A 71,152-nucleotide genomic window follows, 5' to 3' on the forward strand; every position below is an offset into this window, starting at 1 on the left:
CACGGGCTGTGGCCGGGCGGGGTGTGAAGGGACCTGCCACCAGGTCCTTTAAAGTGGGAGTTGAAGCATCACGATGCCCGAGCCCAGAGGAGAGGAGGCCAGGGGACAAGAAGAGAGATGCGGCATGTGGCTGGCCGTGCCAAAGGGGAGGATCCGTAAGTGAACATTCCCCAGCAAGACACATTCTACACAACCAACATGGGCGCAGGAGCACTTTCCACAGAGATATCCAGAAGTGGAGGGGCTGCCTCGAGAGCTGTGTGCCCCCAGGAAGCAGGGGGCTTCGGGCCAAGCTGGACAGACGCTCATCAGGGCGGAGGTGGACTAGCCACATGGTCCCCTCCCATCAAGCCCCTCCCCCCAGATCCCTCCTGACACACAGGACTCTTTGATCCTCAGTGTTTTGGGCCAATATGAGAATTTATTCATAAGAGGGAGTGTCAGGGAAACAATGGGCGTTCGACAAGTTCCGATCAACGCCAGCTGTGGGGCAGCGCCTCGAGGCCTCTGCCAGGTGCCAACTGCACACCTGCCGGTCGCCTCGCTCTCTCAGGAGCCAGTTGGCCCATGCTTACAGGAAACGCACAGGCGTCTGTAAGAGCTGGTACAAACAAGCAGTGCACGCATCCCTAATCCAGCACAAGGCATGCGTCCCTTTAATTGTAGCCAGCTCTTGCTTCTGTGCCTGGGAGCCATCGGAGGCAGGCCCCTGTCCCGGAGCCGGCGCCCTCTCGTGGCTGGCCTGAGGAACTTCTCCAGTACCAGCGTCCCTGCCATGAACCGGAAGATTCTGCAGGGACCAGAGACAGTCAGAGGTGTCAGAGTTGCCAAGTGTTCTTAGCTGTTGTCACAGTTTTCCTGGAGATTCCTAGAGAGGGTGGAGGAAGAAAGCTGATAGGATGTGCTCCCGGGAATGGCGATTTACCCTGGGAGTAAATCTGCTGGGGACCTACGAGGTGCGATCATTTACCTTTTGGCCAGCAAGAGCAGGTGTCTAGGGACATCCCAGGCCTGTCCAGGAGAAGTGTGCTGTCCCTCGTCCCAGGTGTCCAGGACTCCAGGAAAGACAGCCCTGGAGACCAGTTCTTGTGATTCCTTCACTCAGAGGGTGGCCAGGCTCAGGCAAAAGGTTGAACGCCCCTGCCCTGTCTCCCCACCCCCGCCTTATCCCCGCTCCCCACCCATGAGGGGCAGCACCAGGATCAGAACCTGCGTCCCCAGACTCTGCTGCTGATCTACAGCACAGCTCGAAGGTCCATCTATCTGTGCAGAACGAGCTAGAATAGCAATGATGTCCACTTAGGGACTCTCCTTCCAGGCAAGTCTGGGGCTCGGCTGACCCCATGGGATGGGGCTCCGTTTGGAACAGAGTGAGGAGAGAGGCCGCATAGAATGAACTGATTAAAATAGAAAGACTTGGGGGCTGGCCCCGTGGCCGAGTGGTTAAGTTCGCGCGCTCTGCTGCAGGCGGCCCAGTGTTTCGTCGGTTCGAATCCTGGGCGCGGACATGGCACTGCTCGTCAGACCACGCTGAGGCAGCGTCCCACATGCCACAACTAGAGGAACCCACAACGAAGAATACACAACTATGTACCGGGGGGCTTTGGGGAGAAAAAGGAAAAAATAAAATCTTTAAAAAAAAATAATAAATAAAATAAAATAGAAAGACTTGGTTTTCTAGAACACAGAGTCTGGCATGCAGCAGGTGCTTAATAAATGCTGTGGGAGACACCGGGCACCTGTTCGAATGACTTTCTGGATGTGTGACTATCCTCTAAGATCCCGTGAAGCACCTGCACCTGTTACTGTCCTTCTCAAACAAAAGCAAAGACTAGTGCGACCAGCCAGCCAGGAAAGTCCCCCAAACGCCAGCTCTTGTTTGGGAAGGCAGGGATCCCATGCAGATTCTCCACCAGGGGGCACGAAAAGCAGCAAAAGAGACAAGCGTTCGATTTCTCAGGTCCCTCTTTTATTTTCCTCCAAAGGAAGAGCGATTCATGTAGTGGGGTAGGTTTTCAGTCAGATATAAGATTAGTCACAGCAAAGGGAGGGCTCAAACACTGATGCTCTGGGGGCTAATTCATTTAAAATGAGGCAGCCATTACATTAGTGAATTTTTTTAAGTGTTACTTTCGAGGTGGCACAGCTGCCAGCCCTCCGTGGCCGAGTGGTTAAGTTCGTGTGCTCTGCTTCGGCGGCCCAGGGTTTTCCAGTTCCGATCCAGGCGTGGGCCTACACACCACTTATCAAGCCATGCTGTGGTGGCATCCTACATAGAAGAACTAGAATGACTTACAACTAAGATGCACTGGGGCTTTGGGGAGAAAAAAAAAGAGGAAGATTAGGGGCCGGCCCCATGGCTGAGCAGTTAAGTTCGCGAGCTCTGCTTTGGCACCCCTGGGTTTCACCAGTTCAGATCCTGGGCACAGATATGGCATCGCTCATCAGGCCATGCTGAGGTGGCATCCCACATGCCACAAGTAGAAGGACCCACAACTAAAAATACACAACTATGTACCGAGGGGATTTGGGGAGAAAAAGCAGAAAGGAAAAACAAAAAAAAAAGAAGATTGGCAACAGTTGTTAGCTCAGGTGCCAATCTTTAAAAAAAAAAGTGGAAGATTGACAACAGATGTTAGCTCAGGGCCAATCTCCCTCAGCAAAAAAAAAAAAAAAAAAAAAAGCGTGCATGTGTGCACACACACTCTTCCAACACCCTCTGAACACTGATATCAAAAAAAAAAAATGTCGCATAAATTCCAGCACTTTTCTTAAAACACTGGGTGCCCTGGGAGAATGTGCTCTGGCGTGTACCATATCGTCTCCCTATGTCACCCTCCCTTGGTGTCCAAAGCAGCACAGGGCTGCGGCCAGGCGATTCGATTCCAACCAGGGGTGTGGGGGCTCTTTATAAGTCAGGTTCCAGGTGAAGCCTTGGTTGGAATGGACAAAGGCTCTGAAACAGGAGCAGGATGAGGAAAGCCACAGCAGAACAGAGAAAGAGGCAGGAACAGCCCCGGGACCTGAGTTGAAGGCAGGACTGTCCGGTAACCACTCAGCAAGAGGCTTTCAAGGTGGCCGTGCGTGTCAATGCCGAGAACTCTCCCGCTGACCCAGCTGCAAGAGGCAATGAAAGGATCAGAACAGATGACGAGCTTTTATTAAGACTCGTGTTTTCGCTTTACTGCAATTAGCGTTTTGTTTATACATACGTATTCACACTGAAGTCTTTTATAAAGGTTTAAATACAAAAATAGCAATATTTCCCTAGTCTCCGCATTCTAGCTACATCTTTTAAGTGAAATCAACCTCATCCAAAAGTAAAAGCATTCACCAGGGTGACTCCAAAATGAAAAATATGACTGAAAAGATTGTCAACCACCCTGCCCACGTGGACGTGTTAGGCACTCAATCGTCATTATTCGCGGATCCCTCATTTGTGAATTCGCCCCCTAAAATTTATTTGTAACCCCCAAATCAATACTAGCAACACTTCTGGGGACATCTACAGAGCAGCAAAAGATTTGTGTCTCCCTACACTTAACGTTCCCAGCTGAGGGGAGCAAGGTGACGCCCGGCCCGCCTGTTTCATCTCGCAGGCTGCAAACAGGGGGTCCTTTTCAGGGTCTATTTAGTGCCCTGTTTTCGGTATTTTTGTACTTTTTGCTGGTGATCCCGATGTTTAAAATGGCCACGAGTACAGTGGGGAAGTTCGGCCCAGTGTCCCAAGCACAAGAAGGCTGGGACGTGCCTTACAGAGAATATACATACATACTTAGAATATACATCCCTAAGGTGTCTTTAAACCGAAACGCACCCAAAACCAGGTGACCTATTAATCAGCTGACACAGACCAGGGCTCAGGGGCACCTGATCCTGTTTGTCCCCAGGAATGATTGACTATTCATTTATTCAGTGTCCACGACTTTATAGAACGTAATTACAACAAATAACAAGAATCAGCTGTACTTATGGATATTGTCTAACAAAAATGTGTACTTCCTTTACTTTTTTTTTATTTCAACTTTTTCCATAACTTTCACACATCTTGACACAATGAAGACAACCACAGTCATCTTCTCCAGCCACCTGACACGTACGTAGAACCTCTCGGATTGGGGGAGTGCAAAGAATGACAATGGATTTCTGTTCTCAGGGAAAAAACCCACCCGATCTTTCCTCCCACCGCCAGTCACAACCGCAGGGCACTGGGGTACATGCCAGTTGAGGGAGACGCTCTGCCACCAGGAGCCACACGGACTCCAGGAAGACAGCTTCAGGGGACGAGATGCTGGACTCATTTTTGGACAGGCACGATCTGAGGTCACTGGGCAGAGAGGTCTGGAAGAGAGTTGGGTTACAGGGTCTGGATCCGGGAGAAGCCGCAGGTGATGCCCATTCAGGTGCCATCCACAGGTCATCTTTGACAGGAGAGGCTGTGGCAGCGGATGGGACCGACCAGACGGTGGCATCCTCCCAGCCCCCATGCCTCACCTGCGGCCTCTGACCAGTGCCCTTAGCCCCGCCTCAGCCCCACGGCAGCTGGCCCAGCATCACCACCCTGCAAGGAAATGCAGACTGGCTCTGCTCCCCACGCAGCTCTCCAAAGGCTCAATAAATATTTGGAAAAAAATGCATAATTTATTTGTACAATATTTCACAATTGAATTTTACAGTTTATAAAAGATACAAAACAGAAGACGAACAGTGGTCACATAAATAAAAAGAAGCACGAAAGAAGGAACACATTCTCGCTGTGATAATGCTTTTTAAAATCCGGCTTGGGGAGCAGCCACCTGGCAGTGCCATGCGGAACGGAATGCCCCTGGGGACACCACTGCCACTGAGGCAGGTGGAGTGGGAGCATCCTATGAAGAGGCTGGACCGCCTTCCATTTCAAGGTGAGGTCCCAGCAGGAGAATCATTCATTCCATTCTTGCAAACCGGTGTGCTGGAGAGGAGGGCCTCGGGGAAAGCAGGTCATGCAGCAGAAGCATTTACACTTCACTCTTGGCAGTTTGAGCGTGGCGCTTCCCTCCCGGGGAACCTAAGGGGCTGGAAGGGGCCACAGGGAGTCCAAAACAGGCCTTCTCTCTGTCGCAAGCACGGGCACTGTTCTTCAGCAGCGTCATTACAGTACCTTCACTTAGGAGCCAGTCACTTTGTAAAGGCAGCTCTAGTCGGCCACCGCTCACACTTGGCAAGGACAGCAAGAGTGTCAAAGAGGCAAATGCAGGAACGCCTTGGGCATCGCAGCCGAGATCCCAGGAGCACTGAGGTAGTAACTTGTAGAAACATTACAGGAAACGACGCGTCGTCAATCCCGCATCCCTGATTTCCCCAGGCGATCTCAATTCCCACGTGGTTCAGAGGCCCCCAGAGGGTCAGCATGGACCCCACCTAGGTGGCCCCCTGGGAGGACCACAGGGGTGTGCACAATCTCAAAGGAGGCAGGAAGAGGGACAGGGAGGAGGGTGGAGATTAAGGTTGGTCTCCCTGGGCGAGCCCCCTCAACACGCAGTGGCCACCTGTCCCGGCCGTGTGCAGGGGTGAGCGTGTCTGCAGCGGCTCCCATGCTCCCAGGGCTCCATGGACACTCTCACCCCGCAAGAAGAAAAGGAGGTTTGAGATGTCCTGACAACTGACTATCAAGTCATGGCCCGTAAAGGGCTGGTCCCTTTATTTCCAGCCACCATCCGGGGCTGCTAAGAAGGCAGTAAAAGGGATCAGTGAAAACCCTGGAGGGGAGGCAGGCCCTGGGGCTGCCGGGGGACCCCTGCAGGTCCCACCTGGCTTCTCCCATTCCATCTCAAGCCGTCCAGCAGCCGAGAAGTCACCATCCTATGAGCATCTAAAGGTGGCCCCCGGAATGGGCTCACAAGGAAGATCCCCTGGGGCAGACTCCATCCCTCTGCTCAGCATCGGCCCTGGAGGCCACACCAGCCAGGCCATCACTCCGTCTGGACAAGGAGTCAGGGAGCGTGGGCCCGGGGAGGAGCCCCTGTGGCCTGCACAGAACTGTGGAGAGTGCCAAGGACAGAGAAGTTCATTATTTAATAAAAATGAGAGGATCTTTGAATCATTGCTAAAAATACATTATGCACAGGGAATTAAAAACCAGCCCCTTCATTTTCTTGTGGAATGGCGTCGAGGACAAAGGCCACACGGGTTAGCTGTTCGCCTGTTCAAAAAGGAAAAAAAAATGACATTATTTTCTCAAGACAAAGGCAGACAATTATTTTTCTCTCCTAGATTGGCATGAGGCCCTTACACCCAAATCAGCAAGCCCAGCAGGACAGAGGAATGTGTTTTCCTACGGCATGAAGGGCCTGGAGTGGGGCTGACAATGGAGGGGAAGGGGCTCAGGGCAACAGAATAGCGTGGGCGAAGGCCTAGAGAGAACAGGGAGAACGGGGCGTGTGGGATCCAGCCATTTAGCACAGCTTTGTGCGGGAAAATCAAGCTTGTGTTAGCCACTGAAACACATTGTGTTTAATTGGTCCTTGCTTTCTACTCCACCATCTCTCCTGCACCCGGTCCTTTCGCTCCACGCTCCGGCCATGCTGGGCCACTGGCTCATCACACTGTGCCCGTCTGCTGTCTCATGTCCTGGAGAGACAGTCCACCCCTTGGCCTATCTCGCCTCCCTCGAGGTGTCTGGAGCATCTTCCCCTCCCGGGCATGCCCAACCCCACAGGCTTTCCTCCACCATGCAGGCCCCCACAGCGCAGCTGGGGTCGTCTATTTCCAGCGCCCGGCCCTTGGCCAGGTGCAGACTGGCCTGCCCCTGTGGTCACTTGAAGGTAATAGTTGCCGTGGTTCCATCTGGGGGTGACGCGGGCCAGCCTCGTTGGGCGATGCCCTGTGGTTCTGACCCTCCCTCTACAGACTGGGCGCCTCTGCAGACTTGAAAGAAGACAGAAGAGAACTTTGTCTTTCATCAGGAGCCCAGTCCCAGAAGGGGCAGAAATCTGTCAAAGCTGCCAGCCCTGATGCCCCTGAGGGGCAGAGAGCTGGTCCTCACCACGGTCCGGGCAGCGCCCAAGGAAAGGGCTCTGCTAAGCAGTACCAGTCAGGTTGGGAGTCCGGGAGGGCAGGGCCGCAGGGCACCCTTGGACCGTTCCCATCGTCCCAGGCTTTCCTTGGACCAGAGAAGCACGGCTGCTCCTCCGCCCCAGGGCACACTCAATGGCCCAGAAAAGGAGGGGGCACCGTCACCACTCAACTGGCTGACCTGCGTCGCTCTGCTCTCAGCCCACACTCATCGATGAGGTCTAGGTGGGTGAACAGAGCCAGCTGAGCCAGAATTAAGTGTGGTCAGCAGGGCACAAGGAAGCCCACACACAGTTAGCCCTGGACCCCAGATCTTTTCATCCAAGCACCACGGGGCAGCGGGCAAGTGATGCTGGTCAGCAGTGATGGGTGGGCCTTGGAGGGACGGGGAAGAGGATGCTGACGCAAACCCACAGCCACGGGAGGCAGAGTTTGCATCCCGCCGAGGGGTGGTCAGCAGTCAGCTCAGGACCACACCCCGCAGACATCTGGGCTTTGACGCCGCAAGTTGAAGAACTCAGTCAGAAGGAGGACGGGAGAGTTACCCTCATCTCTTGGTAGATCCAGTCTGTGAACACTGTCACGTTCCCGTACACTCCCGGTCTGTTCATCTTGGCACATCCGGATCCCCAGCTCGTGTCCCCAATCAGCCACCAGATGCTACTCTTCAGAGTGACCAGAGGACCTCCACTGTCACCCTGGGGAACACAGCAAGTTACAGAGCAGAAGTTCAAGCAACCAGTGCACCCTATGGACCCTGACCAGAGGGTGGGGGTCGGGGTGGGGGCTTGGGGGGAGGTTAGGAGCCGGTGTGTGGGTTTCAAGTCTCCTCCAACGAGGTAATAGAAACATGATCCCCAAAAGAGACTACGCTGGTGACACATTTTAGTCTATATCAGCTGAGAGTTACCAAATAAGTTTTTGTCCGTATTTTAAAATGTCAAAATACTTATTTCTGTTCCACCGACACTTTGATAAAATAGAAGCCTTCCAGAGGAAGCAGCGATGTGCAGGCAGCGCTGGTTAGCACCAGATGCCTTCACACCGTCAGTAGCCATCACTTCCCACAGCTGTCCCAGAGCTGGCCCGGCGTCCCAGGGACATGGAACCCTGTCCCTCATTGGGGGAGGGGGAGGGTTCTCCTCATGGACTCACAGAAACTAGTCAAGGCCCAAGGGTTGAATAAAAACTTGCCATTACCTGGCAGGAATCGACTTTCCCCTCCAGATACCCGGCGCAGATCATGGCGGGCGTGATGAGATCGTTGTAGATGAACTTGTTGTTGCATTGCTCGGGCTCGATCAGGGGGACCATGGCGGCGTTCAGCAGCTCTGAGGTTTTCCCTAAGACAGAGGACACCGGCCAGCTGTCAGTGCCGCGGCAGCTCTCACGGGAAGAGGGGACTCCCTCCCGGAGATGTGCCACCGAGAGGCACTAGACAGGGGGCCACGTGCCCCACGCCCTCCTCCCAGGCAGCTCTAGAGCTCAGTGTCAAGGAAAAGACTCCCTGCCTCTGGAGCCATGGAACCCCGTCTGCTCCAGAATCATCCGCTCTCATCACCCGACCATCGGTTCCGTAGGATCGACTTTCCTCATTTTCGCTCCCTCTTCACTGGACGGTTCCCCAAGCATCCAAGGGGCTCCGGTGTCTCCTGCCTTATACAGACCGACCTTTCTCGATCCCACACCATCCTCCACATACTGTCTCACTTCTCAGCTCCCCTGCGCATTAAAATGCCTCTAACAAATTACCCACACCTGCTGTCTCTACTGCCTCCCTCCCATCCTGCATCCTCCACCTGGACACCTTCTAGGCACCACAGGCTTAACCTCCTATCACAGAGCCTGTCATCGGGCCCTCCTCCATGCCGGTCCTCCCCACCCCGTATTCCCTGGCTCAGATCACAAAGCCAGAAGCCCTCCTTCCTTCATTTCTCACTCTCCCCGCAGCTGGCATTCACTCCATCGGCAGATCTGGCTGCTCCATCCAAAATGCGCCTGCTCTCTCCACCTGCACGCCCGCCACCCTGGGCCGCCACCTTGTCTTGAAGGACCACGGCAATGTGCCCTCGCTGTCGTGTTCGGAATACTCTCGCCCCCGCCCTCTCCGTGTCCCCCACGCAGCCATCAGATCATGTCACTCTCCTGTTTAAAAACTTCTGACAGCTCCTTTTCTCACACGAAACAGAAGCCAGTATCCTCACTACAGACTACGAGGCCGCTGGCTCACCATCCTCCAGTCACACTGGCCCTTTATTCCTTAAACAGACTGGTCATTCAGATCTCAGCTCAAACGTCACCTCCTCCAAGAAGCCTTCCCTGACAACACTGGCTCTCATAACGCCCCGCTGTTTGAAAGCACCTAGTTCAGTCATTCGTTTCTTGTTTGCCTGACCCCTCCATGCCCTCAGCCATCGGCAGGGCAAGGAGAATTCCTGAGGGCAGAACTCTGTCCTATTCTGTTCGTGGCTGCAATCTCAGCTCGGGGCAGATGCTCCACAAATATTCGCTGATTTTCCCTTTTGCCTTGGCTGCCGGGAAGCCCTGCTCACAACCATAAGCTTCAACCACAGTAACCTACTTTTGACCAGATGCCAGGATCCCCAGCACCCCCAGCGCTCTCTGCCCAGATCATGCGGTCCTTGGACTTTTCACCTTGTTTTACAGGATCTGTGTGTGTGCCCCAAGCACTTTTTGGGAGAAGGATGTAAACGGTATATAAAATGCATCTTTGTACCACTCAGCACTTCCACATTTCATACAAGTGGAATAGCCAGCATCCCTTCCTTCGAAAAATATTCTCTAGGATGAAAGCAAATCAGAAGTGAAGGAAGCTGTGGGGGCCTGCGGCCGGGGAATCTAATTCCTCGCCCATAGCTGTGGCGTCAGGGCCAACGGGTAAGAGCTCAGACAGCCTGCAGATGGCCATCTGGGGGCACACAAGACGATCTTCCTGAGTCCATCACCCCTCAGCCACCAAGGGGCAGGTGGACTTCTAGGGTGGCCCATTAGCAACGACAGGATGCAGAGCAATATCATACCTCTCACATCTATAAGGCCTGTGTGGTTCAAAAAGCAGTTGCCACATGTTGTTCTATTTCATTTTTTTTTTTTTTTTTTTTGAGGAAGATTAGCCCTGAGCTAGGGTCTACTGCCAATCCTTCTCTTTTTACTGAGGAAGACTGGCCCTGAGCTAACATCCGTGCCCATCTTCCTCTACTTTATATGTGGAACGCCTTCCACAGCATGGCTTGCCAAGCGGCGCCATGTCCGCACCTAGGATCCGAACTGGCTAACCCCGGGCCACCAAAGCGTAATGTGTGCACTTAACCACTGCGCCACCGGGCCGGCCCTGTTCTATTTGATCTTAATACGAACCTTGTGTGTTACGTACGGTAGGTACAATTTTCCCCATTTAACAGATGGGGAAACAGAGGCACAAAGACTGGGCAACTTGCCCACAGTCATCCAATAATTCAGTGGTAGAACCAGGACTGAAACCCGACCTCCCACTTCTGAATCTAATGCTCTGTCCCGTGGGACCTGCAGACCGCAGTGCCCAGGAGCCCCACCTTTCTCGTAGGTGGCGCCCCACCCGGAGATCCAGCAGGACTGTTTCGGCTCCAGCCTCATGCCCGGGTTCGGCAGACACACTGGTTTCACTCTGTCTGTTTCAAGAAGAGAACACACCGTGAGCTGTTCTGGTCTAACGGAAGGCCTCTGAAGACAGTCTCCCCTGCACCTTCCCCACGTGGCATCGCCGGGCCTGAGACCACCACCACCCCGCCCAAGGAAAGTTCCGGATGCCAACGTGCCCTGGCACTCCCACTGTCCCTGCCCGGCCCCTCCTCCTAACAGCAAGACATCCCCCTCTGGAAATTATGCTACTTATCGCTGGAATTATTGGCTAACTCTGCTTCTGAAAATACATAATTAACTTTTTTTTAACTCAAATCTTCAAAAAATAGAAATTAAAAATACACAAGGTCTCCAGGTGGCAGAGGGCGGAAAAGACACACATGTGGGCGCTTCCGGCTCCCCACTCGGAGGCCCGTGTTGGAGACGACCTCCAAGAATTGTTTCTCCCATGTCTATATTGTTTCCCTGACTTCACTGCAAACACCTTGAGGGGGGAGGTGAGATTTTGCTTCTTCTGTCCCCTTGTGGGGCTGGAACATTCCGGACCCGCTGATGGACCAGATCGAGGCTCAAATAAGAGGCTATGGGAAGTCACGTTTATTTTAAATTGTTATTACTTTAAAGTATCTCATTTTCAGAATTTACGTGAAAAAATAAAGTATCTTTACAAATCATAGATCAGTAGTTCTCAAGTGGAGGTGATTTTGCCCCCAGGGGACGTCTAGCAATGTCTGGAGACATCTTGCTTGTCGCAGTTGGGAGGTGCTCCTGGTATCTAGCGGGTGGAAGCCAAGGACGCTGTTCAATATGCTACAATACGTAGGACAAAACCCCCACAACAAAGAATGACTTGACCCCAAATGTCAGTAGCGCTGTGGGTGAGAAACCTTTTCTCGACTTTCCCATGTTTTCACCAAATCGTCCCTCTCTACAGTGGAGGAAAAGCACAGCGGTCACTGCTTCCCTCAACACGCCACAGGCACATTTTTGGGTGAGGTCCTCTGCCGAGCCCTGTTCTATCAGCCACCCCTCCTGCCCGCACCCTAACCCAACTCAAATTCCTTCCTTCCGTTCGTCACGGCACAAGTTTTAATCCCTCCTCCTTAAGATTTGGTGGAAGTCATTCACACACCCGGAGCCGCATGAAGAAAGATAAGTACCGTTAAAAGTCAGAGGGGCCTCAAGCTTCATCAGAGCAATGTCATTGTTCTTGGTCTTGGAATCGTAATTCGGATGAGCAATCACTTTTCCCACTCGGTGTCCATTTTCGTAGAACATTAAAGATTGGCTCAAAATGCCTGCGAAGGCTGTCCAGTACCGGGGGCTGTTAAGCGGCCTGGAAGACAAAGGTGAGCCCCACTCAGCGTCTCTGAGCCACAAACACAAAACACTCATTCCGATCATCTTCAAAGGAACTAAGACGGAGCCGCAGGTCCCAGAGGTGACACGACTCACCAGGAGCCACATGGCAAGACTGGCGAGGACGTGGCTCAGGCTCTTCTCTCTCCCTCTCTCACCGTGGCCTCATCCCCCCCCCAGCCCTCTGCCCAGCTCATGCTTTGAATCCCGCCCCTCCTATGCTTCTGCGCCAGCCCACAAGCCCTCACAGTTCCAGGAACACGTTTTCTTGGGCCTCAATGCCTCCCTGAGGTTTCAAACTCTTTTCTGGCAGGACTGGGTCTGTCTTACTTACCACTATATGCTGGAGCATTCCTGGCACACAGTAGGTGCTTAATAAATGTGCAGTGATGAACAGACCAGGTCTAACAGCCATCAAGGCATTGCCTTATCTGGGTGTTTCCCTTTAAGAGGATCCCCAATCCTCAAGCTGTCAGAGGGGGTGGATGGAGGGAAGGGAGCCCCCTTGGGGAACAAACACCGCTTCCTTCTGCCTTCACAGGCCCCCTCGGGAGGGGCAGGCACACCTGGCCGACAGGTGCAAACACCACCATCAGACACCTTGAGTGCACTGTCGGAAGCCACACAGCCGGGGAAGGGCGGGGCCAGGAGCCGAGCCAGGACCGGCCGCACTCTAACCCAGAAAAAATAGCTCTGATCAGTGAGGTTTCCTCCAAAGCAGGTATGTGACCCAAACACTCTACGTTTAAGAAAAAAAGAGGGGAGACGGTATCTTCCACAAAAGCCAAGGCGGTAAATAATGGCTTCCCCCATCCCTCCCTCCTCGTCTGTGTGGGCAACCCTGTGGCCGAGGACACTTAGCTAGGGCCACAGAGAACCTTCTGCTAGGACAGGGTGAGGTCCCTGAGCGTGTATGTATGTGCTATCTCCAAAGACAAGCATCCAGGAGGGACCAGAACTCCCAAGATGGCAGGGGCTCCAAGAGGGGTGGGACTGAGCTGAGAAGACAGCGGGCCAGAAGGAATTCTGCTCACAGCAACCCCCCAGTCCACACTGCATCCCTGTGCCCAGAACCCTGCATGCAGTGGATGCCGAATGCATGCCAAATGGAGAAGGGTCTTGGCCTCACTTCACCAGTGTTAGCTCACCTGAAGCGGGTACCATTAGAATCCCTACTTACACCCAAGGCAACCGGAGCTTGAAGAGCTCAAAGACTTGGCTCCACGTCACCTTGGCCACACAGCCCCCTCCAAGCCCAGGAGCCCTCGCCCCCCAGCACCCTCGCCCACCCTGTGGACTTACGGCTCCACGCAGTGGGCGGCGGTCACGATCCACTCGGGGGTGATGATGGAGCCTCCGCAGACGTGGACATCCTGGACGTGCAGACTGACCTGCCAGGGCCACTCCCCCAGGGCCGCGTTCGCCCCGCCCACAATCCGGCTCTGTTGTTTCGAGGAGACCCCGCACTCTGAAGGCGACAGGCGCGACCGTGAGCAGAAGCAGAGCGGCCCTGCCCCGGGCCTGCCCGCAGCATCCACCCAGGCTGGCTTTTGCCCAGAGGTCCCACCAGGCTGGTGGGCAACTGTAGCTACCTGTTGTTCCTGTCTGTTTGGGGTCTGGTCTCTTTTCGGCTGAGGGGAGGAGAGGATGCTCCTCTGCCCCGCCCACCCCACCCCGCCTCAGGCCCCCAGGAAGCACCACTTCTGCTGGCACGGTGTGATTCCAGATCCCCAGGTTCGGGTCCTGGATAACAAGGCCCCGGGGTGTCCGTGAGTCCTGGAGGGACTGAATGCTCAGGGGCCCTAAGATTCCTGAACGAAGGAAAGGAGGGCTTTCCTCCTGTGTGCTGGTCTCACCCCCCACGAGGTGGGAGGTGTGGGTCAGAAGGCGGGGCGGGCATCCCGCTGTCTTGGTACCTAAAGAAGCTGGAATGGAGCCTGGTTGGGAAGCTACTGCGGGACCCCACCCGGGAGCGTCTGCTAGTTTCCCCTCTTCAAACTGAAAAGCTGAGCTTCAGGACCAAGATCTCTATGGGAACAAGACGGGGCCGTCCGTCCCAGAGAAGGAAGCACAGGGACGATGCTTTCCATATTGATAAAAGGTTTGCAAACTGAGCTACCCAAACACAGGGATGAGGACACCCACAGGGCCTCCAGCTCCACCTGAGGGGGGAGCCCAAGAGTGGAGCCCGGTCAGTTTCTTGAGCTTGCCTGTCCTCAATGGGACGGCTGCTTCTTGGACCCAAGGGTGAAGGTGTCTCAAGTACATCAAATTGAAGAAAGGAGCTCCTTGGGCAGAGCTGGGGTACCGAGACGGCATGAGGCCTTTGGGCACAACCCATCCCACCTCCTTTTCTCTCCACATCCCCCAGAGACACAGGGGGATGCGCTGCTGAAGGTACGGAATGCTTCCTATTTAGAAACACAAAAAGGAGAACTGAGAATCACTTACCTATACAGCGTAAAGAAACCACTTTTTTTGAAGAACAGACATCACTATAAAAAAAGAGGGAAAATTCCGGTCACAAGACATGAAGGAGACTCAACTCTCAAAATACTTAGAAATGAGTATTTCATTCTAGTGTTCTCACTCCCCTGCCTCCCCAGATGTTGAAGGGTCCATGACTGAAGACTCGAATAAGGAGAGTAAATCTATATGGGGACGGTGGTAAAGAGAAGACACTGAGTCAGAGTACAGGGTTCAAATCCCAGCTGGGTGAACTTCGGCAAGTTACTTAACCTCTCTGTGCTTCAGTTTCCCCATCTGTAGAATGGGCTAATAAAAGCACTACCTCATAGGGTGGTTGTGAGAGTAAGCACACAATAATGTCAGCTACTGTTTTTATTCTTGGCATTTAAAATCATCCTCTAATTTTGTAAGGAAGCCATTTGTACACTTTCGGTTTCCTGTGACTGCTTTCCATTTATTGCACAGAAAATGATACAATCATTCATTTGCTGCAGAGCAGAAGAAAAGAAAATTTACTCATTTGGGACATAAACATTCGAAATTACGGATGAAAAAGAAAATAACCAATGCGAGCTGTTGTAGAGCAGATTTTCCCCTAATATACTGAGGAGGAGGGAAGCAACCCCCGACATCCTGGCATTCACAGCTGGCCATGCGCTCTGTGGAGCACAAACAATGTCACAGAGCATCCACACTGGGCCAGACCCCTGTTACATGACACCAACAAGCCCACTGCAGGAGTCTGTCCGAACCACACGGTGCCCAACAGCCCCCTCTGCTGGCCAACATGAGGGACCACGGCTTCTTTGCTCGTCACCGCTGTAGCCTGGCTTCACCCAGCCCGCCTTCTAGAAAAAAAGCATTAAGACCCCAGTCACAGCTCACCCTCGCTTCCTGACAGCATCCAGTCCGGAGCAACGCCCTGCTTCCCTGAATCTTCCCCCAAATGATGCTACATGAGCCCAAGTCCTATAAGAAGTCCCTTCCGACACCCTCGTACTGAGATGCCCCATGGTTCCAAGGACATGGTGTGTCTTGGTGGTCTTTGGCTGAGGGGCATGGGCAATGCCAAGAGAAGACATGTCCCACTAAGAAAAGATGTTTTCTAAGAATTAGAAAGTCAGTTCTCTACATGGAGGCGCCAGTGTGCAGTCACCAGCTCCCGGGCACCCAGAGGTCACTCAGAGGAACCCAAGAGGAGCCGAGAGATTTAGGTATCAAAGGGCAACTTCTGGAAGCAAAAAGGAAAGAAGTCTCCCCGCCCCCTCTACCCCCACCATGTACACAGGACCCCACGTGCGAGGCAATGGCCTCCAAACCCTGCAGCCACCTTGTGAGTTCCTAAGGCCCTTGCCAGAGACGGCAGCCTCCCCTCCCCGTGTAACCCAGAAAGACAGAGAAATACTCAGCGTTGACCGAGAGCCTGGGCGGCTGTGTTTAGCTTCCCAGCGGGCCAACCGCAGCCCGGCTGTTTTGATGGGCACACCTGGCTGTGCACGCCCCTCCTCCTGGGCTCACCCCGTCACATTCCTGGGGACAGCCAGGCTCCGTGGCGGCTGGGCAGAAGTCAGCCCCCCAGAGACCTCAGCTGGCGGCCACCAGGAATGCAATCCTGCTTCCGGCCTCCCACTCACAGGAAAGGAGGGGCGGCATGGTGAGCTCATCCTCCCCTAAAAAGCAGCACCTGGCACCTGGCCCACGGCAGCGAGGTGATGGCCGGGCCGGCCACCTGCAGATGAGTGACAGGGACCTGGGAGCTGAGGAAGCCTTTTCGAGAAGGACACTGTGTGTCTTTCACATTAAAGAACATTCAGATGATAATGATGATCCGAGGGAGACTGCAAACATTTTAAACGCATGCAAAGCAAACGAGGAGTGTCAGCCCACCGCTCTCCCCAGCCTCCGAACCAGTTAAGCCATCAACCCTGGGACCTGTTGTTCTGGTTCATTTCCACACACTGGACACACAGTGACCCGCCCAGGGCTGCAACTTGGCTTCAAAGTACAAGAAATGTCAGCTGAACTGAACTAGGCGGTCGCTGCCAGGCCGCCGGAACGCCGCCCACCCCTCGCACGGCATCATCTGATACTACGTCCTGGGGCAGAGGGACCAAGCATCCTGGCTGCCTGGGACTGAGGGGGCTCCTGGGAAGCAGAATTTCCAGTGCTGAAACTAAGTCCCGGGCGACCAGGATGGTTGATCACCCCGGTTGGGACCACAAAGCTCTCTTGGATTCCTAGAGACACACTCTGACACACAGTAGGTACATCTCTATGTCTGAAGAGTAAAGAAAAACCCATAAAGTGGATCTCAATGTTGCAGCGTCATCCAGTGCCCTCGAGGGCACGGGCAGAGGGCACAACCGAAATGGCAGATAATCCTCAGCTGCTTTCCGAGAATGAACCCCGAGCTGCTCAGAGCAATGAGTCCTGCTCAGCATCCAGGCTCCTCCCACTTGGGATGGTGATTCCCCACTCTGTCTCCTACTCATTCTCATCATAAAATTTTTCAAAGGAAAAAAGAAAATCAGTAAATACCTATGGTACAGTTTTTTATAGAGATCGATATTGTCGGCACTTGTGTTCAGCTTCATAAATCTTGTGGCCCCGCTGTCATCCTTTATTCCTTGGCTGGAATAAAAACTATTCCTAAAAAGACAGAAAATCTTATTTAAAACAATGGTTAAGCCATAAGCAATCACAAATCGTCTGCTATCTCATAACGCTTCTCATCAATGACGTTCAGGTTAAGAGGGACACCTTAGCATTTTGGAAAACAAAATCCCAAATTCTAATCAAGCGACGCTGTGTCATAATCATTTCTCAATCCGATAACCCGGAAGTGTCAGGTAAAAGTCCTCTGTCAGTGGGGTTTCTAATCTAGTTTGGGTTAGGATAAAGAAACGATGAGGATAGGGATGTGCCAGCATGTAGCATCTAACAAAATTTACAGATGTTAAGATGCCCCAGTTGTAAAATACAGCTAAGATGCCAACTGTCTTATCAAGTGGTAATTCATTTTGAAAACTGGCCTATAGGGAGAGCATTCTAGAAGTGCACAGAAGTCACATGGGGGCACTCCAAGGAAGAGAAGGTGGCGGTAAAGTCACACGGCCTTTCCCCATGAGGCCAGAGGGCTGCCAAGCTCTCCCCAGAGGTGCTCTGGTGAGCCCCGGGGTGGGACTCACTGAAGGGACGGTCCTACCTGCCTCTCGCACTGATGCTGTGGCCGCAGGCAGGAAGGAATTCCCTTACATAGAAATCTGACGATAAAGCGTCTCCTTCAAAAGCCGTCAGCGCCTCCCGCACGCGGGCAGAGGAGGCTGTGCAGGATCTGATCCCTCTGACCTTCCCCCGGTCCTCCCCACTCCCCCCCAGCCCCAGCCCCACCCAGGGAGGGCAGTGGCGTGAAGGCTTCAACCCTGCCTGGAGGCCCCGCAGGAGAAGAGCCACTCAAGGCCCTCAGCCAGCACCCTGGATGCTGGTGATCAAGGCACTGGACAGTCCCGAGTAACCAGGAGTGGATGGAGGCCCAGGAGGAGGCAGGGCTGGGCGGCGGCTGGCCACACACACTAGACACCCGGGAGCGAGCCGGTGGGGGAAATATGGTGGGCACGAGCTGCACCTGCTGGTTTCCCCATCGGCTTAGGGAAGGAGAGCTGTCCGAGGTGTTCGCGTGCAGCCCCGCCCCCGGGGTCGCGGGGCTCCAAACTCACCCATAGCCCATGTCACGGCACACGGCTCTCCCATAGCTCTCGCTCCAGTCGTCTTCACACACGGGGTGCCAGGACTTCCTCTGGGACGAGTACACCTGGAGGATGAAGTTCAGTCCATACAGGCGAACTGCAGGAGGGAGAGGTTCCGTGAGTCTCCGGGGTCGTTCCACCTGCTCTGGACCCCCCCTGCCCCGGGACACCAGGGCTCGGGAGGTGGCGGCCCCAGGTTCCCCCTTCCCCACGAGCACCGACCCCACACGAGGGATGCTGCGAATCTATTCTTTCTCCTATAAAAAGTGCTCTTTACCCCAAAGAATTGAAAACAGGTGTTCAGACAAACACCTGTACACAGACGTTCCTTAGCAGCGTTACTCACAATAGCCGAAAGGTGGGAACAACCCAGAAGCCCAGCAACAGACAAATGAACAAGGTATGGTCTATCCACACAACGGGATGTTATTCTGCCGTAAGAGGGGATGAAGTCCTGACACACTATGACACACATGAGCCTCGAAGACGCCTCACTGAGTGAAAGACGCCAGACACGAGGCCCACATCCTGCATAGTCCCATTTCCATGAAACGTCTGGAGTGGGAATCCCACAGAGACAGAAAATAGAACAGTGGCTACTTAGGGCCTGGGGTGAGGGGGTGCGGAAGGAGGGGTGAGGGGGCCATGGCTCAGGATTTCCTTATGATGCGATGCAAATATTCTGAAAGTGACTGTGGTGATGGCTGCACGTATCTGTGAATATACAAAAACCACTGAAGTGTACACTTTAAAAAGATGAATTTTACCGTATGCGAATTATATCTCAATACAAGTATTTTAGAAAAAATAGATGAATAAGATCAACGATTTTTGGAAAAATGCTCCTGAAACAATCACTTTGTGGGGCCAGCCTAGTGGCGTAGTGGTTGAGTTCGTGCACTCTGCTTCGGCAGCCCGGGGTTCGCGGGTTCAGATCCCAGGCGTGGACCTAGCACAGCTCATCAAGCCATGCTGTGGCAGCGTCCCACATAAAATAGAGGAAGATGGGCACAGATGTTAGCTCAGCGACAGTCTTCCTCAAGCAAAAAGAGGAAGATTGGCAACAGATGTTAGCTCAGGGCCGCTCTTCCTCACCCACACACAAAACAACAAAAAATCAATTACTTTGTGACCCTCTCTTGCCCAAAGCCTGGGTCCTGGCAGAGTGCCCAGAGACAGGGCAGGTCCCCTGGTGTAGACTCTGCCACTGAAAGTATCAACATTTTGCCCAAACAACCCCAGCCGTTGCGTTTAAAGAGATAGAACTTCATGAATATAGTTTAAGCCCCCTTCCTAGCCTGTCTGTTTCTCTCTCTCCCTCGAGGTAACCACAGTCCAGAATTCTGAGAACTTCACCCTATGGGAGAACGCATCGAGCGGTGTACTCACAGAGCGGAATCCTATCCAACTGGAGGATTAACCAGAGGGTCATGTGTTAACATGAACCATCTTGAAAACAGCGTTGCATAAAAGAGGGCAAATTGCTAAGTGTTGTGTTCCATGTGACATCACTTCCGTAAAGTCTAAAAGTATGCAAAACCGTGCTCTGTGGTTTTGGGGGGAATACACGTGGCTTAAATTTTAAAATGAGGACCTGGTTATCTCAGACCTCAGTGTCACCTCCCATCTGTGGCCCCTGAGTCACTGGACGGTTTGCCAAACATCTCGGGGCTCGTTCCTCCATGAAATGACCAGCCTTGGTCTGGTTACTTCCTGATGCTTCTGCGATGAGTGACTATACGTGAGCTGGCCATGTGTTTGGTGCGGGGATAAACAAACTGTGGTCCATCCAAATAATGGGCTATTAGCGCTAGAAAGAAGTGAGCTATGAAGCCAGGCAGAGGCACGCAGGAACCTTAAATGCATGTGATGAAGTGAAAGAAGTCAGTCTGAAAAGGCTACATACTGTATGATTCCATCTCTATGACATTCTGGAAAAAGCAAGATTCTGGAGACAGTAAAAGTCCAGGGCTTGCCAGGGCTGGGGCTGGAGGGCTGAATAGGCAGAGGACAGAGGACTTTTAGGGCAATGAAATTCCTCTCCACGATCTTAGAATGATGGCTACATTATACATTTGTCCAAACCTACCGTCCACATGCAAACATCTTATACATTTTTCCACAACACCAAGCGTGAACCCTAATGTCACTTAAGGACTTTAGTTAATAATAATGTATCAATATCAGCTCATCAATTGTAATGAATGTGCCACACCTAATTTAAGATGATAAAAATAGGGACCACTGTGTGCAGGGGGATGGGAACTCCGTACTGTCTGCTCGATTTTCTGTGCGTCTAAAAAATAAAGCTTATTACATTTTTTAAAGTAACTATAATCAAATATATTTCCAAAGATAAAACTGACACTGTGACATGGTAGAGAGGGAGGGAAACATTTCCTTCTTGATTTGTGGATAATTTTAGGGATTTCTTTTCCTTCCAACTACGTGCAGTCAAGTGCTAATGAGGAAAAGGTGAGGGTGGATGCCCCAGAGAGCTGGAAACGGTCTCACGCAGTTCTTTTTGTGTGTGTGTTAGGAATTTTTTTCAGCTTTATTGAGGTATAAGTGACAAGTAAAAATTGTATATATTTAAGGTGTACAACTTGGTGCTTTGATGTATGTTTACATTGTGAAATGATCACCACAATCAAGCTGATTAACATATCCAGCACCTCACATAGTTACCATTTTCTTTTCTTTCCTTTTTTTTGTGTGTGGTGAGAACACTCAAGCTCTGCCCTCTTAGCAAATTTCAAGTGTACAAGACAGTACGTTAACTGCGTCTCCTCAAGCGGCCACAGAAAGCATAACAATGGATGTAGGAAGTGAACTAAGGTTAAGAATATACATGTACCCTTGGGAAGAAAGCTCTACACACATTCTTGAACGCTTTCCATAGGACAGGCAATGATCACTAGCGTCAGAAGCTATGCATTTCAATCGAAAATAATTTCCACTCGACAAGGTGGACAAATTAAAAGCACATCCCACGTGTGCTCTGATCCGATACAGAATACACACACAATGTCATGTTCATCTACTTTGTTTCGTGTGAACCACCAGTGTTGAAATTAGATGATACCAAATTGCGGACGGACTAGCAAACCACAAAGTCACAAAGCCTCTGACCCAGCGGTTTTCCTTCTGGAACGTTTCCTACTGATTTGCTCACGTGCTTGGAGCATGTGTGTTACAGCCAACGGTGGGCAGAGCCTGAATGTGCCCCAAGAAGGGGCTGGTTCAACAACGGCACGTCCACACAGAGGGGCACCGAGTGTGAAGCAGAGGGAAAGGGGGAGAAGATGGTGTCCCCACGGGAGATGACTTCCAGGATATGTCATCGAGCCTGTGGAGTCACCTGGATGATGACCATTGGGTAATGGAGGATTAAGAACGCAAACACATATTTGTTTTTTATGCAAAAACTCTCTGGAAGGAGAAGCAAGAAATTCATATTATTTGCCCCTAAAAAAAAAACGTGATTGGCTGGTGAAGAGGCGTGTGTGTATATGAGTGTGTGCGGTGTGTGTGTGTGTATGAGTGTGCATGAATGTGTATGTTGTATGACAGTGTGTGGGAGGGATGTGTATATGAGAGTCTGTGTGGTGTGTATGAGTGTGTATGTGTGTGAGTGTATATATGAGTGTGTGCATGTGCATGCGTGTGAGTTAGAAAAACAACCCAGTTCTTTCCTCCTCTCCGTCTTTGTTTCTTGTGTGTCTCCATTACTCTCACACAGAACACTTCACTTCTGACACTTCTGGTCACCAAATGTGTGGGGGTTTTCCTCACACCAAGCAATTCTCCACGACACCAGCTCGGTGTCCTACAATTTAATTCTGACGCTCTTTACCTGGAGCTAGCGTCAGATCCCACAGGTTAAGGGCTCCCATCCCACGTCAGACGCCAGTCACACGTCCAGGTTGTCACCTGTGCTTCTGACGGACCAGCTATAGATCAGAGTTCCCACAACTTCCTCCCCAGGTCCACTGAATTCGCATGAGCGATTTGCAGAGCTCGGTAAAACCGTTTACTGTTCACCAGTTTTTAATGAAAGGAGGTGATAGAGGATACAGGTGAGCACCCAGAGGGAAGAGGTGTGTGGGGCGAGGCATGTGGGCAGGGGGCGGAGCTTCCACGTCCTCTCCGGCTGCTCTCCCAGCACCTCCACCTGTTCACCAGCCCAGAAGCTCTCTGAACCCTATCCTACTGGGATTTATGGAGGCCCCATCATGTGGGCAGGATGGATCATTAACTCCATTTTCAGCCCTTCTTTTTCAACATCATGGGGGGCGGGGCCAAAAATTCCAAGCTTCTAATCGTGGCTTGTTCTTTCTGGTGACAAGCCCCCAACCAGGAGCCACCCAGGAGCCCACCCAGAGTCGCCTCATTAGAACAAAAGACGGTCCTGTCACCCAGGAAATTCCATGGGTTTCAGGAGCTCTGCGCCAGGAACGGGGGTGGAGACCAAGATGTATTTTCTATCTCAGAGTACGTGAGTGTGTGTGGTGTGTGAGTGTGTACATGAGAGTGTGTGTGTGTGTCAGTGGAGTGGAGGAGGTGAGATTTTTCACTGCATACCCTTCAGTACTTCCTGAATGTTCTTCTATTTGAGTATATTAACTCTTAAGGTATTTGAATAAACACAACTTAAATGTTAAGAAGAAAGAGAGAGAGAGAGACTCTCCAGGTACCATAACGAGTTTGTCTTGCTGGAGTTTATTCTTTGCATTAAAAGCCATTCCATCTGATATCTTAAGCACACCTGCTCAGCTTCAAAAACTGCCTACTTTATTTAAGAAAATAGTGACAAATATATCATGACCAAAATAAAGGCAAGGCATGATGTGGAAAGTTTAAAGAGTGAGTGAGTCACTTCCAAGTGCAAACACTCCAGGGACACACGAGAGGCTGGGCCCTGGGAGCCCATGGGACAGACAGCAAGCATCGACCACAGAGGCGCAGGTGGAGACCGGGGCCCCGGCTTCCTCCCCCAGGATCCCACGAGCCGGGACCCACAACAGACACAGGTGTCACGACCTGGAAATGAGGACAAGCCGGCAAAGAAACCTCCCCAAGATGACCCGCAGAGAAGGGTCACCAGGAAGCAGCACACTGACTTTCTCCAGCATCAACTGTATCCAAAGTTATCAGTTCACAGAGGATACGACAGGGGTGTGGGGGTGAGAGATGCCAGCACTGCTCTCATAGTCAAGCATCATTTTTGTTGTTACTGCCCCTTTACTACCCTTGAAATCACCTTCAAAATGTAATAGAACATAAAAAAAGCAAGTCCGGTGCCCACTCTGTGACCATAGATACATTTAACTTTAAAGGCGGTTTGTTTTGAAAGTAACATAACGCCTTCCAACTCCACATGTTAAACAGTTTGCTCATGTGAATTGCCGTGCGGTGATGTCTTGTGGCAGTTGGGAGCACACACGTCCAACTGACCCCTGACCCTGTTGTCTCCTTCCCACCTGCTGTGTGACGCCGGGTCAGGAGCGCATCCCCTCTGAGCCTCATTATCTGAAAATTGGGGTTAGACCCGAGGCTCACCCTCTAGGTAGGGATTCAATGACGTAATGGATCGACCTGCCAGACAAAGGCCTGGCACTGTCAGGCCCCACATACGGGTAGAGCGGGCACCTTCCAAGGCCGGGTGCACAGCCCCGCATGCGCAGTCCTGCCACTCACCACACCGGTTCTCGTCCTCCCCGTTGGGGCAGTGCAGGATCCCGTCGCACCACTGGGAGGCACTGGTGCAGATTCCTGAGTTGCCACACTCTATCCGGGACCCCATGCACTTGTTCTCCACTTGCAGAGACAGGAGGGAGACACCAGTCAGGCTGAGAGACCAAGAAAACCTCCCGGTGCCCAGCAGGAGGTCATGGTCCACCCTCCGAGTGCCATGGAACAAGAAGAAAGAACCCTTTTCCCCCTTCATTTTAACAAGGAGGGGATGCGTCCTTGCCACCAACATATATCAAAGGAAACAGGGCTGGCAGTCAGCAACAGAGAACCCCCGGGGGACATTACTTCGGGGGGCCAGTGGGAAGGACTCCCAGCGTGGCGTGGGGCAGCACTCCTATTTCCTCCTCACCACACAAGCGACTTCTGTGATCCATAAACATCGTGAGCCAGCACTGCCTCCGGCTGATGGAAAAGCCTGGGCTGTGATCACAGGAGGTGGCACGGGACGGCACGCACACCCTGGCCCGCAGCAGCCACTGCGGTAACCCAGATACAGGGGACCAGGTGTGGCCCCAAGTTGGGGAACTCATGCTCACGAGTGCCAGGTGGCACCTAGTGCCCCAAAGCACTTGGTAAACTGCAAATGCTTCTCCCGCCGTGTGTGGGTACTACCCAAATGGCACGGATTCTGACAACCCACAGATTGAGGAAGCACGCAGGCGAGATTTAACCCACTGCTTCCAAGAATGGTTATCCACGCTTCACCACGACCCAACGGAAGGCAGGAGAAGCCAGCTCGTTCAGAAAGAGAGACTTCAGGAAGGACGGTGGGTGGTCCCCCAGCCCAGGGAGCAGGACCACGGCATGCTCAGCACGCTGCGACTTCGCCCTTGTGCTTCCGGCGGCTGCTCTGAACTTACCGAACTTCCAGAGCAGGATGGCGGCCACCACGAGCACCACGAGCAGGAGCCCCAGGTTGAGGAGGATGCACAGCACTTTCTTAGTCTCTGCGGGAGAAGAGGTGAGCATACGGCTTAGCTGCAGAGTCTTTTAGAAGTTACGCTCTCCAATTTTATCCACTGCTTTTAAAGTATGGCACATGGGGAAATAATTCCTTAAACACTTAAAAATGGGACTTTTAAGAACGTATCCTGGGAGGTCTGTCTTCTTCTGTAACAGTAAACTTTATGCTTTTTGGAGAACAAAATCAAGGACAAAATGATAGGAAGCAACAAACACTAAAGTGAACTCTTAAAAAAAATAGTCAAATAAATGATTAACGTAACAAATTGGCTAAAAAAGGAAAAGTACCCTGTTTCAGTAATTACAAGTGTGAGCAAAACTTAAGGTCCTCAAAAAGATCACCTCCATGTCGGTGGTACTCAAGATAGAAGAATCAATGGTCTTACTCAAGGCGGTTTAGCGACGGATGCTGTACGCCCACACTGTCTTGTGTGACAGCCACTGGCCACAGGTGGCTATTTGCACTTCAATTAATTATCATTAAATGCAATTAGACAAAGTTATGTAAATTCAAGTGCTCAACAGTCGCACGGGGCCAGTGGCTACTGTACTGGACAGCGCAGATGTACAACACTGTCATCACTGCGGAAAGCTCTATTGGGCAACATTGACATTGGCCCTTTGGTCTGAGGACAGGAACACTGGGCTCACATTTCAGCTGAGAATAAAGGCATTCGGAAAAGGTCACCAGTGTTCTCCAGTCAAAACAAACCAATAGGCTGTCGGTCAGAGTGTGAGCCAAAAGTTGTATCAAGTTTCAGAGGACAGCACCAGATGCCACCATTGCAGCAGTCCTATGCAGAGCACAGCCCGAGGCCCAGGCGCTCCTGGGAGCTTTCCTCGGAAGAAAGGTGGAGAGGGGAGGAGAAGGCATTTAAACAGACCCTCCAAGCCCCTCAGCCTAGACAGAAGGCCGCCCAGGCTGGAGAGGTATAGTGTGTAGGGAGGGACACCTGTACACACAGGTGCACTTGGGCTTCTGGAAGTCAAGCAGGGCAAGAAGTTCAGCTTCTGGAGTCAGACAGACCAGAGCTGCCCCAGCTCATCGGGGCTCAAAGCCACACCTTCATTTGGTTATCCCATTCTACAAGCTCCGCAGTCTGTTCTCAAACTGTAACAGGCTTGGGAATCACCCGGGGCGCCTGATGACCCGTTTCCCGGCCCCAGCACCTGAGATGCTGATTCTGTTGGGCAAGAGGGAGGGATCTGCCATTCTCACAGGCTCACAGGTGAGGCCAAGGCCACTTGTCTGAGCAGAGCCACATGCCGCCCGAACCACCTTATCAGAACTTGGCCTCAGATGATTATGTCTTCCCATGGGCAAGGTGGAGTCGCAGAGGCAGCTCCCACAGGGGAAATTTCGAACAACCAATTGGACCCGTTAGCTAAGGACAGATTCTTCCTTTGAGCGACTTCCCTGTATGTCATTAAACCTAAGATAAAATAATTTGCCTGGTGAGCTAAGGGATATTAAATTCGGTATCTTAACCCCTCGTTCAGTGTGGCAGTCTGCCCAGCTCTCACTGTCCACTAGCACGTGGGCAGTGGGAAGCCCCGACTTGACCTTCGGTGGACAGGCATTTGTCAGCAGCCTCGGGTCAGTCCAGACCTTGGTCCTGGTTTTCAATCGCTGCTGTCGTTGAGTTTAATTATAACTTGCTATTCATTTACCTTCCTCATTATCAACGTAGTCTGTTGTTGATTCGGCCCTGCAGTTTCGAGTGTCAACTATTTGCATCACAGGTTGTTGACCTTCAGTTCTTAAACCCAAACTTTAAGATGCATATGTATTACATGAGCAGAGGCAGCTGATGGAGAGAAGGAAGGATGGACGAGCCACTTTTGAAGGGTGAGGGAGGCAGAGGCAAGCATTGGGGCAGAATTACGAGAGTCATAGCTCTCGGTCAGAGCGGGCAAGGTCTGGGGAGGGGCAGACGTAGTACCGGTATCATTCATCTCGATTATTTATGATGTGGTGGTGGGCACAGGGAAATTCACTTCAATATTAATCTTTAACTGCACAAGTTGTATTTACATGTACGCATATCTCACAAAATCAAATAAAAACATTATCAATGAAAATGTTCATCGGTACAGCCACTGTCCTGGTTCCAGCACTGGTTGCACAAGTCCACTGGTGTCCCAATTGTACCCAGGCAGCTCTTAACACTTAAACTAGCCAGCATGAAAAGCTGAGAGGGGGTCTGGAGAGGAAGGAGACCAAATGCAAAGAAGAGATGAATGAGAGGGTAAGAAAGATGCGGGATCGAAGGACACACAAGCTCCACAAGATTGTTAGAGCCAAGAGAAATGCTGCAGACGCTTCTGGGCGATAAGCACACCGGCCACTTCATCCACGAGCCACAAAACACTCACTGAGCGTCTGCAACATGGCTTGCTGTATCTGGGCAACCGTATGGCAAAGAAAGCTTCGATCGTTTACCCTGCATCGGGAGCTTACCGTTTATTCAAGATGCTACATCAATACACCACACAGGCAAGAAATAGTACAGAGAGGCCTGGCTTGAAAGACCACCGTGGGCGGTTCAGGCAAAGCTGGTAACTGGAGAGTTAACGGAAGAGGGAAGGTCTTTGCAGCCCGGAGGTCCTGGCGAGGCCCTGGACAGGAGGTGAGACCCGGCGCCCAATAGCCTTGACCCGGATGCAGGAGAAGAGAAAGACAAGCTAAGACAGACCAGCCCCAGCAGATGAGGATAACCAGTGACAGAGTTGGTGTGAACAGAGAGCCCACTAGAGAAGGCAGACCCCAAACTCGAGTTCCATTATAGGAAATAATGCAAAAAGGGTCCTACTCAAGGTGCACACTGTCTCCGATAAGAGTTTGGGCTGCGTGTGGTTGACGGGTGTCGAAGCCTGCGTCAGAACCCTCGGGGAGTACCGGGGTACCGTGGGTGGGTAGTACTCGGCCTCATACGCTCCGTAGGCACCAGGGGCCACAGGGGGCTGCCGGGAATAGAAGCTTTCTGGTTGGTATCCATGGTTTTCGTAGTAAGGTCCAACACCTGGTGGTGATCCCTAGACAATTCAAAAGAAGATGAATAATGTAAAATCCTAATTACCCTAAAGGTTCAACATCCATCCCATCACACTCAGACAAGACAGTGAAATGGTGCTCCTGCTTCTTCAGGGCGCCTATAATCATGCCAAACACTGAACTTAACCTGGAATAAAAACCAGCCAGAATTTTCAATTAGTTGTCAATAGATTTTGTTTTTGTTTGTTTGTTTACTATTCACTGCTTAAAATAAAGAAAAAGGAAATGAGTGACTTGGAGATCTAATTAAAAAATTAAAGGAAAAATGTGTACAAGTCTGGGAATGAGTCATTACTGTCTACCTTGGGAATGGGGGTGCAAAGTTATGAACCAGCGATATCACAATTATAACGAGAATAGCAACAGCTAACATTTGAGAACTCACGTGCTGCCGGGCGTCTGCATTCAGGCCCTCTTTGAAACCTGATGGAACCCCCTAAGACGGTAGAGGGATGACTTATAAGCCCGTCTTGCAGAGAGGAACGTGAGGCATAGAGGCTAAGAAATTTAGCTACAGGATCATCCATACACGTTATTCTGAAAATTCCATTTCTATCTCCTCTTCCCTTAGGGAGCTGTATCATCATTTACTCACCGTCTCTTATTAACAGACAACTAAATGGTCTACCCTCGGGGGCTGCTAGCATTCTGTGGCAATGAGTATCCTTATACGGCACGTGCATTTTTGTGAAAAGTGTGTAGATTTCTGTATTTACATCCCCGTGAGAGGAAGTTCTAGATCCATTGGTGGATACTGCTCCAGCCATAGCATTTTATTCCCAGCTCCAAACTTCGGCTGGTTTCTGTCTTCTTAGAATGCCCTTCTCCTCATCCTCTTTCTACTTAAAAATTGCTGTTTCAAGGCCTACTTCTGCAAGACCCACCCCCACCAGGCCACTGTAGGCCCCACCAGCCTGTGACCTTCTCCTCAATTGCCACTGGCTGGGCCACTCTGGGGAGCCGCATTTGTCCTCTTGCCAGCGTCTGAGGTCCCCATGCAAAACTTCTTCCCACTCTTTAGTTTCTGCCACCTGTTTCTTGTTGATTGCAACCTCAGAGGGGAGCAGCGTTCTGAGCAGAGGCAACTTAATGCTGAGAATTGTAAATGGGGCCTCCAGGGAAGGTGATTAGCAGGCAGTGAGCAAACGCGGGCTCCCAGAGTTAACCTCTGCTTAATAAATCACCAGTGTCCTCCTCCAAAAGTCCAAAGATTCTAACTCTAAGCCAGAGCAATAGCCGGAAAAGGAAAACCGAACGTAATCTTTAATCTAAACGGGGTACCAGAGGTAAAAAAAGGAGCACACATGGCTGACCTCTATCTGAGACACCTCAGAACATGCCACCCCACCTAGGAAAGGCTGCAGCAAGTTGCTTGTCCCGGTGAACTCCTGCGCAGCAGATTTGAAATTGAAAACGGATCCAGTGAAAATAAGCACCAGTAACAAATAAAGGGTGGAGAAAGCAAAAGGTGTATTTTTCAGATAGAGAACATTTTTGTTATTAACCACAACTCTTTACTGAAGGCACTTATTCCCAGGAATAAACTGAATCTGTGGGGCCGGCCACGTGGCCGAGTGGTTAAGTTTGCCTGCTCCCCTTTGGTGGCCCAGGGTTTCGCCAGTTCGGATCCTGGGTGCAGACATGGCACGGCTCATCAGGCCATGCTGAGGTGGCATCCCATATGCCACAACTAGAAGGACCCAGGACTAAAATATACAACTATGTACTGGGGGGGGGGATTTGGGGAGAAAAAGAAAAAAGAATGCTGAATCCGTGAGATACGATGGGAACAAAGATACTGCACCTTTCCCCAAAGTGCAGTGGGGGTGTTTCCAGGCAGAGGGATGGTCAGCCCAGTGCCTCATTCAATCACGACCCACCCCAGTTCATTAGGAAGCTAGGCTGCACAATGGTCTGCTGGCCGATGGTAACCCGCACACTCTTTCTTCCCAAGGATTTACTCCCCTTAACAACATCCTGCCTCTATCTGTCCCCACGCCTCGCCCTCATCCCCTGCCCACCCCCGCTGTCAGAGCAGGAGGAGACCAGGCCGAGGTGAGAATGCACCTCTCCCCACCTGCAACCAACAGCTCTGAGACTCAGCTGTGCAAACGCTGGGTGGCCGCACTCTGCCCCCTTCTTCCCACCTGTAACCTGGAGATGCCTTGACCAACATCCACAGGGTGCACACATTCCCTGCAGGCAGCTCTGAAAATGCTGACCTGCGCGCACCTCGGGCAATAGAAGGAACAAGGGAAGAAAAGGCCAGGACAGTGATAATTAACCACTTACTGAGTTTAAGGCCATGCCGACTGGATCAGCAGCATCAGGTAATGGCAGGTATTTGGAAGGTTGGAGATGACCTAGAAGAAAGAATGGCCAGGCTGTAAAATTTCTATACCAGTTAGTTATTAGAAGATAAATCGAGAAAGAACTAGAAGGCATTCTAGGCGAGAGGTGCCTCTCTCCAGAACAAAGCACTGCTTGGCCTGTTGACCTTGGCCTTCACCTTCTCCACGTTTCCCCACAGCTGTTCACAGGAGATGATGAGAGCCCTGCTACAGGGTGACACTGAGGAAGCAATCAGTGCCTGGCATCGGTAAGCGCTACGTCTATCTCTGTTAAATACAAGTGATCCTAAATCCAATGAAAGTTGAACAGCCCGCCGGGGAGCGAGGGGGCTGACGCGTGGCATCTACAGATTTGCAGATTTGCATCTGGGCAGTGCTCCCGAGCTACCACCCGCTCTGAAAAACCAGCGGAGCAGCAGTGGAGCCAGCTCCGGCACCCCCCTGCCTTTCTATCTCCTAAGCATAACGATGATTTGACCCATTGAACTTAAAAAAAAAGCTCAAAACATTAAATTGCTATAAATCAAAATGTTGAGTCCAGCTTTTTAATCTTGGGAAACCTCATTGAGCAGGTCACAATAAAACCGCACAGGATCATTTATTTACTCTTTGTGTAAAGATAAAATGTAAGAACCACTCCTATTGATAGCTTTGAGATCTCTCAAGTTACAAAGAAAAAGTCAACACCTTTCCGGGTATGAGGAAAGAAAACTGACCAGTATACAGGTGGGAGGGGTCACCCTATAGAATATGTTTAACATTTCAACCTTTAAGTGATATGATTATCACACATTAATATAGCTTTTCTACGTCCGCTCTTTAAAGAGGGAGGGTCCTGAGATCAACATCCTCCACCGCCCTCCAGTCTAAGCGGGGGGGAAAACTCAGCACCTTCCTCGGATTACTTTCAAAAGCGTCCTTCCCCAGCAGACATTCTCGCCTCTCTGGTTTCTCTGCTCTCAATGGCAGCGACTCCCTGGGCCTCTGAGCTATCTCACCAGTTATAAGTTTGGTTGAAGTTTCAGGAAATGAAAATTCGATCCTACTGGCGGCTTTCCCAGCTTAAGAGCCCTCTGAAGGGAGTGACGGATCGGAGCTCGAAATCCATGCTTCCTGTTCATTCAAGATCCCTAACAGTGAGAGACAAGGAAGCTGGGAAAAGAAGGGCTGCAGGTGGCCACGGCCATGAATTGGCCATAAAAGCCACAGGACCCAGATGTAATCACAGCATAATCCGTTCTCATCCAGCGATCCCACGACCCACAAAACCTGAGAACCAGAAACGCCAACTGCGTGAAGATGGGCTATGGAATAAAAGACAAGAGTGGACCGCCTATAATCCTCCCTGGCTGCAAAGAAAGGAAGGAGGAGAGGTTCCACTCTAGAAATGGATCTGAAAGGAGACGCACTGCTCTCCAGGAGGATGAAGATGCCACGCTCGGTCCGGTCCACCTTCGGGACAGGCATTTCCAAGCCCACACAAGATAGTCCATCTTTTTGGTTTCTGAAAGGAGCAATACAGAACTTAGATGGCGAGAGACAACACTGTTTCTCGAATGTCCTTTCCTGTCATTTAAAGGCACGGATGATTGTTCTCCATTCTGGAAAGCCAGATATAATAAAGCACTTTTCCTTTAAGTGACAAAAGAGTAAACATTCAAGGAAGTTCCTAAACCCCCATTTGTTCTCGGCCAGCTCCTGGTCCAACCTCGTCCCCTTGAGTCACCCCACAGAACGAGGCTGTTTTGGTCCACTCTGGGCTTTCCTTTCAGAGAGCTGAGTCATGCCTCGAGTCACCTGCAGAACAGGATGACCCCGTGGTGTCCTATCTGCATCCCATGCATAATGAACTATTTCCAAACAGAAACAGTCTCTTCTTGGAGTGTCTTTCCGCTGGAGATCTCAGAACACAATTGCTGGAGATTTATTTTGAAAACCACCAAACCAGTGCAAATGAGGTCTGTCTCACAGACACTGACTCCCATCTCGGGGGTCAGGGGTGTTCCCTAGAATGAAGGCTCCACAGACTTCTCCATGCACCCCCATTCATGCATGTGCTCCTTCAGCGAGCCCCACTGGGTGCCTTCGAGATGCTAGAGGTGTGACAGGCCGACGAGGCCCCATCTTCCTTGACCAAAAGATTCTGCACCCCTTCTTCAAACTCCAAAGCAAGCAACACCAATAGACACTTCGTACCCAGTGAATAAATGATCAGTGAGAACCTCTGGTGCCTCACCCTCTGCATAAACTCCCATTATATGAAAAGCTGCTCTCGTCTCCTGCTGAGGATAGAACGCACCGTCAGAGGAAGGTTAACAGGCCGTGGTGGATGTAAGGAACCGTTCACCATCAACAAGCATAAGACAGTCAGACAAGTGGCATGCGCAGTAACTGACACATGAATGAAAGAGAGAGAGGGAGAGAGATCACCTCAGGAGAGGAATTGCCCACAGCATCCAAGTCTCTTTTTCTATGAATGCCTCATTGTCCCAACGAGATCACAAACTTTGTAGGGCAGGAATTGGGTCTGGTCTCTTTTTATTTTTTTAAATCTAGCTTTGTATCTCACAAAGAAAGTGTTCCAATATTTTTTGAATTCCAAAGGCCAAATGAGTAAGACGAAATTTAAGAGGGAGCGAGAGAGAGAGAGAGCTGGAAAGTCTGCACCTGGACAAATCCAGCCACCAAGTTGAGGATGTGGGTGACCTCACAGGTCCAGATGCACAAAACTGACAGCACATCTAACCTGGCAGGCGGGCCAGAGAGGCCCCTGGGTCCCTCCAGAAGGGAGGAGTCCTTGATACCAAGCAAAGGCCACTGGTGAAGGTTTAAAGACCTCGGCCAAGTCGATCTGTGAAATAAGGGTAATAAATGAATAGGGTAGTTGCAGGAATTAAGGGTGAGTTTCCTGCAGTGTGCCCAACACGTGAGCACTCAGTAATAACACAGTGATCGCAGCTAAGATTTACCCTCCAGAGCCTAAGGGACTGCTACGTGGAAAAGGGCCTCAGCTTCGTCTCTGCAAATCCAAAGGACGAAACCAGGATCAAAACGGACAGAAAGAGCAGAAAGGCAGCTTTAACTCAACCCAAGGAAACCAAGTTTCCAGCAAAGAAAAAGTTTAACACGGACCGGGTTGCCTTGGGAAGAACAGAATTACTCAAACCGAAAAATGTTTGATTCAATACGTGAAGATCGTTTTCTCAAGCACATTCCAGAACAAAACTGGGCTTTAGCCATTAGGCCAGACATGATGGTGTTTTATTTTCCGCGGTCAGAACCTCGAAGAATGAACTCTGAACCGGTCATCCCTAGAAAACACAGGCTCCGGCTCGCCCTGAGTTCAGATTTGGGGCTCAGATGAGGTCAGGTGCCAGGAAGCGTCCCTGGAAAGCAACGACCTTGGAGGGACTCTGACACTGGGTCTGTTGCCACAAGCAAACAAGCAACCACAAAGCCTGGCTTAGTTTCATCTTCCCAGGCAGCTCTCACTTGTCAATATTTTTCTCATCCCCTGCTCGACGACCATGGCCTCTCTTCTCGGTCCTGCCGCCCTCCAGCTCCCAGTTCTTCCGTCTGTTCCACCCTCGCACGGACTTCCAGACTTCAGGCGCCACAGCCGCAGACACATGGTGCCCGTCACACATGCCCTGGTTGCTTCTCACATTTCTGCGCCCTCACCCACTCCCCCACACCGCCCCCCCAGGGATGCCTCTGTACCCACAAACAAAAACCTGGAGTCTTCACCCAGAGCAAGGCCTTCCTCCTTCTCCCTGACTCACTTCTAACAAGAGTGAAAAGCACATCTTTGAGTCACTTCCTTCCCAGAGTCCACACTGTTTACAATCCAAGGGACTGTCCCCCGCCCCGAGAAGATGGGTGTCTTGCCTTTCTCCCTAGATACCTCTACAGCTGACTCGGATGCCTTCCACTTGTCTCAGTTCCTCTTCTTCTGACCACTGTCCAGAGGCCAGGACAAACCAAGTCCCGGGTCAGCTCTTCTTCCTTCCTGACCTCAAGTTCCACTTCCAGATTGTCCCCCAGAACCTGGGATGTGCTCAGCGGAGCCCTCTGCTACTCCCTGAGATTCCACGTGCGGTTGGGGCCAGGATAGTCAACGGCACGGGGGCAGTGACGGCCCCCTTCCCTACACCCAGGCCCATGCCCCTGGGGGCTTGCAAGCCAGGGCTCCCCCAGATGGCCTTCAGGGCTCCCCAACACCAAACCAGGAAGGGACTCACCAACTCAGATCTCAGCGCTCAGGTATGGCATGCCCGTGCACCCCATCCCCAGAGGCCACCTGGGGGTCCCTGGCAGGCGCCCTGGAAAGCAAGGAGGGGCCAGGAAGAGAGACAAGGGCTCAGCAATTGTGGGCAGTGGGACCACCCAGGGGGATCCAGAGCAGTGGGAGCAGCAGAGGGTGGGAAGGTGCGTGGGGCCTTGATGCCCCTTCTCTTGGCTAGGACTCTTTCCCGTGCTTCCAGGCTCCTCCTCCACCCTCCTCAGCAGCAGGGTCAACTTCGGTGGCTAAATTGACTCAGACATCTTTCCTTTCTGCTTGCAAGCCCAAGGCTTAGATTTGATCCCTGGTTCCCAAATCCGGAGTTTTCTGGAGGGCTTACAAAAATAGACTTCCCCAGCCCCACCCCCAGAATCGGATGCAGCAACTGGAACCAGGGCAACGACCCCTTATCAAGACAAGGGTCCCTGGGGGCTCCTGCGACAGGTTTAGGAGGAAAAGAGTGAGAGCCACCAGCCTGGAGTCCTGGCTCACACTTCCTGGTAGACCCACACCATAGGCTGGGCCCAGAGTAGGGGCCAGCACACATATGATGACGACGATTATTACTGGCATAATGCACTTCATCGTCCACAGGCTACAGGACATTTCTCCAGTGTCTTGTCCCTCAATGCCCCCATCTCTCAGGGAGGTCAGTCCTCCACACCGCCCCACTGAGACCTCCCTGGCACTCTCGTCCAGGTCACATCGGGTGGGGGCAGCACAGAGCCCAGGTGGGGCTGCTGGCAGGGGCTCCACTGTCAGGTTAGGGAGGAACTAGCCTGGCCCAGGAGCAAGCCCCCTTCCCAGGAGGATCCCCGGCTGTTCTCAGCTTCCCTCTCTCCCTCTCCCCACTGGTAACAGTCTATGCCCCTGACATTCAAACCTCCCGGAGGAGCCACGGAGGAAGGAGAGGGGGCAAACACCACGTCCCAAAGCCCCACGGAGCCCAGCGGTCTGCTTTCATCCCCAGTTCTCCCCACAGGTTACAGGACCGTGGGCAAGCTGCCACGCTTCTCTGCCTCAGTTTCCTTACAATTGAGTTAAATACATTATTAAGAACTTGACACAACACCTGGCTGGAAGAAAGTGCCACATCCACATTTGCTGTTATGATAATACCACTGTGGACAAATTTGCTGCTACAGTTAAGGTGAGGGAGCCCAGGGCCGAGCCACCAAGGGTTGGAGGCGGCAGAGCTCTAAGGTGGCTCCAGCCACCACATAACCTTGACAGGCGGCGGCTGACCTTGGGGGTATTAATAAGACAGAAGTTGCTGGGAACCAAACAGATGTCCAAGCTAAGAACAGAGGCCCATGCTGCTCACCAGTTGATATTTTCTAAAAAACAGACTGAGGTGTTGAATGACCTTTCTGTAAGCAGAGGGCCCTGTCCATGGGGATGCCCCCAACTCTTGCGTCTAGGGTGTGCTTGCTCCAGCTGCCCTCATCTGTCCAGTAAGTTCTGCTGGTCGGCAGAGGCAGGGCGCACGTCTGGTAAAGCTGGGACACTGGTGGGCAGCACCCCCATGCCTTCCTGGGGGCTCGCCATCACCTAGCGCACCAGCCTCCCTTCACTTCACTCACAGTTGCAGCGCGCAGGAGCTTGGGCACCACCAGGTTCCTCCGCCTCGGGGGAAACTCTGCGCCACACTGCCAGCCCCCACGTTTTGTCCAGGGGAGGTTGGCTCCATCCTCACTATCTGGAGGACCTTCTCCGACCTCCCAGGCTAAGTCAACAATCCTCCCCTCACTTTAGGTTTTCTAAACACCTTGGAACTCCACTTCGCAGCCTTTGTAATTTTCCATTATTTGGTTGGCTCTCGAAGGCTGTGAGCGCGCCAGGACGGCGAGGATCAGCGCGTGCCCGTGTGCCCCTTATCTTAGCCCAGGTCTACCGCACGAGTTTGAATGAGGGGTGCTCAACCTCGAGGCCCAGCCCTGGGTGACCCCGGCCCACCAGGCAAACCTTGGGTCTCCGAGGTATCCTTTCCCCCCCAAACGAGCCACTAGGATTCCTCTTGACCAGGCCCGCCGCCTGTGCGTTCCAAACGGGATTCGGATCACCGCGCAGCGCTCTCGGGCGGGGTGGGCCCTCAGCCGCACGGGCTCGGGGCTCTGGGCGCGCAAACGCCCGGGCACGAGCCAGAGCCAGCGGCCACCCGCAACCAGGCCCTCCGGAGCATAGACGCCTGAACTTTCGGGCGGTAAGGCACGTCTTCCTCAGGGCCTGTGGGCCCGCGGGCAGGGCGCCCACTGCCAGGCTGGTGCGCCCAGCCACCGTCCCGAGTCCAGCCAGACGGCATGCGGTGGACGGAAGTGCCCGGGAGCCCAACCTTGCTGCCGACAGGGAGCGCGTGCCCAGGACAAGGACCGCTCCTCCTGGCCGGTTCCTGCAGGTGCCCGGTGCCCAGGCGGCCCGGCGCTGATCGCCACTGCCGGGGCTAGGGCTGCGGGCAGTCCCTCCCCGGGGCCGCCGAGCCATTCGCGCCTCTCCCGGGGGCCCTCCAGGAGCCTGTCCCCGCCGTCCCCGCCGCTCCAGCCCTATCTCTCCCGGCATCTCAGCGAGTTTCCAGTTTCTCCCCACTTAGGGAGGGAACCAAGAAGCAGAAGGAGTTCAGGTAACACTCTGAGGCTGCAGAGATTTTCCCGAAACAAAGAAGGGATCGACAACCCTCCTTCTTCCTCATTCCCAAAGGGAAAAGGTGCACCCTTGGTCCCCAGCTCTGGGCCATAGAGGACAGGTGGACCAGGAGCCGGCTCCGGCCGAGAAGACCCACCCCGAGGGTCGCCAAGGCACCCTCTTCTCCGACCAATTGGCCAGGGACTCGCAGGGCAAACTTCCCCATCCAGGGGGCCAGCGGGGCGGCCAGTGCCTCGGAACGGCGCACCAACGGGCCCCTGGCGCGCGACACCCTCCCAGCCCCCACGGAGGCCACTTTGCCTGGCTCAGCCCCGCGCGTCCGGAGGACCCACCTGCCGCGCTTGCGCTGCTCACACCTGGCTTCTCCTCCCAGGGGCGCTTAGGTCGTTCCCGGCGCCCAGGTCCTCCCTCTCGCGCCCGGGACCCTCACCCCGGACCCCGCACAGAGAAGCGGCCGCGCGCCGCTTACCTGCAGCACTCCGGGGCCTGGCGCTCCCCGCTCCTCGCCCTTCCTCTTCCTTCTCTTTCTCCTCTTCGGCCTCTTACCGAGCTCGCGCCTTCCTCTTCCCCCCCGCAGGAGTTCCCGACCCTCCCCTGCTCTCGCTTTAATCCCGGGAGGCGGTGTCCGAGTGCTCAGGGCGACACCCCCAAGCGTTAGTCCCGGGTCACCTCGAGGAGGGGGAGGGGCTGGGCGAGGCGGAGGCAGGGGCCGCGGGAGGAGGAGTTTCCCCAGGGAAAGCCCGGCACGCGCACCTGACCCCCGCCCACGGTGGGACCCGGAGGGAACTCGGGGCATTCCCCGGGCCTCGTCCCCTGGTGGGCAGTTTAGGGCTGGGAAGGAGGGCGTCTCCCTCCCCACATCTCCTGCTCCGCGCCCGTCGAGGTTACTTCGCGGTCAGAGGACTGAGTTTGGATTAAGGAGGGGGATTTTGGGAAGCGCTGATGGAGTCCGCGTGTGAGCCCCATGAGGTGCTGCGTTCCGAGCCCCTGTCGGCGCCCAACCCGGCTCTGGCCCCCCGGGACCTCCATAACTTCTATGCCCAAGGCGAGGACCCAGGAGTCGGCTCCCGGGACCGATGGCCCAGGCACTAGAGCCAGAGGACGCCCCGCCGCGCGCTGAGGACCCTCCCCAGTCCTCCTGTGCGCCCTTTCTCTGCCCTCAGGTCCAGTCCCCCCTGCCTCGGAACGTCCCCAGGAGCGGCGTGAGAACTTCTTACCCACTAAAGGCAAGGGACAGGGGTGAGGAAAAGGGGTGAGAGAAACTTTAGTCCAGAAGCCTGGCTTTCCCCCTGTCCTTAAGAAGCTCTTTCCAATGCCGTCTGCACTACACAAATTGCTAACGTGGATGGCTTTACACCCAGGTGGAGGCAGAAGAAAGCCTAATTCGTTCTGAGTCCCGTGCTGCTTTGGCTCAGCGCTCCTTCCTGGGCGGGTCTTCCTGGGAGCTGGACCATCCTAGGAAGTTCTTCCGTCCTCTCTTCTGGCTCCCACCCTTAGATCCACGACAGGGGAACCCCCGGGAATATGTGTTGGTCCTACCCATCTCTCAAATGTGAGTGCTGTCCAGGTTGTCTCTAGTAGAAGACCCTTGAGGACCATCTCCAGCAAATGGGTCGGGTCGGGATGTCTTCTGCTAGCGACTCACTTATTTCTGTTTTGAAGAATGTCTTGGGAGCCCTCTAGGAATGACATCGCCGTTCCACCAAACCCCTAATGTTCACCTCCCCACCAGGTAGGATGTGTGGCTTGACATTCAGCCCTCTTGTAGATGGCTATTCTCAACATTCATTTCCCCTTCTCTTGGCAACTTTCTGGAATTTTTGTTGCTGTATACACACCTCCCAGGAGCGGACCACCAGCTTGGGGAGCCAGCGCCATCCAAGTGCTAGAGGGGGGCATGTGGTCAGTCTCTGGCTCGGCGGCTTAATTTCACTCTCTGCCCGAATTCTGGCTTCAGGGATGAACACCCAACCCACTTCTGCCCAGTGAGTGGAAGAGAGGTTCCTACCTCCATGGTGGGCGATATTTTCTTACCCTTCTAAGGGAGTTTCCAGAGACCCTCTTCCTTGTGCTTGGAGGAGGAAGAAGTAAGCCGTCCCAGGAATTGCAGATAGCCGTTTTCCATCACCAGGGAGCTAATGCCAGGATAAAGATAGCCCCTCCATCCAAAACCACCGCATAGAGATGACGAGAAGCCCAATTTCTGACGGCATCATTGAGCCCCTGAATCAAGCCATCTTTGAAGTTAAGCCTCCGTTACCACTGTTTTCACAAATACAAGTGGAAAATCAGAATTGTGTACCGAGGGGAGAGGCTGTGATCCAAAGAAAACAAAACAATATTATTATATATTAAAAATATGCGGTAAAGTTCTGTTCATAGCAGTATGACTGGCTAAGTATCCTGAAATAATGTTCACACTGCAAAACAGCCAAAAAGGCTTGTAAAGTATATATCGTCGATATCTTTCCAAATTACAGCTGAATTTGCAAGAAAACTTGGGCAATTCTCAGACACAAAAGTGAAGTGGGTGCATCTATCCAGGGAAGTAAGGAAGGAGTCAAACTGACAGGCACCCTGAAATCGTCCAGCTGCTTCTAGTAGTGCGGAGTTTTGTGGGTGGGAGGGGGATGGAGAAGCAAGCCGAGGGCTTCAGAAGGTGGCGATTGGCTAGGCTACCGCCACGTTGAGTCAGCATCCAAAAAGCTCTATTTTCAGGAAAAGAATGAATTTTTTTTTTTTTTTTTAGTTTATATCCACCCCACTGAAGGGTGATGACCAGTCAGCTTGTCTATATCTTAGTCTTGGCTCTCAATGGAGGAGGAAAACTCTCCTGAGAATTGATAGCTACAAGCAAGCCCTCATGTGAGAATTTAGGTTTTGAACCCAAATTCCCACTGCCTTTGTGATGAGAAAAATGTCAAGCCAAGAATGTAATCTAAAAGTGGTCCCAGATGGGTAACGCCCCAAGCCTAAGGCAGAAGCAAGCTCAAATCCTCTCTAGGGGAATGTGGCTTATGACGGTTAATTGTACGTGCCAACTCGACTGGGCCCCGATAGCTGGTAAAACATTAATTCTGGGTGTGTTTGTGAAGGTGGCTCAGGAAGACTTAGTGTTTAAGTCAATAGTCTGGTAAGAAAGACCTGCCCTCATCAGAGTGGATGGGCATCATCCAATCCTTTGAGGGCCTGAGTAGAACAAAAAGACAGAGGAAGGTGAATTGCTCTCTGCCTGACCTGGGACATCCATCTTCTCCTGCCCCCCAACACCCATGCTCCTGGTTCCCAGACCTTTGAACTCACACTAAGTTACACCGCTGGCTTTCCTGGGTCTCCAGCTTGCAGATGGCATATTGTGGGGCTTCTTGGCCTCCACAATCATGTGAGCCAATTCCTATAATAAACAAATACACACACACATTTATATATATATGTATATCCTGCTGGTTCTGTTTCCTCTGGAGAATCCTGACTAGTACACCCTTCAGTTCAGGAAAAACTCCCACACGGTGACAATTAAAATGAGCTTTAGGGGGCCGGCCTGGTGGCGCAGCGATTAAGTCCACACATTCCACTTCTTGGCAGCCCAGGGTTCACCAGTTCCAACCCCAGGTACAGACATGGCATCGCTTGGCGAGCCATGCTGTGGTAGGCATCCCACATATAAAGTAGAGGAAGATGGTCACGATGTGAGCTCAGGGCCACTCTTCCTCAGCAAAAAGAGGAGAATTGGCAGTAGTTAGCTCATGGCTAATCTTCCTCAAGAAAAAAAAGTAAGCTTTAACTTAATTAAAAACAGTTAAAATAAGAAATTATTTAAAAAGTAAACAGGAACAACAAACTATAGAATCAGACCATAGATACTGGCATTATTAGATGCAGATGACAGAATAAGTATGTTTGCTATGTTAAAAAAATAAAAGCGAGAATCTAAAAATGAATAAGAAGGGAAGATTGTTTAAAATTACCTAGCAGAATTAGGGGGAAATACTAAAAAGAACTTCTAGAAACAAACAAACAAACAATGTAAATTTTCAATAGCTGAAAAGGGAATCAGTGATGTGGAATATAGATCTGAAGAAATTATGCACAATGCACATAGAGGAACAAAGTCATTTTTTTAAACATGAAAAAGAAGCTAAGTGATATGGACAGTAGAGTAAAAAGATTTAAAAATATGTCTAATTAGACCTCCAAAATGTGATAATAGAGAGAACAAGGTGGAAGTAAGGTATGAAGCAATAATGATTGCAAATTTTCCAAAAGTGATAAAAGTCGCAAATCCTTAGATTATTAAAACACAACAAATTCCAAGCAGAAATAAGAGGAATCCATAGTTAAACATAATATAGCAAAATTGTAGAACTCCTAAAATAAAGATCTAAAAAACATCCTGAAACAAAAAACTTAGCCCCCAAATAAAAGCAGAATATGGTGAAATAAAATATTCACGGTTGAGAAAAAGTGACTTTCAACCTAGAATTTTATATCCTGTAAAAATATCCTTCACAGCAGAGGGAAAAACGTTTCCAGGCAAATCAAGACAGTGTTGACCACAACAAAGAAACTCGAAAAGGCTGTCGTTTCAAGAAGAAGAAAAATAACCCCAGAAAGAAAGTCTGACATGTGAGAGGAAGTGGTGAGTCAAGGAAATGATAAAAATATGGGTAAATATAAACAAGTATTGACAGCATAAAATAACGCTACCAATAATGTTTAACTTGTAAAGGTAAAGAACCCACAACGTCAACAAAAAGTAGAACTAAAATATTGGAAAATAATAGCACATAGACCTACTATTATCCAAGTGGGCAGAACAGAATTAAAGGACTATAATGATCGTGCTCTTCTGGAGGAGAATAAACACATTGAGCAACTGTAGACTTTGTTGAGTATGCTTGTTAAAAGGGTAATTAAAGGAAGAATGAGGGGCTGGCCCCGTGGCTGTGTGGCTGAGTTGGAGTGCTCCACTTTGGTGGCCCAGGGTTTCGCTGGTTCGGATCCTGGGCGCAGACATGGAATCACTCGTCAGGCCACATTGAGGCAGCGTCCCACATGCCACAATTAGAAGGACCCACAACTAAGATATACAACTAGGTATTGGGGGGATTTGGGGAGAAAAAGCAAAAAAAGAAGATTGGCAACAATTGTTAGCTCAGGTGCCAATCTATAAAAAAAAAAAAAAAGAATTAAAATAGAGTGTAAATTGATAGTGTCCAAACCAAAGAAGAAAAAATCAGATAAAGGAGAAAAACTCCATGAAACCAAACAAAATAAGGAAAAAAAGGATGAAGGGAGGAACAGGAGTAAAACTGAACACAGAAAAAAATAAGACAAATAAAAATCTCAAAATATCAATGTAGAAATATATACAAATACATCAGTAATCATAATACATGTAAATGCTCCAAACTGTCTGGTTAATATGAATGGATTCTTTTTAAAAGCATAGATCATCCAATTGTCTAGTTTTTTAAGGCAGCCATATGCTATATGTGTGATAGACATATGTAAAAGTAAGCTGGTTTGGTTATATTAATATGGACAAAATAAACTTCAGAATAAAAGGCTTTACTGAGAATAAGGAGAGTCATTTATAATGACGTAATAAACAAATCACTTGGAAAATATAACAGCTGTGAATTTGAATATTCCTAACAGCATAGTCTCCAAAATGTATAAAGGAAACATTTATAGAATTACGAGTAGATGTCTACAAGTCTACCATCATCTCTCTTAGTCATGAGAGGTCAAGCAAGCAAACAAACAAACAAAATCAGTAAAAATATAGAAGATTTGAAAAACACAATGAGCAAACATTGTTAATGGGCATATATAAACGCCTCCACCAAATGATTGGCCAGATGGCTTTCCAGGTTAATTCTTAGAAACGGTTAAGCAACACATTATTCCGGTCTTTCAAAAATTCTCCAACTCACCCATGCCTAAACCAGCAAAGATAGTTCAAGGAAAAATTACAAGCCAATCTAATTCGTGAATATAAATGTGAAATCCTAAGCAAATATTAGGAAATGAATCCAACAATATTTTTAAAATATTATGACCAATTTGGGTTTATCACAAGACTAATATTGTTTTAACATTAGAAAAGCTATCAGTATAGTTCAACACAGTAACATATTAAAACAAAAAAATCATGAAACCATCTTAATATATTTAAAAAGATCAATAAAATTCAACACAAGTCCACGATAAAAGTCCTTTGCAAAGATGAAGTAAAAGGAAACTTTCTTACCAGATAAAAGATATCTAAAAATCTTGAAAAATATCATCCTTAATGGTGACATGGACAGGATTACTGGTAGCATCACTTCTACTCAACACTGTACTGAATGTTTCAGCCAGGGTTGCAGATGAGAAAAAGAAATTAAACTAAGGAGAATTACAAAGCAAGAGATAAGTCAGTCATTATTTGAAGATGATATGACTGTGTACCTTCAAAACCTCAAAGAATCAAGAGAAAAGCATTAGAATTATTAAGAAAGTTTAGCTATCTACATTTGATAGATACAGAGGCAGTATACAAAAATAATTTGCATGCTCCTACCACCAACTGACCAGTGGAAATGCAATTTTGGGGGGTTTTCTTCAGTTTTATTGGGAAATGCAATTTTTAAATGTATCGTTTACTGTGTTGTTGGTGGTGTAGTTCTGTAGGAGAATGTCATTCGTAGAAAAGGCCTGTGGAAATAGCCAGGGGTGAAGTGTCATGACGTCTGCAACTTAATTTCAAATGGCTCATCAAGATAAAACCGTATATGGGAAAACGTTCATACCTGTCGGGTCTGGGAGAAGGTTGTACATCCATTCATTGTACTAATCTTTGATATTTTCTGCATCTTTGAAATACATTAGCTGGTTAAGCCCCCAGTCTGTTGTGCTTTGTTACAGCATCGCGAGACAGCGTCCTTCTCTGGTCTGTGGTCTTCAAACTTCAGCATCAGCTGTGAAGACGAGAGCCTCACAAAGACTGGTCAGGTAGCTCCCTCAGCTGCACGGGGTCAAATCTCCTAACCAACCCCTTTAAAAATACACAGACGCACATCATTACAGTACGCAGAACACAGAACAAGTGAGTGCGTGCTCCAACATGGATGCACCTCGAGGACATTATGCAGAGTGAAATAAGCCAGTCACAAAAGGACAAATCCTCTATGATTCCACTCATGTGAGATGCTTAGACCCGTCAAATTCACAGAGACAGGAGGAGATGGGGGGGCGCCCGGGGGCTGGGGGAGGAGGAATGGAGACAGTGTTCAATGGAGACAGAGTTTCACTCGGGGAGGATGGAGAGTTCTGGAAATGGATGGTGGGGATGGTTGCACAACAATGCAATCGTGCTTAATGCCACTGAACTGTGCACTTAAAAAATGGTTAAAAGCGTAAATTCTATATAATATATATTTTACCACCCAAAAACCTGGAACCAAAAATGAGACATATACCAGATTGGAAAAATTAGTTACTCAGTACCATGTATGGCCAAAATTGGATGGTGCAAATTGGTATAACTACTCTGAAAACCTTTTTGGTATTGTGCAGTAATGTTAAAGATGCGCAAAACTTTCCCCCAGAAATTCCACTCCTAAATACGTGCCCTAAAGAAACTCTTGCGATGTGCCCAGAAACTTCCACAAGAATGTTCACAGAAACACTATTTCTATTGCAAAAAACCTGGGAAAAAAAGCAATCGTGGCAGAAAAGTCCTGTTTGTTCCTTCTAATAGGAAAAGAGATAAATATGTTGTGGTATATTCATATGATGGAATACAATACAGCAATGAAAATGGGTCGACCACAGCTATCCCCATTACCATGGATGAATCTTCCAAACTGCTGAGCAAAAAAGTAAGTTGCAGAGGGACACGTACAGATGATTCCATTTATTCAGAATTCTAAACTTTCGACATCAATTACTATGCTGTCTAGAGGTCTACACATATATAGTAAAGCTGTGAAAAAGAGACAGAAATGGATAAGCACAAAATTTAGTATTGTGGTTTCCCCGATGGGAATGGATGGGGGTGCAATGGGAGGAGGATGCAAACTGGGGGAACTGGACGTAATGGTGTCCGTGACAATCTATTTCTTAACCTGGACAGTGACTACATAGGAGTTCGCTTTACTTTTTCTTTATACCTTCTTTTTGCATTATATATTCTGTTGTGTGTATGGGATATTTCATCACTTAAAAAATGACGTATGTATAACCAGTAAACTAACTGGTTTTAAAATGCGTGTACCTGAAAACTAGTCCCTTGATGGGAGTAATTCATATTCTTCCAGTAATTAGACAATCTTTGGCCCCACACTGCTTAAGATGCGGAAGGTAATTCGATACTTTAGTTTTGAGGTTAACCAGCTCCAGGAGTCCCACAGATGCCCACAGTCAGAAGGAGCAAAAGAGAATTAACAAGTCCCTTGAAGGCAGGATTCAGAGAATTTATTCCTAGCCAAGATGACGTAGGAGTGTTCCGCGCTTTCATTTTAAGAAGCCGTTTGAAACCATCTCTGAGTGGGCTCAGGGCCTCGGGGGTGCCCTTACGAGATGGACGAGACCCCGTAGCCAAATGTCCCTGCTGGGACCGAGGGTCCTCCGTGGTCCTCTTCATGCAATCGCCACGCTTCAGCAAGCCCTCTGGGTGGATTCAGATCCCGGCTGTTTAAACAAGGAAAACATTTTCAATATTTATTTTTTTTCATGGTTGAAGCAAGTTATAAGGCTTGGTTCCAAGGCTCAGCATGTCCCGGGCCTCTGGCTCTGTAAAAATAACAATTACCTTTTATTAAACATTTACTGTGCCAGTCACCACGCTTGAGTTTAAACAACCTCATTGAGAGATGGGTACATTGATTTCCCCATTTTACAGCTGAGGACTGGGGCTCCGGGCGGGCTGCCTGGGTCACACAGGAGGGTCCGAGACCAGGGCTGGGTCTCTGGGCTCGGCCGTCTCATGGACAGCTGGGCTGGAACTGGGCACCAGGGCTCTCGGCACCAGGACTTGGGAAAGGTCCCCTGCAGAGAGGCTGTTCTGCTCCTGGTCTGTCCCCAGGGACCAGTCTGATAGGCCCCTTGGCTCCAGACAGAGGGCAGCATTTGCAGGGGGACAGGCATGCCGGGGGGTGTGGGGAGGGCCAACAGGAGCTGGCAGTGAGGGAGGACCACTCTGGCCTCCTGCTCCCCTCTCGCGACTTCCTCCAACGCCCTGAGTCCCGTGCATCCGACCTCGTCCTCCTCCACGGGAGATGCCCCATGGAGAGGGACCTCGGACAGGTGCTGGCTGTTGTGCCCTCTCCAAGATCAGCCGTCTCCTTAAGCCTGGCTCTGGAGGCCAAGTTATAGCTTTGTCCCCAACCCACTCGATTCATAACGATGGAGGGAGAGCAGGGTAATTGCCAGAAAACTTCCGCTCGCAAAGGAGGAGGAGCGGAAGCAGCACACGGTGGTCACCTGGCCTTCCCTCACACCCCGTCCAGCAGGCAGCACCGGGACTCCCTGCCCCACTGTCCTGAGGGGTCCTGGTGGCCCCAGCTCTGCCCTCGGCCGACTTGGTCCGGTCAGGGGTGGAGGGAGTACAGCCTTGTCTGTGCCAGCCAGGGCTTCTCTGGCCGTGCAGTCTCCAGGTCCATGGCAGGCTGCCCGGGGGCTGGTTTCTGTCCCCAGAGCTCTGGTCAGACAAGATCCCAGCCGCCCGACTCAGGCCTGGGCCAGTGGGCTCTTACCAGCCAGTGCCCTGTCACAGAGAGCGAACGGTACTCAGAAGAGGTCCCCCGCCTCCCTGGAGACCCCCACAGCCCGTCCCAGCCAGGGCAGGGGGACACACTATGCGCTAGCCTTTTACGATTTTCTGCCTTTTTTCTTGCTTAGTGTTCTTTCTCCTCTAGAGATGATGAATTCCTGAGCCAAAAGGCTCATTCGTCAGCCACGCTGTTTCCCTCTAACAGGGGTGAAGGGACCACGATGGAACCTGTGCCTCCAAGAACGCGGGCTCTTCCATTAGCTAGCTGCCCACCAAACGAACACCAGCCTTCGGCACTAATGCACCACCGCACCCACCACCTGAGTCCTAACCCCAGCCCCTCGTTACCCCCCATGCGGACCTACAAAACTCCCTAGTTGCCCTGGAGGGAGCCGCCCCTCCATCCCCCGGGCTCCCCCTGTTCCAATTTGGGACAACTGAGAAGGGCCCCCCCTCAGAGCCGGAGCTCCCCAGGCGGTGGCTGAGGCCTCTGTGGTGACCGCACCACAGCTCAGAGCTTCCTCTGCCCAGCTCTGCCTCCTCACTCCCCAAAGGACTGACCCCGCTTCACACTCCAGAGACCTCCTGCCTCCCAGGGACCCTGACACAGGACGGAAGTTACTGCCCGTCTCACGCCCTCCTCCTTTGTAGAGGCTCACAGAGATGGAGTTGGGATTAAATGAGTTACCACATATAAAAGGTTTAGAAAAGGGTTACTAGTACCCAGTTATTACCATTCCTACTGGTGGTACTAGTACTCAGCACAACCCCCCTCCTAAAACATGACCCGTCGCAGCTCCAGCAGAACGCCCAGCCTGACTCCGACCCACATCCTTCAGGTGACCTATTCTAGACCTTCAGGAGGGCACCCAGGCTCCAGGAACCATAAATTAAAGCTAATTTAATATAAATTAGTTATATTAAATGGTTCGCTTCCTGCACATGCGACTTAATCCATTCTAGAATTCTCCTCTGGATGGATGAATCATCAACCTCACCCTGGTGACTTCAAACCCTGTCTCTTGTCAAACCATGTTCGTATTTCAGAGCATCCATGACGGTTGTCACCAGATCCCCCAGTACCTGCCCTTCCCCAGGAACCAAATGGGTTGTGTTCCCTCTGCCTTATTGAATGGAACACTTTTTTTCACCATGTCAAGACTAATTTTCTTGACGTTGCTGGATGCCAACATTTTTAGACAATAAAGGCAGTGTCATTGGGCCAGTGCTAGGCATATATGGGCACATGCCACACCCTTTAAACTGTGTAAGAGATGCAGCGCCAGCTCTAACAGTAACAAATTCTTGTTAACAAACTGTGCTAAAGGTCAGCCTCCAGAGTTATATTTCGAGCCCACATCCTGGGCTTTCTGAAAAGCACCCCTTTGAATGAAAGGTTACATAAGTCAGGACTGGTGAGGCACAAAGGGGCTACTTTGCAAGGTGGGATGGCTGTCCCGAATCCATTCAAGCTTCATGCTTTCTAGGAGAGCAAGGCCCAGCAGCCCTGCAGCTCTTCCTGTCCCATGGGGACTCTGCTCCCAGGGGCTGGGAGTTCCCTGGACCAGGGGTATGTCTGAGGTCAAGCCGGCAGCCTCGGCAAGGTGAAGGAGGAGGCAGGCAGCACGTGGCTCTGGTGTGGGACAGAGAGAACATAAAGGAGCAGCTTTTCCTGGCTCCCCCCTCCCCCCCCCCCACACACACACAGGGAGACCTGTAACCTAACTTTGCACGGGCTCAGAGGAGCTGGAGGAGCAGCACGGGGTAGGGTAGGTCCCATGGGGCATGGAGGAGATGCCTGGGGTGGGGGCCAAGTGGGGCAGGCACAGGCAGGTCTCAATGCTCTCCCTTGTCCACCTCTGCTTGGGGCCATTTTGCAGAGGGCATGCAAGATTTCACTGGTAGAGCATATGTTGCTGCTTGAAAACATTTGCAGGTGGGCTGGGTCAGACCTTGGAGACCTCCAAGACCCATTCGAAGAGTTTGGTCAGGCCTCAGTGCAGGCGCATTCTTGCGGGTTTAAGAGGGGAGATGAGATGAATTTGCTCCTCGGGTTTCTGCCTCCTTCCTTCTGCCTGCACAGCAGGTAGGGCGACGGGAGCACGGGGCAAGGTGCTCAGCGTGGTTGTGGTCGGACGCCCAGGGCACTAATTTTAAGCTTCATTTGGGTAGCAAATAATCTTCTACTTCTATTTTTAGCACTTTATTAAAATGTATTTCTAAATGAGTAGCACAGTTTTTATCATTTGTTTCAGAATGAATGTTACCTACGCTCTATCAAGTGCAGATGAAATACTGTATTAAGAAATGCAGTTGTATTTCTTGGAAACTTCCTCTGAGGCAATGCGCCCCCCTGAACCCCTCAGGGGAGCCCTGGGTCTTTGCCCTCCTGCCACCCCCACCCAACCAAGACAAGTCTTTTCAGTGGTGTCAATGATCTGGATAATTTTTTTCCTTGAAAAAAGAACAATTAGAAATATTATTCCATTCATCATAAGTTCTGAAAAATGTAAAATTCAAAGTTGTTTCACAACTATTTCTCATCATAAAATGTATTTTTTTTTTCTTGCTTATACATGATTGGTTTTTTCTGGCTGAAATTCCACGCAAGCAACTTTTTTTCAAACAAGGTTAAGCCAGCTTGCTGGTCTTACGGATGCCCCCAAGCCTCAACAGCCAGACCTTGGTAGTGCTGTTGAATTTACCACCACACCCCCATCCCCTCCCGCCCCCCAAACCCTGAGGCTCTGGGTCAGGAAGTCAACTTAGGGAGCTGCACCTGTCTTCTGTTTTTTAAATGGCAAGGTTCCTAAAATCCTTCAGTCTCTTTCTTCCCAGAGAAACACAACGTCCATCCGGTGAGAGCCTGCGCAGAATGTAAGCGAGGGAGCAGCTCTGCTGGGATGGGGGCGACGCACTGCAGAGCTTAACAAGAATGACTCGGGGGTGGCCGGCAGCTTGCAGTGACCTCACTGGTCCTCCTTCCGTTTCATCAGGCACGAGGATGCTCCCCATTGCGACTGTCCTTGACTGTCACCGCCAATGTCCACTCAAGAAATGACTGTAACAGATCAATAAGCAGCATAGTTCATCTTGACCTGACTGTCTCTAGTTCAATTTATTTGGGATGTATGACGTGCTAAGTACAATTTAAATATACACACACGTGCCTATATGTACATACATGTGCACGTGCACATCCATGTGTGTGCATATATACTCTATGTATATGTATGTGTCTATATATATTTTTTTAAGATTCAAATACCCAGAATTCCCTTTTTTCCCTGATTTTTAGGAACCATACCTGCTTTAGTGACTATCCTTCAAAAAATAAGAACTGAAACCACCCATGCGCCGATACCGAAAACAGCTCACTGTTTTCCACTATCTTCATTGGCATGACTTTATTATTTCAGAGGCCAGGCAATGACTCACCATTTATTACAGAAACCTCAAAAAAAGCCCACTCCCGCTTCAGGGGAAAGCGTCAATAGTTTACACCCTAAGACTCTTTGAATCTTTTGCCTCAAACTCCTTGCCTGGCTGCTTCCAAAATGCCGGCTGGCTGTCGTGGAACGATCCACAGCCGATCCTAACCAACCCCTCCCCACGCCCAGCCCTCTGCCCCCTAAAAGCCCCTCCTTAACCCCAAATTCCAGGCCCCAGCATATCCCGCCTGGCCCCCTCTCCCAGATACTGCCAACCCAGCCTTATCGCCATGACTAATAAACTGGCTTTGTCATGGTGTGTCATCGGTTAGCTGGGGAGCCTGCACCTGAAAACAAGGGATCAATTTTAATGTCAACAAGACAGTGATAAATTACTCAGCAAAGCTAACAAAGGAAATAAGGCAGTGGTCATGTCCCCAGTTGTAAATCCTGGATACAAAATGGCTACTGTAAAACAGGAAATTATTCTGCTCTAGAGAAGGAAGAGGACAAAAATCAACCTTCTCCCTTACCGACGATGTCCTTCAAACAGGACTGCTCACGGGCAACAGTGGTTCCCAGGAGCCCCAGGCAGTGCTCTGGGATGGACTGGAGGTCACCCCAAGGGCGGGCTCTGGGTGCTGGGGTGGAAGTGGGAGCACTAACCTGCCCAAAGGCTAAGGGAGAAGATGTTCAGAACCGCGCTCTGACGGCGGAGCCTGGGGTCCTCCAGAGACCCCTCAGCTCAGAGTACTCAGATTCTCCTTCCACTTCACCTCTAATTACCTCTGCAGTCTCATAGGCAAATGGCTCAACTTTTCTGAGAACTAATCTCTTTATCCCTAAAATAGGCATAATAACCTATATCTGGATCAGGCAGGATTAAATTTGCCAATGAATGCGGAGAGACTTTGAAAACTAGAAAGCGCTGGGCAAATAGCAAGGTATCATCTTTCCCAAGGAGTGGAGAATTCAGACAACTCTCAAACCAATCTTGGCCTGGCATGGGCTGGACAGAGACATCCATACCTGGGGATGTCACGTGTGGCTGTGCAGGTTGTGTACTGCACAACTCTAGGGGGAGCTTTTCACATTTGCGGATGTGAGGGATGTGTATAATAATTAACATGACAGTTTTCCAGCAGATGCCAGAAAATGTCTTGAGGAAAGGGTGATTTATTCTAGTTTATATGAAAGTGCTGAACAAGCTCTGGGAGAGGCTGCCTGTTCCTGCTCTATCTTGTAAGATACGAGATCTAACCCTGGGGCACTGCTCTCCTATGCTTGGTTGTAAAATTGAATCACAGTTTTGTGTCTTAATTGTTCTTTGACTTAAACATATGGCTAGAGGCCAGAGGCAGAAGCATCAATCACTTTTAAAAATGTGTCAAGCCACATTAGATTGATCTAGAACGAAGTTCTTAATTGGTTGCAGTGGCCAAACCAGGGGCAACATGTCTTACTAGAAACACACAGAATTTGAAAAACATTTGAACCAACATTTCAGAATTGGTAGACTTCACATAAAATCCAGCTTTCCAGCTTCTCTTTAAAACTTGGGAGATCCGGCTGACTGGGCATCGCAAGATGGAGCAAGGACGGCCTCAGCAGCCCTGTAGGCATCCCAGGGGCCGGCCCTGGCATGTTTGGGACTGAATACCACTGTACGAGCTGTTCCAGAAGGGTCCGGTCAATGCCGGATCCCAGCAGCGTGTTCAGCTGGAAGGCTGCGGTCAGAAGCTTCGGCCAAGCAGATGCAGCCTCTCTGCTCCTTCCTCTCTGCTCCCCCCTCCCCCGCTCCTAATTTCCATGGCTTACAGGCGGTGAGGCAAACAACAGAGGAGACCCCACTCCCACAGCCCTGCCTCTGCTCTGTGGGGAGGCCCCACATGTTGACGGAACACCTGTAGCCCGCTAGGCCATGTGCCGGGGTCTCGGGGAGAGCAGACTGCGAGTCCTCCTGTAGCTTCTGTCCCACTAGAGAAGGGAGAAGCAAATAAACCAGAAATACGGAGCGTCAGATGATGCTAAGTGCTAAAAGGAAAAAGAAAACTGGGATGAGGGGACAGGGCGATGATAGGAGGGGTCTCCTTCTCATACAGGAGTCCAGGAAGCCCCCAAGTGAGGCAAGAGAGGCAACAGGTGCACCCGGTGGAGGGAGAGCTCTCCAGGCAGAGGCCCTTGCAGGAGCCGGCGGGGCCCCGAGGAGCAGCCTAGGGCCCTGTGTGGGAGAAGGAACAAGAAGATACGAGAGGAGAAAGGAAGGCAGGGGGAGCGGGGCGGGTTATGGAAGGCCTCAGGGCAATGAAAAGAATTCTGGATTTTATTCTGTGTTGAAAGGGAGCAGAGAAATCAGCTGGACTGGTTTACGTTTGGGAAGGAGCGCTCTGCTCTCTGCTGTGTTACAACTGAATCGCTGGGGAGCCATGCAGACCAGGGAGGTCCCCGGAGAAGGCGCGTTATAGGTGCCAAGAGCGTCACGGCAGCTGGGGACAGGTGGCGGAGCTGCAAGGATTTGCACCAGCAAATTGGATGAGGAGGAGAGAAAGTGGGAAGTCAGAGTGGACCCCAGGGTTTTAGTCTGAACAACTAGAGGACTGGAGGTGCCATTTACTGACGTGAGGAAGGCAGTTTTAGGGGGTAAAGTCAAGAAATAGGTCTTAGGCAAATTTGGTTTAGGATGCTGTTATGGGCTGAATTGTATCTCCTCCAAATTCATGTCAAAGTCCTAACCCCAGGACGTCAGACTGTGACAGTATTTGGAGACAGGTCCCTTAAACAGGTGACTCAGGCAAAATGGGACCATTAGGGTGGGCCCTAATCCCACATGACTGATGTCCTTATAAGCAGCAGCATTGGACACTCAGAGAGACACGGGTGTGCGCACGCAGAGGAAAGACCAGGTGAGGATACAGGAGAAGACAGCCCACTGCCCGCCAAGCAGTGAGGCCTCAAGAGAAACCAACCCCGCCGAGACCTTGGTCTTGGACTTTCGGCCTCCAGAACTGTGAGAAGATGAATGATCAGCAGTCTGTAAAAGGAAGAGGAAGTTGAAACAATTAATCCCCGGTTAGAAAGGGGCACCACAGACCCAAAGGCCCCCTGCTTCGTTTCTCTCTTTTCTTCATTTTACAGCCTCCCTAAAAAACATACTCCTTGAAAAATCCTCCCAAGGCTGTAGGCTTTGGGACTCAAAAAGCCAGAAAGACTCACTTCTGATCACTTCCCTCCACCGGCCAATTCCATCTCCTAAGAAAGTCCGGAGCCGTCTCCCTTCTGAACGAGGGAGGTGGGGGGAAAGTGGAAGCAGAAGATAGGAATTCGTATCTGCCACTGCCCAGCCACATACGAAGCCATTAATAACCCCGCTGTGCAGGACTAGGTGACCACCCCAGCTTGTGTCTAACAGTGAGGTTAAGTGAAAACAGGACTGAAAAAATAAAAGCGTTTGTTGTCTTCCATGGAACGACAAGGAGGCAACCCAAGAACTTGAAAATAGTGAAATAAAGCTGTAGAAGCCAATTCACCACGGAACAGAGTGTAGGCATTGAATGCTACATTTAAGAGAATAAATAGCTCGATACCAGCGTCAATTTATCTTAATTTGATTGATAGCATAAAAACAGCTGAAACAAATAAACGAACCAGAAAAAGGGGCTGGCAGAAGAGGGGTTGGTCATGGAAGATTAGGAAAATGCCATCTCGGAGGTCATATGTATGCATGAGTGTGTGATATCTCCAGGAACTCTCAAACTTCATTCTATATAAGAATCACCCAAAAAGGCTTCTTAATCAACGCAGATTTGTGAGCCTGGCCTCGGAGAGCCTGAGTCAGTGGTTCAGGGGTGAAGCTGATGCTGGTGGTCCAGAACCCACTCTGTACCCCCCACGTGGTAGTCTCTGGGCTTGAGGATTGTGAGGCTGCCCCTGACGGGGAGTTACCTCTAGTGGGGTCTCACCTGGAAAGGTAAGGGCCAGCTCTGCATTGTGACTTCACTAGGGGACATCTTCCATCCTCTGGGGGGACCACCTGGATAATACACGCCCCAGAGCCCATTTGTCCTGCTGGTTTTCTTTTATTAATTTAAATTTTTAAATAACTGGGGAAAAAATGACGTGTTCAAGTCAACTCCTTTGCAGCCTGGCTTTTACACTAATACTGTGATGGTAAGTTTAAATTTCTAGTCATGGAGCAGTATCTTGTCGAAGCTCCCCACTTCATCCCCAGCCTGCTGTCCCTGATATGCCCTTAGGATGGAGACAAAAAGAGGAGTGGATTTAGATTGAGTCGCTTGGGCAAACAGTCAAAGGGTCCATATCCACAGCTGACAACCGGGCTTCTATTTTACAAGTCATAGTGAAAGCCAACTGGATTCTCCTTTGAAATGCCGCAGATGAGGAAGCATGGAGCGGGGAATCCCAGAGGTCTCGCCGGGGCCACGTGGCTGGATGGCATGTGGGGGGAGAGTGGTGGAAAGTTTAAGGGGGGGGGCATGGCGGGCTGACGGGCAGCAGAGAGCATTTGGAGGGTGCTTGGGGAGGGGATGGGAGGAGAATGCATCACGGCACCTCCCAGTGCAGGAGGTGGTGTCGGCTAGAGAAGTGGAAGGCTGGAAGAGAGGCAGGGGGAAAAGCGAATGACCAGGACGATTTCTCAGTTCCTTACCCTGGAGACAGTTTTGCTGGAGCTGGAAGCTCCATAAGGCCAGATACCGTGGCCCCTTGACACCTCCTGATCCCAGTAATGAACTTATTACTTGAGACAAGTGGGTGCTCCATAAAGAGGGGCTGGTTGAACCGTGCCTTCAGTTCCAGCTGGTTAAATACTGATTTTTCAAGTCAGCTGGTTTTATACCCTGGCACCATCATCTGTGAGATGCGTAATCTCAAAAAGTTACTTAAATTCTCGCAGCCTTAGTTACCTCATTCACGATATGGGGCAACCAGTACCTACCCCATAGGGTTATTGGAAGGATTGAAGGACACCGGGTACGTGAAGGCAACAGCACCGTGCTTGCTAGATTCTGAATGAGCCCCCTCTGTCATCCAACTTGGACAGCACCGGACAGTTGTCAAAATTCTTTCGCATGTGTCCTCCAGGCCCCAGGTCACCCAAGAAGATGGAGAGACGCGGAAAGGGTCTTTCCGCCTTCAGAGAATAACAGCGAAGACAACTTGACAGAACCAAAGAGAGGGAGTGAGTCGAAACACCAAAGGCCAGGTCTTGGGAAAGAAGTCTGTGTCCAAGTGTCAGAACCTGGGCATTTTTGTCCGGTCCTTTATAAACTTTAAACTCATCATTTCACCGGGACGTTGGTGTTGTAGACATACAGCTTGACGCCTGCAGACTAGCTTGACTTCTAGGTGCAAAATGTCTTCCCTCCTCCTGAAACGTGATGAAGAGGTGGCGAGAGGAAAACCACGTGCGTTATTGCTCTTTGCATATCCTCGGCTGGGGTAATTTCCTATAGGAAGATGTTAACTAGGAACCATTTTATCAGGGAGGAGTTGAGGGGGATAAATGAATTTCCTGGTGCCATGTTGGTTCTTGTTCAGTGGCAGCAAAAAAAATGGCACCCAAAGCAACAGGAAAAATACTTTATAAAGGAGAGTTTGTGGGTCAATAATTTTGGAAAATGTAATCTGTGATACTGATCCTATTAAAATTGCCATAAATATTCAAATTAAAACTTTCATTACAGTCATGCATCACTTACCTACGGGGAGAGGTTCTGAGAAATGCATCACGAGTTCCCTTTTGTGCAAACGTCACAGAGCGTACTTACATAAACCTAGATGGCACAGCCTGCTACACACCTAGGGTCTAAGGACTAGTGTTATCCATCATCCCATATTCAGGGCATCGTGGACGGAAACATCGTTACGTGGTGCATGGCTGTATTTATAATGGAATTATAACACAGGTGCTGGAGACTGCATGTCTGTGTTGCCACTAAATTCGTATGTTGAAATCCTAATCCCAATGTGATGGTTTGAGGAGGTGGGACCTTTGGGAGGTGATTAGGTCATGAGGGTGGAGCCCTCATAAATAATATTAGTACCCTTATAAAAGAGACGCCAGAGAGCTCCCTCCTCCATGTGAGGATACAGCAGGAAGATGGCATCTATGAACCAGGAAGCAGGTTCTCACCAGACACCAAATATGAAGGCAACTTGAGCTTGGTCTTCCCAGCTTCCAGAACTGGGAGAAATGTTTGTTGATTGAGCCATCCAGTCTATGACATTTTTGCTATAGCAGCCTAAAGGGACCAAGACAATAGGTTTAATTTTTTTTCAGTTTAAAGAGGGTCTACCCTGCACTCGCTGCTTTGAGAGCACTTCCTGAATGCGATCTCTTCAGGTTCTGGGAATAACCCCGGGAGCCGGGTGTTATTAGCCCTCCCTGATAGACGAGGCACAGAGTTTGAGCTTGTTGTTCAGAGCTGCACGGTGATCAGGAGCTGGGCCAGGATTCGGAAGAGGGGCGGGAGTGGATCCATGTCCACTGTATGTCCCTCAGTGTCGTCTTGTAGTTGAGCTGGGCAGCCATGTGCCCAGGGGACTGCTGTCGCCGTGGGGGAGGTGCCAGGCTGGGCCAACACCCTCTTCCCCAGAGATGGTGGCGGCAAAGTTGTGCCTGGTCGTGAGCCCTAGAGGCGGTCCAGTGGCACCCAGACAGCCCAGCACGGGCGGGGGGCAGTCAGGTTCTCACATCTCTGGGTTTATTTCTAGGCCTCCGCGGGGAGGGCTGGTCCTGCTGTTAGAAGAAGCGCTTTCGTCTGCCCTGTTTGGGGGTTGGGTTGGTAGCTGGGAGACACGATGATGAGCTTGGGGGAGCTGGCAGATGTTGGAGCCTCCGTGAGAATGAGAGAAGACAGAGACTGGCGTGAGTCCTGACCCTCCTTTGTCTGGGACCCACACGGCCACGGCCACAGCTGGGGTGCTCTGTGTGAGGGGCTCACACCGCCCCCCAGGACCCATTCCTGTCCTTTCACCAGCCAGGATCTGGGAGGTTTGTGTTTACTGCTGAATGAGTCAGCTTATTTTCTTCCTTTTTCCCTCACTACTTGCATGGGGAAACATTTCTCCTCTTCCCACTGGCCGGCCTTCAGTCACCCAGAGCTGGGCCTGCCTGGTTTTTCCAGTTGGACCAGAAACACCTACAGAGGTGCATTAACCCCTGGGGCTCACGAGCATCTTTTTTCTGGGCCCAGAGGAGAGAACGTTTCCTTGCACACATCTTGACTCACTGGAAATTTCAGACAACCTCTCTCACTAGACACGTATGCATCCAGGAAGGGACTGGAGCTGCCAGGAAATCTGGGTTTGGGTTCCAGGCCCCCAGTTTCCAGCAGGGTGGCCACCCGAGAACGCCTGAGCCCCCGGCCTCAGCAGGTGGCCCCCTCTGTACGGCAGGGACTTTGTAATGGGGTTCTGCCTGTCCTACCTCACTGCATCAGTGGTCCCAGGGAATGATGCATCTGAAGGTGGTTTGAAAAGAGAAGAAGCACTAAACGAATTCACAGAACCAAACATAAAACCACAACCCAAACGGGCCGCAAGAGGTGGGACCAGGTTTTCTTCGGTATCGGCTCATTCAAGCTCTTCTCCTGTGTCAACAGTGGCCAAACCGACCGGCTATTTAATCCAGACCTGGCCAGTGCGTGCTGCTGGCAGAGGGTGACGCAGATCTGCAAGAGGTCCCACGAGGGACAGACCCATATTTTGTGGATGCTACAGCTCATATGATTTGGAGGGCCCTCTTTAAGAAATAAGATACACCACTACTGGGTATCTATCCTAAGAACCTGAAATCAGCAATCCCAAGAGTCCCTTGCACCATGTTCATCGCAGCATTATTTACAATAGCCAAGACATGGAACCAACCTAAATGCCCAGAAACTGATGATTGGATAAAGAAGATATGGTATATATACACAATGGAATACTACTCAGCCATAAAAAAGGACAAAATTGTTCCATTCACATCAACATGGATGGACCTCGAGGGTATTATGTTAAGTGAAATAAGCCAGACAGAGAAAGACGAACTCTATATGACTCCACTCATAGGTGGAAGTTAACATATAGACAAGGAGAACTGAGCGGTGGTTACCAGGGAAAAAGGGGGGGGGGTGGGGGGAGGGCACAAAGGGGGAAGTGGTATACCCACAACATGACTAACAATAATGTACAACTGAAATCTCACAAGGTTGTAATCTATCATAATCTTAATTAAAAAAAAAAAGAAAGAAGATAGAAAATTCTAAATACAAGAGCAGATCCAAAGCAGACATTGTTTTTTAAATGAGAAAAGAAACCATAATAAATTATAAATTAAACAGCTAACAGTACCACAATATCACGAATCCAGAAAAAATGACACAAAAGTTGGATTAATTCTATATCTTTTTAACTACATTTAGGGTGCACACTCTTTGTTTACTTCTTATGACAACAATTTAAACATAGAATGTCTATTGAGAGGATGCAAGGACACTTCAGCCTTTCCGTACACTGGTACCTTTTGGCTCCACACACCTAGAACCTTCTCTCTATTTCACTCCCTGAAAACATAGGGTGCCGGGCACCATAGGACACTCTTGTATTGTGGGGAGATGCCCAGCCCTGCGTCCTTGCACCCCAGCAGGCACTGTGGGTGGTAGGAACGTTCCTGGCAGCCCTGCCCATGCCTCACAGTTAACAACAAATTACCTCCACATGATGGCAGACAGCACAGAAATTACTCATCCCCACGGAAATGCATCCCCAAGGCAGCTTCCCCACGGCACCCACCCAAATACGCCCATGGCGGCCGCAGCATCACCAACAGGATGGAAGTGGAGAAGTGTGAGCAGAGAGACAGCCGTCCATAGGATTGCAGTTAAAATACCTTATTATGCAACATTTGCAAAATGTGATGACCTCGTGAGCACCCTCCCAGGGCTGCAAGGCTTCTACTTCATTAGCTTCCAGTTAGATCCTGCTCTGCGCTCCACGGAGAAGCTCCGGGACCACGCCTGTCCTCCCTGCAGGGCTGGGACGTGCTGAACTTGTTGCCAGAGGACAGACGCCGAGCCAGCACAGACCAGCCAGGAAGGCCTCCCCCTGGACCCCTGCAAGCCCTCTGGCCTCAGCTCCTGCAGGTGATGGGAGAGACAGGACCAAGCTCAGACCCACCTGTGCCACCTGCGATAACAGGCCCCTGTGCCTTGATTTATTGGCAGCCTCATCTGGTCGCTAGGAAGAAAGGCACTCGTTTGTCATTGTCTTTCTCTAATTATTAGTGAGAAGGAACAGGAGTCAGGTGTTTACAACTCCAGGGGTTTGGGCCTGACCAGTTGGAAGGATGGGGTTGTCATCAGCCTAGAGGAGAAGGGGCGAGTCTGTGGGGAGATGATCAGATCAGGTTCAGACAAGTTAAATCTGCGATGCGTACTTGATACCCAAATGGTCGAGACATCAGAGAGGGATGGGAGTACCTAAGTATGGGGCTGGGGAGAGAAGTCTGCACAGGGGGTGGAAATGGGGGAGTTCCTCATACATAGAAGTAGAGAGGGCAGCATCTAAAGCCTGTGGTTGGATGGGATCACCAAGGGGTGAGGCCTGAGAAGGGAGCTCCCAATGGAGCCCTGGGGGACAGCAGAGAACGCTGGGATGGGCGGGAGGAAAACCAGGGTGGTGTCATGGGCTGGATCATGTCCCCCCAAATCCATTTGTTGAAGTCCTAACCACCCCCCACCACCCCCCCACCCCCCCCTCCCCGTAGCACAGAATGTGACTGCATTTGGAGCCAGGGCCTTTGAAGAGATGACTCAGGTAAAGGAGGCCTTCAGGGTGAGCCCTAATCCTATCTGACGGCCTCTTTATAAGGAGAAGCTGACACCCAGAGAGATACAAGGGGAGCACGTGCACAGAGGGACGACCATGAATGGACATGGGGAGAAGGCAGCCGTCTGCAAGCCAAGGAGAGAGGCTGCAGGAGAAAGGTCTGATTGCAGCCTCCACAGCTGTGAGCAAATGAACCGCTGTTGTTCAAGCTGCCCGGGCTGCAATTCCTTGTTACAGCAGCCTGAGCAGACTACACAGCTGGGGCCGTGAAAACCGGGGAGAAACTGCGTCACAGAGGGCGTGACCAGTTATGGTCATTGTGTCCAGTGCTGCTAAGGGTCAAGTCAGATGACAGCTGCCCATGTCCCTCCTCCCCAGTTTGTGTTTTGGATATCTTTTCTGATAATAAATGAGCAGTTACATGTTTGCAAATAGTTTAAATGTTGTAGAAATATAGGAAGAAAACAGATGCTGCTACAGTGTCTGGTACCTTGAAACTTTTTCATTGTTTCAAAACACACAGGGATAACCCACAGCATATGGAAAGAGAAAACAAAACGACCCGGGCTGAAAAAACGATCAACACCTTCTGTAGGACAGACAGTGGACAAAGTGCTCAGCGACTGGCCATCGTGGCCACAGCCTGAATGAGAAGAACTCCTGCCCTGAGGCCACTGGGGGCCTGGGGTGGGCTCCTGGGGTCACAGAGACCCGGGGGCATTGGAGAGATGAGGAGCTGGAATCAGACTCCGGGCCTGAAGCACAGACTGGAATAAGTCTGTACAGACCTGCCTCCTGGGATGCTCTCCGGAAACTGGTCCCTGGAGGCAAGGCACAAGGGAGCTTCCGCAGAAATCGGAGAAACCAAGCACCTGGGCTGAGGATTTCCCAAGGAGGGCAGGACAGGGGCCTCGAATGTCAAAGTTAGACCTGGCTCTGGATGGGGAGCAGGGGTCAGGGAGGAGGCAGCCACGGAAATCCACAGCTCCAGGACAGGTGAGCTCACCTCAGAGAGCCTGGGCACCAAAACTCCGTTTTTAAACTCAATGCTAGGAGACACACAAGGAAATTGATCTTTAGAATGTGCATTCTCTCTGGGCAAGTTAATTTTACAGAAAATCTGACATGGACTTTCTTTTTTCCTTTTCTTTTTTTTTTTTGAGGAAGCTTAGCCCTGAGCTAACATCTGCTGCCAACCCTCCTCTTTTTGCTGAGGAAGACTGGCCCTGAGCTAACATCTGTGCCCATCTTCCTCTACTTTATATGTGGGACACCTGCCACAGCATGGCTGGCCAAGCAGTGCCATGTCCACACCAGGGATCCGAACAGGCGAACCCCGGGGCACCAAAGCGGAATGTGTGAACTTAACCGCTGCGCCACCAGGCCGGTCCCTGACATGGACTTTAAAATAGGTGTGTAAGTCCACTCAACACGATAACTTCTATTTTTCTCTTTGGATCTCGTGGGGTCCTGGAGGACTTTTTTGTGTATAGAAAAGACTATTTGCAGCTACCATTTTTTTTTAATTTAATATTTGATTTATCACAGTTACATGTTAAACCCTGCTTTTTCCTTAGACTTTTATGTTCATTTTATCTTATTCTACTTATAAATCTGGGGAATTCTGATAATCATTTGGGGGTGGGAACTTCAAAAACTGTGCTTGTTAAAAGTCCTTAAACATTTTGAAATGCATTTCTTATTTAAAAATATTTCTGTTTCAAGTCCTTTAGTTGTCTCACAAACAAAACTTCTCAGAGAACCTCCAATTTTAACAACCTAAACGTAACAATCCGGTGATTTGTAAGCCACCTGAAATATTTTAATACTCTTTTAAAAACTGTAGTCAAATTCTGTCTTTCAACTTCATATCAAAGATCTAAACCAATTTCTCAAAAACATTAAATTGGAATCATAAGTCCAATTTGTTGTATTCTCAAATAATCCAAAGTCTCTTAAATATTATAAATATTTTAACCACCAAGCCTGCACAGGTTATCCCTCAACCTGATACCAGTGTCTCCGTACTCTGGCTTTTCCATTCTCCGTATTGGGGATGTGGGAAGATCCACGTTCTGTGGGGCCTGAAGCTCAGACAATGTGGGGGTCCTCCTTGAGAAAAAGACAAACGTATGCATCCGAAATGACCTCCACGGCCTTGAAAGGGGCTCAGGCAGAAAGACTGAAGCTGAAGCTTTTCCATTTCCTGGTAAGTTCAGCTCTGGTCTCTGTTTCTCCTTGAAGCCTCTCCTAGGGTTTTGCCTGGGATCTTATTCCACCGTGAAAAGGAGTGAAGCACTGATGCCGGCTACAACGTGGGTGAAACTTGAGAAGTCATGCCACGTGAAAGAAGCCAGTCACAAGGCTGCATATTGCATGATTCCGTTTGTATCAAATGTCCACAATAGGCAAATCACAGATTCCTGGTTGCCTTGAGTTGTGTGGCTGGGGGGAGCCGGCGGGATATCTGAGGGACAGCTGAACGGGACAGGGTTTCTTTCTGAGGTGACGAAAATCTTCCAACATTGATTGTGGTGATGGTTGCACATATCTGTGAATATAGCGAACACCGTGGAATGGTACACTTTAAATGGACGATCTGTATGGTATGTGAGTTATATTTCAATAAAGCTGACAAAAAAGTCACTTACCTTCTAACTAGAAATTTGATATTCTGGGCAAGCTGGGATGACCTGTCCAGAATGGAGGTCACTGACTGACCAGAGCCCACCGGTGGGGACTCCTGCCCTGCCTGTGACACCCAAGTGGCCTCTGAGTGCTGAGACCGCGGATAAAAATAAAGTCTGACGCGAGGTGCTACGATGACACTTCAGAACTTTAGGGATGGTGGGAAATCCTAAAGACTATCAGAGAGAACAAGCAGATTACTGACCAGTGGACAAAAATGAGCAGATAGTGAACATTTCATCACCAATAACACACTCCATATGGAGGACGCTCTTCAAAACATCAACCAACCAACCATCACACTAGCGTCTTATCCTCAACAATAGTACGATTGAGAATAAGAGCGAAAATAAAGATACTTTCAGACAAGGAAAGATTGATGGAGCTTTCCACTCACCATCTCTCATGAAAAGAATGTGAACAGACGACCTTGAGTATGCAGCAAATTGAAATGCAGGGACGGCAGGTGATTCAAGAAATAGCAGAGAGCACAGAAATTGACAAAATGACAGGAAATTAAATTTTCTATTGACAGAAAGTGTGGCAGGCAGAATAACATCCCCTCCAAAGATGCCCATGCCCTGATCCCCAGCACCTACGACTATGTGACCTTACTTGACAAAAGGGGCTTTGCTGGTGTGATTAACGTAAGGACCTCAAGATGGGAGATGATCCTGGATTGTCCAGGTGGGCCCAACTTAATTATGAAATAACCTTTCCAGGGTCAGGGTAAGAGACAAATGTGACTATTGAGCAAAGACCAGAGAGGCAACGTGGCTGCCTTTGAAGATGTAGGATGAGGCTGCAAGCCAAGGAATGCGGGCAGCCTCTAGAAACTGGAAAAGGCAAGAAAACAGATTCGTCCCTGAAATCTGCAGAGAGGAACACAGCCCTGCTGATACCTTGGCTTTAGCTCAGTGAGATCCGTGTCAGGCTTTGGATCCCCAGAACCGAAAGATAATACATTTGTATTAGTTATCCCACCAAGTTTGCAGTAATTTGTTACAGTAGCAATAGAAAAAAAAAAAAGAAAGAAGCACACACATCTTTTTTTGTGTGTTTAAAAGTAGTGAAACCAGAACTGTGGGTGATGATAGCGATCCTTAGAGGTGTGATAGAAGAGTGTCCATGTCTCCTGGAGGAGGAGAATAGAAATGTTGGTTTTCTTTATGTTTCAAAGGAAATCTGTAGCAAAGTGAGCATGTTCAAGAAAGACCATCGCTCAAAGAACAGTAATTACGCTAACATGGAACAGCTCAGGGAACCACAGAGAGACTGATGGAATCGATCAGAAAGAGAGGAACAGCCAGCCCCACACCTGGGTGGGAGACTGATCCAGGCTGGAAGTGTTGTGACAACAGTGAGGGAAAGAGGGATTATTCAGTCCTCATTCCTGGGACCTGGTCTGGGAGGCCAACGGCTTTGAGAGTTGGGACCACTGGATGGACCTGTGCCGGGCCCCCACCCTCCAGACTTAAGGCCACTTCCGTTCTCCAGACACGGCTCTATGAGAAAAGCCCCAGGGAGGCTGCTGTCCAGGAGGCTGTAGGGGACATGGGGCTGGGGCGAGGCTCTTAAGGAGTGGGGTGGGGGACACGGACACCTGTGTCCATATCTGGGCTACCAGGAGGCCCGGCCAGCGATGGGCAGGAAGAGGCCCAGGCCCTGAGAGTGCCAATGTACACATCAGGGCACCTGTGCACACTTATTCAGTGGTCCAGGTCCCGATCTGAGACCCATTTGGGTGTCTGTTCCACCCTAGGGTCTGCTCTTAGCTAAGGAATCCTTACAGCCTGTGTGGTAGGCCGAATCTCTATTTTACAGAGGAGAGAAAAGATGCTCTGAGATGCGGGGTCAGTTGTGCTGCCTTGCACTTTCACAAGTGGCTGGGCCGGGATTTGAACCGAGGTCTCTGAAGGTCTCTCTGACTCAAACACTTGAGCTTCGGACAACACCGGTCAAGAAACACCCTCCCAGACCTTTGCCAAGACAGACAAAGTGAAGCGAGCTGGCAACCGTCTATCCCAGTTCAGAAGTCTGGGGCTGCGTAAGGGAGGGGAAAGCTCAGGGGAAAGAACTGTGTTTCAATGCAGATGCTCTATTTCTGCATTCAGAGAAGAAAGACAGCTCCGAACAGGCTCTCCCTGCGGGGTTGGAAGCATTTCTGAGAAACGTTTGGGGAGGTAGGCTCCTGAATGGGGCTTCGAGCTGCCTTTGGTGAGCCCCCGGGGGGCCGTGGAGGCTGGCCAGGGCTACGCAGCAAAGATAGTGTTAAGGTAGCCAATATTTATATCTTCATCTTCCAAATTTGCCTGAGGTGTGCACTTCCTAGGTCTTGGCTCCAAACAGGGCTGAGGAAGGACCCGAATGAGCTGTCAGTTGAGCCAGTGTGCGCCAAACCCTGCTGGAGACAGTTAGGGACCTTAACTCAGGCATCCTCCCCTCCCTGTGAGATGAATACTACTGTGCCCGCTTGACAGATGGGAAAACTGAGACAGAGGGGTTTAATAGCTGCCCTAGGTCAGACAACTGAGAACTGTGGCGCAGGAGTGTGGACCTAGGTGCCTGGCTCATATGATGCGATTCTGGCAAATCACTTGGAAGGACTTCAAAGACGGGTGACGCGGCTTGACAAAGCCCCTTTATTCCCACTTGCTTATTTAGGTGAGCGAGTTTTCTCAGCACTTATGCATTTATAGATCAAAGAAGAGGAATCAAATTGATGCCCAACTGTCTCACTCATCCGTAGAAACCTACACAAAGTGGGGAAATTGGAGCAGCCGCTCGCCTGGATTCCCGTGACAATCTGAGTCCACGCTCACCACGGTCGGGCAGCACCCAGCTCCACCGAGCTTCTGACTGTCTTGGAGCGGGAAGGCCAGGTTGGGATGTGATGTAAATTTGAATTGTGTGTGTGTGGTTTCCATTCTCGTCTCAGTCCATCTCATTAACAGATGCATTTCCAATAAAGAGTTGTTAAATATGGACGTTGCGATCGCATCAAAATTTACTCTGTGTACCTACCCTGTGCCATCCACTGTGCGCTAATGCTTGTGAGGGTGACTCCAGTTCAGGGGCTGTTTTCCACACTTGGGGCCGTATGTCTCAGGGAATTTTGAAATCACATTTTCTTCTAGAGGAGTATGATGGGTTAACCCCCAAAACCATAAATACATACTGTCAAATCAAAAACAAATCCAGACTAAAAAAACAAACAAACAAAAAACAAATCCAGACTTAGTAAGCAGAGACTTTATTCGAAAGGATGTTGCAAGGGAGGGAAAGGGAGCTGTCGCCATAGGAAGAGGCTCTGCCCACATGTTTCAAGGATCTCAAGAGCCAGGCAAAAGGGCTTCTCTTTCCTAGAGAGGAGTAAACAAACCTAGCAAGAGCCGGGTGTGGGGCAGGGAGATGGAGGAGAGACGACAGGATCCAAGGTCAGTCTGAGAGGCCGGTTTCTTCCCATGAGGGGCTGTCTGCTGGCTCAAGCCAAAGGTCAGGGACCCAGTGGAAGGAGAGAACCTTTATTCTCTGGTTAACAAGGATTTTGTTCCGATGGCTCAGTAGGGATCAGCAGTTCAGCAAATCATTTATGAGGCAAAGAAGGGGACTTTGCAGGGTCTCCTAGGTAAACAAGGGGACATCTGTGAGTCTTACTAAGTCTGATGGGACGGCCGTTCCTTGCAGTAAACTATTTATAGGAACACAAAAGGCTAAGGGCGTTTCTTAACCTTCAGGCAAGATTCAACCTTGTCAATATTTAATATATTACATTCGGATGAAATGGTAGGGGCGGTGGGATGGAAATGCAAGTTCGGGGAGAAAAGAATCCACGTAAAATTCCCAACCAAAAGAAGAGTTGGTTCTTGTGCTTTTTAAATGGCCAGCGGCTGGTGTCAAATCGCTAGATTATTTGGACTCAACTGGATACATTTTAAAGAAGATAAAATTTTTATATAAAGTGTCAATATTCAAAATAGGCTGGATTCCATACTGCACCAGTTAAGTCAGCGGGTCCCATCAAGGGCGGGGGCAGCCTGTCAATCAAGGAGAGGGGCTTGGAGGATGGAAGAGGTCAGGTGCTCTGGGCTGCAGCCCTTGGCCTGGAGGCTGGGGCGACTCCTCTGGACCAATCGACTTCGCACGCACACTTGCCTCCCCATCTCTGAACTGAAGCGCCTCCCGAACCCTAACAGGGCACGCTCAGCCCTGGCCACAGAGGCTCCAGAAAACCGGGATGCTCAGGCCACATCTGGGCCACCTGGGTACTCACATGGGAATCCCTGGGGGAGGGACCCAGGCTCCGGGCGGATTTTAAGCTCCCAGCTGATTCCCAGGGAACTTGGGGTTGAGAGACTCTGCTCAAGGAACTGCTGCCTCAGGAGCAAAGGGTTTGGGTTTACTTTTTGGTCGCCATATAGATTGGCGGCCAGAGAAAAAGGGGATGTGGGTTTTTGTTATTAAGTGGACTCCAGCCCCCAGTCTGCAAGTCTCCTCTGTCAGCTTCTCAGACTCCGTTCCTCTGCTTTGGCTCCATCTGTCCCCACAGACGCTTCTGTCCCCTCTCTGCTCCCCACATGTTGGCCCATCTCTAGGAAAAATTCTCAAAGTTTGTCCCTTGTCGGGCGCTGAGGTGGGCAGAAAGACTTAGCTGGTTTTTTTTTTTGGCTCTTACCTGGAAAAGAAGCATAACTATGTTGACATTTGTGTGTGTGTAAAACAGCGGGCTATTTACTTGTAGCCTATGAAATTAGTTATTAAATGTTGCTAATGGTTTGCACTCACTAGGTAAAATTAGTGTGTTGCTCATTTACTAAAATTGCAAAAACAGCCCCGGATGATGCGGACTTGGGGAGCCGAGAAGTCAAAAGAAAGATTTCCTGGACTCTTAAGTTCTGGCAGTAGTGCTCCTGTATTCAGAGAATAGCATGGGGACGGGACCCACGGGCAGTGAAGAGCTGCAATGGGTTGAGGGTAGGGCTAAATTTATAAGGCACAGGTGTGTGAGTTATTTCTTTAAAAGACAAAGGAAAGATTATGTTAAAAAGTTGTTAAAGGGGCCAGCCAGGTGGTGTAGCAGTCAAGTTCGCATGTTCTGCTTCGGCAGCCTGGGGTTCACTGGTTTGGATCTGAGGTGCAGACCCACACACTGCTCATCAAGCCATGCTAGTAGAGGAAGATGGGCACGGATGTTAGCTCAGGATCAGTCTTCCTCAGCAAAAATGAGGAGGATTAGTGGCAGATGTTAGCTCAGGGCTAATCTTCCTCAAAAAAAAGAAAGTCATTAAAATGGTACCAGTGCAGGTGGGAGCTGGTTATCGGGTGGTGCTATAACTTCGGATACGAATCAGGTCGGATCAGGTTAGGATGCCCTATGCTTCCCGGAGGATGATATAGGTCGGTATGTAGGCCAGGACACTTTGGGCTTCTCTCCCTAGGGCAGGCTTGATCCTCATCACTGGATGCTGGAGCCCAGTGTCTTCTACTTTGCCTAAATTGATGAGGCTGCCTCATGGCCCTGAAGATAGGGGACGCTGGCCATTTTCAGATAAGAAAAGGCATAAAAGATTTAATGACTCAGATTAAATAGCCAAATATTTACTTAAAATATAAAATTTCTCAATTTCATTACACACATTAAAGAATCAGATGTCATACATATAAATTCCAAATTGCCATATTGCTGATTTTCCATGCTCCCATTCAATGAAGTCATTTTATTCAAACTCTTTACATGCGTATTTATCATCAAGTTTTCTTCTCATACCAGCTGCCACCTTCGAGCTAAGAGTTTTCCAGAGTACATTATGTGGTCTCCGGTTTTGTCTAATTTCTTTGAGCTGCTGCAAGCTGATTCCAGCAAGTTGCTGTCACTAGAAAGTTTATCCGAAACTGTAAGTATCTATTTACTTAACATTAGAGAACATTGTTTCTTTTTCATTCCTTTTGTAGGTGAATTTACATAAGATAGACACCCTATTGCTTTTAAGCAGTTTTTTAAACAGTTATTTTTAACACCCCAGTCCTCTGAAGGTGAGGTCATATCACTTGGAATAGTTCTATCCAAGTGAAATATCCTTTCTTCTTTATCTTCTGTTGGTGATTCAACCGGGTGCCTCTAAGGATCCCAAGCAAGCACTGGTCGAGGTCATTTCAGGTTATTGTGCTTCCAGAAGAAAGAAGCTTGCTTTTCCTTTAAAAAGCAGCCGGTGTTATATTTCACAATAAAAACACTAATTTAAAAAGCAAGTACCAGTGCCTTATGATATGAGAAACTTTGTAAGAATTTAAACAGAAGGCAACCTAAGCTTTTCTGGGGGATGGTTTTTTGGAGGGAAAACGATTGTGATTACTGAAAATTTTAATCTCGTGGCATCATTTGTGTAGTTTTGAATCAGGCATGGTTTTCAGTTGCCAAGAGTATGCTTCCTGCTTATAAGTGACCGTTTTGTTAGTTTTCTTATGACCAGTTTAGTTTGTTTTGGGTTGTTTGTGTGGGGGATCAGAACTGGCCACCTCAAAATATGTCTCTTTGGTTAAGGACAAAAGAAAGACTCTGAAAGAAATGTTGACCTTCCCCATAAGCGCCTAAAAGAATTTAAGATAGGAGGCCTGTCCCCAGGACAGATAACTCTGGGGATGCTAACTGGGAGGGTCCTTGCTAAGCCCATTCTTATCAAAGCTCTGTCAACCAAACATTTGCTTCCATCTATCTCCACGTGAATTGCCGTCCTCCTCTTTCGAGTCCCAGACCACCCCCCCCGAAACAGCCTCCTTTGTCTTTAGCTGAAAATTGTACTTAAGGTGGCAGGATTTGACCATTCTGGCGAGTTACTCAGCTTTCCCAGGTTTCTCCCATGTATACATGTTATTAAACTTCGTTTGACTTTCTCCTGTTATTCTGTCTCGTGTCAATTTAATTCTGAGACCAGCCAGAAGGACCTAGAAGGGAAAGGCATTGTCCTCCTCCTCTACTTTAGGTTATTTAAACAGCAATGCATCAATAGGATTTTTGGTCTAGAATTTTTTCATTACTACACACGGTCCCGTTGGAGTTCATATGTGTTATCCAAACACTTCCTGCTGAACAGGCCTGAGTGGGGGCCTCACACCCAGAGGTGCTTGCTGGGGCAATGACTGTGTGCTGCCTACGAATCCACGCAGACGAAAGTATTCACAAAATTCTCTCGGACAGTATATGAAAATGATTGGAGTATTTGAAACTTTACAGAGCACTGTTTATAATACTAAGTCATGTATATAAGTTGATATTCTTTTCCAATGGAGGCATAAATAAATGATTCATAGACATTTCTAGGGCAAGTTGAATGTTTATTTCTCTCCTTTTTTGTTGTTATCACCAAGTTCTTTTTCTCCTGCAGAAGAAAAATGGGCAGACATTGGTAGACTCTGAATCTTTTGCTCTAATTAAATTCATTGGGGTCTAAAAGGATTGTGAGTTAGCTGACCCCTAAATTCTATTCTCCTTTTGACTTCTAGGAGCCCAGGAGACATAAGCCAGTGGAGAGCATAGTTATATGTACACACACACACACACACACACACATGCACATATGCTCTTCCACATGCATGTGCATGCTCATCTCACACACTTGCACAACCACATGTATACACATATGCATGTATATAACCTCACACGTGTGTATGTGCTCAAACGTGTAGCACATACACATGAACACATGTATATGCACTCACCCACATACTTTCATACAAACACCATTGTCATCCTCTGTTTTCTTTTCAACAATTCTATTCTCTAGGTCAAGATTCACCCAGGAGAGTGAGTAAGCTTTACATTTTCCTCATGACAGGAGAAGGGAAGGAAGAGAGAACGAAAAGTGGTGAGAAACTTATAAGTTTCATATGCTCCATACGTAATCACCCTTTTATAGTTATACGGAATGAGCTGAAATGGTTTATGTAACTTCTTATGGGAGACGACAAATTTTTCCTCTACTCTTCTAGGTTCTTTGGCTGGCCTAAGAGTTAAATTGACATAAGACAGAGTAACAGGAGAAAAACAAATTTAATTATGCATGTACGGGAGCCCCATAAGAATATGAGACCCAAAGGCATTTTGGGCAGTTGGGGTTTGCATGCTGTCCTG

At 50.0% G+C, this 71,152-nt stretch overlaps 1 protein-coding gene and 1 long non-coding RNA gene across 6 annotated transcripts; one reads left to right on the forward strand and one right to left on the reverse strand.

Moving 5' to 3' along the window:
• Positions 1 to 4,619: 4,619 nt before the first annotated feature.
• TMPRSS2 (transmembrane serine protease 2) lies at positions 4,620 to 38,012 on the reverse strand. Of its 5 annotated transcripts, none has more exons than XM_005606160.4 (14): positions 37,784 to 38,012; positions 30,334 to 30,404; positions 27,800 to 28,022; positions 24,884 to 24,970; positions 23,967 to 24,086; positions 18,237 to 18,363; positions 17,059 to 17,169; positions 14,503 to 14,546; positions 13,354 to 13,519; positions 11,853 to 12,028; positions 10,626 to 10,721; positions 8,254 to 8,396; positions 7,599 to 7,751; positions 4,620 to 6,181 (listed from the first exon to the last, which is right to left on the reverse strand). In XM_005606160.4, exons 2-14 carry the CDS (start codon positions 30,346 to 30,348, stop codon positions 6,170 to 6,172), a joined length of 1,473 nt encoding a protein of 490 aa, XP_005606217.2. In that variant the 5' UTR covers positions 30,349 to 30,404; positions 37,784 to 38,012; the 3' UTR covers positions 4,620 to 6,169. The 5 variants fall into 5 exon arrangements, with proteins under 5 accessions (XP_005606217.2, XP_023485975.2, XP_014591871.2 ...); XM_023630207.2 differs by lacking the exon at positions 37,784 to 38,012 and adding an exon at positions 37,451 to 37,606; XM_014736385.3 differs by lacking the exon at positions 37,784 to 38,012 and adding an exon at positions 34,634 to 34,709.
• Positions 36,783 to 50,171, forward strand: LOC102149405 (uncharacterized). Its single transcript, XR_289578.4, has 4 exons — positions 36,783 to 37,291; positions 44,227 to 44,313; positions 45,062 to 45,182; positions 49,913 to 50,171. It is a non-coding gene; the product is annotated as an uncharacterized lncRNA (long non-coding RNA).
• Positions 50,172 to 71,152: the final 20,981 nt, after the last annotated feature.

Source organism: Equus caballus, chromosome 26 (assembly GCF_041296265.1).
Source record: "Equus caballus isolate H_3958 breed thoroughbred chromosome 26, TB-T2T, whole genome shotgun sequence".
Classification (NCBI taxonomy): Eukaryota; Metazoa; Chordata; class Mammalia; order Perissodactyla; family Equidae; genus Equus; species Equus caballus.

What these genes read in the sequence shown, in the direction of transcription:
- TMPRSS2 (XM_005606160.4), bottom strand. An exon ending in GGAGACAGTGTGCACCTTGA is followed by an intron (nt 24,971 to 27,799) that starts GTAGGACCCTTT and finishes CTTCTCCCGCAG; the next exon opens with AGACTAAGAAAGTGCTGTGC. An exon ending in GGCCCCTCTGACTTTTAACG is followed by an intron (nt 10,722 to 11,852) that starts GTACTTATCTTT and finishes TTCTTGAAACAG; the next exon opens with ACAGAGTGAAACCAGTGTGT.